Source organism: Centroberyx affinis, unplaced genomic scaffold, assembly GCF_046629955.1.
Source record: "Centroberyx affinis isolate AG114_WGS23_722 - 3 ecotype Tasmania unplaced genomic scaffold, CSIRO-AGI_Caff_v1 ptg004071l_1, whole genome shotgun sequence".
Lineage (NCBI taxonomy): Eukaryota > Metazoa > Chordata > Actinopteri > Beryciformes > Berycidae > Centroberyx > Centroberyx affinis.
The window spans coordinates 132,880-204,587 of NW_027281860.1; the positions used below are offsets into that span (position 1 = coordinate 132,880).

Consider the following 71,708-nt stretch of genomic DNA (forward strand, 5'->3'; position numbering starts at 1 on the left):
TTTCATTACTTTACTTGCTCATTTACATTTCATTTACATTCTGCCCATCCGTTTTCATTCAAGTAAGTGAAGACAGGGTAAAAACCAATATTTATGAAGCTAGGAGAGATTGCTCTCTGCTTCAAGGGTAAGATTCGATCGGCTCCAACAGAAGATTGAGGCTGTAAATTCAAGATAAGAGTCCTCCCCCTGGTGTCTCTGCACCTCAGATTTTACAGATTCAGCTCACAGAAACATGTTTTCTACAAATACTTGGTATAATAGATATAACCACCAAATGACAGGTAATATATGCAGGTATAAAATTAAATAAATCAGAAGTTCTGATAGTTCTGAAGTTTTGATAACAACTCAAGGTGATTTCAAACTTTTACAGACAATTCAATGACCAATGCTCCTAATACAAAAAACAATATTACCCATATATAGTATGTTACATACTGTACTGTACATACTGTTTGAAGACAACACTGTAGTAGGCGAGAATACAGATCATTACAAAAGCTGCATAAATCAATTCGTGTTTCAATGTGAGATACGAAATGTATTTCAAAATGGTTTGTTTACAGTGTAAAGGCTTATGGCGATAACTGAATAATTATTCCAGGAAGATCAGACTTCACAGTGGAAAAACATGTCCTTCAGTCTTAGCAGTGCTTATTTGTTTGTCGGCCACTTCCAGAAAACCGTCACACCCTCAGGTTTCAGATAAGACTCTTTCACCTTCAGCAGCTGATAGCTGCGGGTTTGTTCTACCAAAGATGAAAGCAGGTCTAAACGCTGCAGCCTCATATATTGTTTGATTTCTAGATTTGATGAAAGATAAGATGGATGTTATGAAGGGTTTCATTCCAAAATGAGATATCTGAAAAAAAAAGTCACCTACTCTGACAAAATGATGCTGTCTTGAAAATAAAACACAGTATGGGACATTATTGAAGCCGGTCGCTATATCTCAAGACCCTTGGGTGCAAAATAGTATCATTTTCTAAGAATAAGTAATCTGTAATGTTTTTAAAAATAGTATATCAGGTAACATACATGTTTTTAGCAAAATGATAGGTAGGTAGGTTTGGAATGAAACCCTTCATATGATGCATTATTGATGAGTTTGACTGGCAGATGGAAAATAAGCTTGTTAAGACTTTCTTAGCCCATCATGACTCAGACCTGCATTACTTTGATATTTGCAGACATTGCAGATGTGAGGAAACCACTTACAGCCTCAAAATATACGTGCAAAGGTCATGTTTGTCTGTCAGATTCTGTCAGTCCTTGTTTCAAAAGCAAGAAAAGGGGCAAAGTCCAATAAATCAATGCGTAAAACAAAGTGGGACAAGAGGGGGGAGCATGATCACACTGAGATTACAGACTGGGCTCTCAATGCGTCTTGTCTGGATGAGCACAAGAGACTAGTCCTCAATACAGCCTGGCCTATCGACCAATCAAAAAGCATCAGACTGGCATCAAAAGGTTCAAAGATAGAGTATAAGTAATTTTTAGCACGGGTGGCCTAGTTTTTTTTTTTTTGATGTTGTTGATACAAAGTATTCTGCCATTAGCGAGAATGGCCAAGAATTAGACCAGCCGCTGCCAATCACAACCTCTGTTAGTGCAAAGACTGCAATCAGAGCAGATGCTTGTGTACGTAAGTGCGGCATGTTGCTGCCCTCCATTACGCTGCGGTAGAGAGGCATTGATCAGACTGATTGTAAGTATGCAGACTTGAAGTGGCCGTTAGGCATCATGGCTTCATCCTCTCCAATTTCTCCCTGTGTGATCAGCTTTAAACATTACATACACTAAACAGATTGTTGTCTGCAGAAACGGTCCCTCTCCTCGTGTCATTTGAAGAAGAGAAGACGGATGAAGAGACATTTTGATTGCAGGATGTCTCGCTCCCATGTGACACCGTCAGCAGTTCAGAACCCCAATTTGCAAATTGAATAGATTTCCTCTCAGGGAGAGCGAGGCTTGAAAGACCTAACAGGTCTCAGGCTGCTCAGTACGGAGGGGAAGATTAATGAGGTAGAGGTAGATATGACGAATATTGTGGAGATACGAAACAGCCTTCAGGGGGTTCAGGATCAGAGGTGCAGACTCACAGCTTGATAAATCAGATTTCTGGGAAACATTGCAGTTTGGAGAAACACGGATTATAAAGCTATATATAAAGCTATATATAAAGCTAATGTTACAGCTAGGGGTCGACCGATATGGGCTTTTCAAAGTTGATGCCGATATTTTTGAAGCTGTTGATAGCCCATATTTTTTGCCGTTGTGCAGTATTTTTTTATTTTACCATTTTCATTCCGAAAATTAAAAGGATTCAGTTTTTCTCCCAGATTTTTTTTATTCTTGGCAGGATGGAAAGTCCTCTGAACTCTACAAACCATGTAATCTCTTAAAATAACTGTACATTTACATTAATTCCCCCCTTAATTCATGCAAAATCCCCTTTATCCCAAATTAATTAAGGGAGTTGTTAATGTAATGGAGGAGACCCCACCCAAACCACTTTAAACACCCCTTCATTTTTGACTCCTTACTATCTAATTTAATATAAAATTCAGGGAGACAGGAACTTTCCATTATTAACTCATTAATAACCTGTAAACCTGCACAAAAGGCATTAAAAACCCCTAAATTGCTAGTGTCTCCACGAATCAACCCATGAATAAATCCCTTAAAATCCCTTACCTTTTTAGGGCTGTTATTTTTAATGGATAATTAATGTTTATCTAATGAGAAATTAAGGACATTTCAGGAATAAAATTAAGGGGTTTGGTTTCGTACAGCATTTAGACCATCATGGGACACTAAAACTACCCATACTAATGACATTCTTTTAGACCTAGCAGCTCTTTAAATGACTACACCGACTTTTTGGTAGTTTGGCCCAATGGTCTCCTTACCCAATATCTGATGAGAGGATTGACACCGAAATCATCTCTGCTTCTCCAGTAGTTAGCTCTGTCCGCTGCACATGCTAAGTCTTTAGCATACTGTATGTTAAGCAATCACTGGCGATTAGCATTATCCTGTAACTGAGAAAATAGCAGCTCTAAGACTGGATGGTTAGTTAATTTTACTATGGCACATGTATAAACCTGCCAGGCTGTTTTAGGAGATTGGTAAAACAGACTTAACAGAATGCAAAAATAATGCATTTTCAATGGCTGAAGATCTCTCTCACTGCGAGACTTTTACACAGGTTTACACAGGAAGTTAGGAACATTTTTGTGCTGTTGATTCATAATGGACTTCACTAGTGATGATGTTTTGTTTTTAGAGGTTATGAATCTACAGGATATAGAATAGAAACCAAGATAAAAATGTTTATCTTGATATTTTGGATAATGCTATAGTTGCCTACAATTACTTAACATACTGTATGCTAAGTGTTAGCATGTGCACCAGACAGAGCTAACTAGGAGACACAGATGATTTTAATGATCAATCCTCTTGTGACATATTGGGTAAAGTAACCAACTGTAAAGAAAATTCAAAGGTCATGTAGCCGAAAACCTTTGGTGGGATAAATAAAGCACAAAACTAAAAGAAAAGAGAAGCATTTTCTTTATAAGTATTGCAAAAGCCTAATGTCTGCACCTCATTGGGTGTGCGTTGTTTTTACCGAAGTTGACCAATTGGCCAAACTCCCAAAAAATAGTCCTTTAAGGCAGGGTGACCCACCCCACCTGTTCAATGAAAGGGGAAAATCTGGGATGCATTACTGCCATTAAATGAAGAATGAATTTACAAAAAACAATTAACAATAGAACAATTAGATTAATAAATGAAATGTGCATTGAAAATAAAATGTTGTTGCAGGTCTTTTACAGTCTGTTTTTATGTAGTTGTGGGCAGGAAGGAAGCTCCATAATATATGTAATGCATGACACTGACTAGCTGATATCTGATTTTTATTAATTTAATAAAAGGCCAATATCGGCCCGATATATCAACAAACCAATATATCAGTCTAACCAGTTACAGCCACATACTTACAGTCCTAGTACCAAGCTCAGGCTGAACTGTTGTTGATATGGTATATTATTCTACCCCTTGTTCATCAGCAAGGACTAGAAGAGTATGTAAAATATTTTTTCCTCATTGTCTTTAATGGAGAAGCACTTTCCTGGAAGAAGAAGAAGAAGAAAAATCTGCGCTTGTTGTTCTGTCATGTGTGCCGTTTATTTGGTTCCGTTTGATTTATAGCACTGATCTCTTGGTTTCCTTTCTCCCGGGTTTCTGTGGCACTTGGTATTGGTAAATTTAATGTCTGAAATGTCCATAATCACAAGAAATTGAAGATATTGAAAAATGAGTAATGGGGCTGTGTGCTGAAACCAAGACATGAAGAAATTACTCAGATCTCAGATGTCTCATAAAAAGACATAAATCTCGCCTCATCATTTTTTCTGTTTTGTTGTTAATGCTTTTTCAGACGTAGGTGTTTCTTTTTTTTTTCCGATGCGGATTTCTTTCAAATTGAACTCCCAGAGAGAGCGAATGCTATTCATAGACTCTACAGCTGCTTCCATTGAGGTGACAATAACCTTTCAGTCGAGTTGTTTGATGAACCCTATCAATAAGCTCAGGCAGGCACATCTGGGCTTATTCTCACTGTTGATTTTCTGATAGCAACATTTCAGACGCGATGAACAAAATCTCATTTCAGGGGAGGAAATAGACAAATATATTTTTTATCATGATATAGGAGATTGAATACTGAATGGGGCAACTATTAAATTGAATTTTCTGATGATTGAAAAGTTTATATATACTTCTAATGGGCTATATTCTGCTTGTTATGCCTTATAATACACTTCAAATAAAGTGTTACTATATTTTTTATGGATATTTCTCAACATCCATTTCTACTTATCGCCATGGGAACATTTTCTGCACTGTAAAAGTAAAATCATGGAGGGAAGGATGTTTCAAACCTTCAGATACCTTCAGCTAGAATCTCCCAACCAATTAAACTATTAATTCCAACAGATATTTTTTTTATTATTTTTTTAGTTTTTATTTAACCAGGACATAGAACATAGATACATAAAAGAGAAAAACAAAAACATAAAACATAGATGTAAAAGTATATGGGGACAACAAAAAAAACATGTAATGACAGTAGTCTACATGGGACAACATACAATCTAGATATGCAATAATCCAATACCAATTCCATCCAGATCTTACCAGTCCAGAACAGTCCAGAAAGAGACTGACGTGGCTCCCATCGAGACGGATCCGCCGTCTATCAGCTGCATACTTCTGTCGATTAAAGCCTCAAAATGAAAGCCTCGCTTGTTTTTGCAACTAGCGATGCCTAAAAAGCTATAACGCTCACATCAACTTGTTAAAAAATAACCAGAATAAAGGCTCATTCTTTTCTTTCTTCTTTTTTTTTTTCATTTCCAAATGAAAGCTACTGTGTGTGAATTGGAGGTGGAGAGTGCCAGCTGTTACTTTGTTCCAGTAGTCAGTCCCAGGGACGTCAGCACCAGTGGATGTTTACCAAGCGTGAGACTCCACAGCCACATATGGAGTCTCACCTCCAAAGCCTTTGAGCTTCCTAAAGCCTGCTCTCATACGCACACTCAGCCCATATCGAGGCACACTTTGTGCTCCCGGTTCACCATGCGTTACCCAGAGTGCTCGGTTGCTAATGAAATGTCAATTATTAGCCTCAGCAGCCCCCATGTGTGGGAACACACTCTGTTTAATTTGTCTGAGGTATCAATAGGGCCAAATAAAGCTGCATGGCCAAATCAATCTGCCCCCAAACATCCATCTTCATCCTGGTTTAATTGTTTCCTGTCTGACTCATGATCCCATATTCCCTTCGAACCCATCTGGTTATCTTTTTTTTTTTTAACATTTTATGCTTATCCTTCTATTTCCTTGTCCTTTGTCTGTGCCACTCTTGCCCTCAGCATTATGTTTTGTTTTGTTTTGTTTTACCTTACTCTCTTTTTTGCTCTAAATGTGCTCACGCTCACACCAGGGGCAAAAATTAACAGGGGCTCGGGGCAAAAATGGCCTTTTAGATTCATGAAGTGCCTGTGAAATTAGAAATGAGCGAGCAAACTTCACCCTGTTCATAGTTTTCATTGAGTTGCCATAGTTTCAGTCTCCTATGGGCCACTGTAGGTGATTTGTTGGAGCCTATGAATGTGTTCTAGGCAAGAAAAATTTAGCAGGTTTTGATCAGAAAACAACCGTACACACAGTCTGAAGCAATATATCTGATTATCACTCTGCTTATGTGATGGTATGATTTACTACAAAACAAATTTTAATGTTTCAAATTGTTTTCAAATTATTTCATAGCACAATAAAATTGGCCCCCAAAAGGACAAAATGCCCCTAAAAATAAGATCACGGGAGCAAAAGATGCCCTCTGGAAAAAAAAAAAAAAGAGCTGATATGCACAAGTGTGCTTTTTTTCGATAAAGAAAAACATTTTTTTTATCAAGATTCTTTCGGAGTCAAACAGCACTAAAGCACGCTTACATCTTTCAAGCCTTTGACCATTTTTCTCTAGTACACCACAAGTGAATCTCGACATTTTCTCATGTCCTTGAAAAATAATGATGTTTCTTACTTTTCCTCTGCGCCTCGCTTTTCATTTCTCCTTGCCTCTCATGCAATGGAGTTACATGGAAACATATCAATTAACAATTCAGTTCGATAACTAATTAATTTTTTCCCCCACAGGACAGATGGGCGGGAGCTGAGACGACAGAAAGACAAAGAGATACACAGAAAGAGCGCATCCATGGGCGACTTCTCGGTTCCCGACTTGGAGATGACGGATGAGATGTGGGAGAGCAGCAGCTTTGCCAGCCCCTCCTCTGGCCTTCCGCTGTGTCTGCTCATGTTCAACAACACCTTCTTCAATGAGACGCTGTTGAACTCCACCAACGCCACCAACGGCACGAGCCCAGAGGACCCCTCAGGTCTCAGCGTAGCGGGGGTGCTCATCCCACTCATCTACATAATTGTCTGTATCATCGGCCTGGGCGGCAACACTTTAGTCATTCACATTGTGCTGCACTACTCTAAGACAGAGTCTGTGACCAACATCTACATCCTGAACCTGGCCATAGCTGATGAACTGTTCATGCTCGGCCTGCCCTTCCTGGCCATCCAGAACACGCTCCAGTCTTGGCCCTTTGGCTCCTTCATGTGCCGTCTGGTCATGACTGTTGACTCTATCAACCAGTTCACCAGCATCTTCTGCCTGACGGTGATGAGCATTGACCGCTACCTGGCTGTGGTCCATCCCATTCGCTCCTCCAAGTGGCGGCGCCCTCAGTTGGCCAAAGTAGTGAACGGCACAGTGTGGGCGCTGTCGTTCCTAGTCGTCCTGCCCGTGGTCATCTTCGCCAACATCCAGAAGACGGGCGGCACCTGCAACATTGCCTGGCCACAGCCGGCGAACATCTGGCGGGCGGCCTTCATCATCTACACCTCCACAGTGGGATTCTTCTGTCCGCTCCTCATCATCTGCCTCTGCTACCTGCTCATTGTCTTCAAGATTCGTAGCTCGGGAAAAAAGGTCCACGCCACCTCGACCAAGCGCAGGAAGTCGGAGCGGAAAGTGACGCGCATGGTGGTGATTGTGGTGGCTGTGTTTGTCTTCTGCTGGCTGCCCTTCTACGCCCTCAACATCATCAACCTGCTGGTATCCCTGCCCTCAGAGTACCAGGGCATTTACTACTTTGGTGTAGTGCTTGGCTATGCTAACAGCTGTGCCAACCCCATCGTCTATGGCTTCTTGTCAGACAACTTCAAGAGGGGTTTCCGTAAAGCCCTCTGCCGCTCCTCCAGGAAGGTGGAGAACCATGAGCCCATGGAGCGCCAGCAGCAGGCGGAGCGGAGGAGGGTACTAATGCCCAGGGAGAGCCTGCGAAGGACAATCCGGGATGAAGAGGAGGAGGACGACGAAGATGTCTCAGAAATGACCGAGATCTACAGAATTTCCCAGAATGGCAATTGCAGCTTGCAGCCGCAGAGCTCCCAGACCCCCTTCTTAGAGAAAGGAGCAGCTCCAGGGGCAACAGAGTTGTCCTCCCCAGAAAAGAAAGCCAATGTCGGGGACGCCAATGGGAAAGACCCAGGCAATGGGCCCACACTGGCTGTACCATCGCTTGTCAATGGAGCCAAAAATGGGAGTATCAAAACCCTGCCAGAGGAACCTATGGAGCAGAGCACCTCATTGGCGATAAGTTACTTATAATGTAAAATACTGATTGTAAGTTGATGTTACTTGAAGTGAACTCAGTATTATAACACAGGATGGACTGCCTCCAATCAACTCCTTAGAGCTATTCATGTGTAATGAATCAAAGAACCCATAAAAAAAAAAGTCACCCAGACCGGAAATTTTGATCAATGGACTAAAAGCAACATCAAGTCATTAATGAACATAATACTGCAGTTATTGTACAAATTTAAAACGGAGTTTGAAGGAGTTGCTGAAGTTGAAACAACAGTATGCGTGACTATGTTTATAATGTGTAAAGATGCATTGCTGTTTGTATAAGTTTGTGCCTTTCTGTACTTTTATCATATGTATCTGGTTGATCTTTGTACTTCATAATGTGACAATCAGTTGTTCAAATTTGACTGTACTGAAGCGTGAATCAGCATTCAAGACAACCATCTACACATTAGCTGGGAGACTAGATGAAATGGCTATGACCTTAATTTTGAGAGGATTGCCAAGCTATGTATATCTGATATCTATCTTTATGTATTGAAGGCAAGAAATGGATCACATCTCCAAGTGGTGCACTGAATGTAAGAAAAAGTGATATAGTTTGTAACCATCAGCTTAAATAAGCTTGTACCATAAACTACACTCTAGGCCATAGGCTGCCCAAATTAACAAAATTCTCCACAAAATTCTATTTGTTGATCAAGAGAAGGGAAAACAAATTCTATTTGATGTTGATCAAGAGAAGGGGAAATGTACATATATATATTTGGTTTATTTCAGTCTATTTTTGTATATTTGTATGCAATTAATTATATTTGAGGAGTTGTTTTGAGATAACTTAATGATGACATAAGATGTAGAAAGTGAATTTCTACATGTTATTTTTCCAAATGAATCAAAATAATTTCCAGTCAGATTTTTGGGCCCAAGACCCACCACCCATGCTACATTTTGATCTTTGGCCCTCTGTGTCAAAAAGTGTTATCAACCCATGTACTAAACCATAAAAACAGAGGTGCACCTGGTCTGAAATACATCAGCAGGTGAAAATGACCCTATTGTAAATGACCGTCCCCACCATTCATCACATAGTCACCTTCCCACTATTCATTCACGAGTTCCCTTGCACCACACACTCTGATACAAGCCATACTATATTTAGATGGCGGTAAATACAGTGAAACAATGCTATCTTCTCCTCGATAATACTGTGCTGTTCCTCTTCTAGGCTGGTCTCTCGCCCGCAACACCCACGCACACCCTTTCACAAAGATCCATTGCGAGGTATAAAAACATCATTAAAGGCACATTAAAAAGGGATTTGCCTCGCTGATACTTTATTTGCCGTGCCCCCGGGGCTTGCAGTTTGACGAGAACAGAGATGCGTTTAGGGTAAGTAGTCCTGGGAAGTGGTGTGTTTGCCTCTCTCTATGACTAAGCTGTTTACTAGTGTTTGTGCATGTGTGTTAGGCTATAAATATTGGTGTTTCATGTGTGATTCCTCCATCCCCTCAGTGATCCACCTGTGCTTACTGTACATGGAGAGGCGATAGTCATTTGATGGGTCTGCTGGTGATATCTGTGTGAATCGGTGTGACTCTCTGCCCACCGGCTCACACCCACGTACAATATGGACACACAAAGAGGCAAACAGGACTCCGTTAACTCTGATAGCCTATTATTCACATTTTTTTTGGCAGGAGCAACTATGGAAACCCTGTGCAAACACTGTCAGTAGCTCAAGAGCATGAACACAACGAGGCCTACACACTATCCTAACAACCGCTAGTGGTTCTCTCTCTCGTCTAGAGGTACTTCTGGTTTTGTATTAAATGGCTCAGTCAAAGCACATTACAGAAATGTATATCCTATCTACTGCCATTCTAAATTAGCTAATTTTGTTGCATATTCAACACATTCCAAAGGACCATGTGTGTAGAATAATGTGTTTTTTTCCCATGTGATAGTGGCCGTTTGATCTGTGGTATATGCCCTTAGTGCAATCACAATGCATGATTTGGCTTTCTGGAAGTTGCCATGCAAATATCAGTACATTTTAGCCACTGCTAATGCTAAATGAATGGGAATCTTGAGTCTTGTTGTTTGCAAAAACATCCTTAGCTTCAAACAAAGTGTTGGTGTTGATTTAAGTTGGGACATATCACAGTTGCCCCCGGGACATAGACTACTACTCTCAGTTCAAAGAACCATCTGTCAGAATGACTAAAGCAGCTATTATCCTGTAAAGACTGTCGTGTTTTGCATCTCTTCTCACCACGTTGTTTGGGATCAAGGCAAATCATCAAGGGAAGACGTACTACATAATTCTGCTGGATGCAGATGACAATATGAGCTGTAGAATTTGTATATTGCCTGGTGAATTTTTTCTTCATTGTGCTGCCGCAGTTTAAGTGTTTTGTGCCCTAAGGACCAATCTGTCATTGAATACATTTAGTTACAATATGAGGAAAATTAAAGAATATGTTTCAGTGAAACTGCTGACTTTCTTGTCTCTGTTTATTATCTTCAGTATAGGTGAAAACAATCCATAACGACTAATTTCGTAATATTTGAATCTCTTCATAATATCTGATTATTTACAGACAGGGTCTAGTAATCATTGATCATGTGTTTTCTTTCGCAAATCAGTATTCAATTTGGGCAAACTATCAGCCTTTAAGGTCCATCATCAACCGGCCAGTTCTTTATTCACACCACCATGTTTAATCCTAATCTTCTGATGGGCTACAGCAAAACATCTGCTTGCAGGTCTTACTATGTATCCTCTCTCTGTGACCTATGACCCTCATGGATCGATCATACTCATAACTGCTAGATAAATGTTGCCTCTGTATCATCCAAGTATAAACAACAGGGTTTTACAGCTATAAAATAAATAAATAACTAAACATGGGAATCAAGACATTTGCTTATTCTCAGATTGATGGAAAGAGCGGTTAAACAGCTGTTAAAGCAGTAGCTAAGCCTGAGTTTTGGAACTATGAAAAGTTTACAGAAGTTTGTATTATTTGTAAACAATGGTAAGTATGCATTTTAATTATGGTGACACGAGACACTCAAAAGGTCCATGAAGTCCTATCTTTCAAGAATTGATGCACACAGTGGATCCAACATTTTTGCTTTTGCTGGTTTAAATTATAGACAGAAATGACTATAGGCACAACAGTACACGAGCATGTGATTGAAGACTTTGTCAGTGTGTGCAACACCCTACATAATTTATTCCGGAAACCATAGCTGTCCAGTACACTGAGGAGAAATTAAAACACCTTCTAGTTCAAAGGTGGACAGGTCGCTTTACCACAGTGTCTGTCGTTTTAACCGAAATGGAAAGCACATATGGCACAGATCCGCAGCAGTTACAGAGTTTCAGTTTATCACTGACACGGTCCAACTCCTGGCACTGCTCCATCCTCCAAACAAACTACTTTATTCTGTAGAGACGGACCAGTACGCTGGTTCAAGTGCAAGTTCAAGTTCAAGTATATTTATATAGCGCTTTAAAAAACAAAACAAATATACACCAAAGTGCTTTACAGAAAGTGGTTATAAAAGACAAGAATAAAAATGCGAGGAATAAAACAAGACAAGAAAAATGCAAGAAGAGACACAAAACACATTAGAGCAGAAAAATAAAATAAGTAGACATATGGACACACCCACACCCACCCACACACACACACACACACACACACAGTCATGAGTATACGTACATCTACAGACACCTGATCATCCAAAACAAAAAGCTAGTGAGTACATAATCTTATGTTTTCAGGGAGACTACTCCACAGTTTAGGTGCTGCTATGGAAAAGGCCCTATCCCCAGATTTCTAGCAGACCTTTGTCGGTGGACCTAAGGGGCCTAACAGTGGTGTGAAGTTCTGAAATACAGCGGTGCACAACTTACACACAGTGCTAGCAACTGCTCTGAGAAGCTGCGATGTGCTGGTGAATTTGAGCCTCGGTGGTATAAATGCGTTCCCGGTGACTCAGACACAGTTCCAAGCAAACGACAGATCGTAAAAAATACTTTTCTTCAGTACTTTGGATACTGTCCTAAGGGAACTGTCGATTTAGTGCGATTTAGTGAAGGCAACGGTCAACCACATGTGCCATCAGTCCCACTCATCCAAACCTTCTGGATGTGAAGGTCAAACCAATTACTGGACTTACCAAAGACTGATTTGATGGAATCTGAATTTATTGTGACTCTCCCGGTTTTTGCAGACTGGGATAGGCCGCTCCAGCGACGGCAAAAAATTGACAACCCTCAAAATCCTGCAACAATTTGCCAGTTCCCTCGCAACATTGTCAACTGTGCTTACGGTTGACATCTTCTGAAGAGTAAGAACATTTTTTGTTTAGCATCGTTAACGTTACAGGTTTTGCATTTGTGATCTTGATGGTTTACATCAGTGTTTTCCAACTCAGTCCTCATGTTCCCCCGTGTCCTGCAAGTTTTTGTTCCAGCTCTACTCTTACGCAGCTGATCCAATTAAGGCAAATTATTTGTAAGACCATGGTCAAGATGATTGGTAGCCTCTATCTCATGCCAGTGGTATTGTTTGTGTTCATGTTTCTCAAAATCAAGACCACATTTTTCATAAACCCCATTGCTTAACTCTGAAAGCTTTCACTCCATTTGTGCTGGGAGAACAGCACACTCTTCTTTTTTCATGTGCTGTAAAGCAATATTTCTTTGTGCTGCAAAGCAATACAGCAGATTTCCTGCTAAATCTGGCCCAGTAGCACACAAATACAGTGCACAGCAATAAAATGCAGTGTAGAGGCCGGAAGAGGCTGCCAATCTCTCAATGGTCTTGTAAGTAATCATACAAATGTTTAAAAAAAAAAAAGAAAAGAATAAAATGCTACATGTAGCACCTTTGAGTCACAGTGAAAGCAAATTTATGTTAGGACTGAACCAATAGTCTATCTATTCTACCCATAAAACCAATCACAGCCTCATCACCATTAAGATAATTAATGAATATGACTTATGCCCACACTGCATTCACCATCTGTTCTCAGCTCTAAAAGGCCCAGAGGGACGACTCACTCTGGGCTCGTTGGATATGACTCACTGCTGTAAACATGCTATAAGGAAGCCTGTCAGACGGCTCATATTCTAGTGTTATTCCTGTGTGACGTAGGTCTGTTGGATCCTGCAGAGATTACAGGTTTCATTTAACAATTACAGTAGGATCTGTGATTCATTATGGCTCATGAGAAATACTATAAAGCTGGCCACATCGTTCCTGAGTTTGGCCGATAATGAGCCCCTTTATCTGTTAGACTGTATCTAGAGGTGTATCTAGGGGAAGGCAGTGAAAATGACATGCAGATGAAAGCAGATGTATCAACTGGAGGTTTAATGGTGCAGATGCGTAAAGATGGCAGTACCATTCATCACCTGGCTGGTCTGTCAACACCGTGTGCACCCGGTGCTTGTGAACCTCGTCTGAAATATTCACGGGACGCTGTGGGGACGGGTAAATGACATCAAAACCCGCGGAGACGACCGTCTTTCTGTATGTTAATCAGATGTGCTGACCTTCGGAGTGCATACGTAACATCATAATTGGACCCAGGGATTAGTCTGAAGGCCCACTCAAGGACTCCCTTGTGAAAGCAGGGAGGAAGAACAGGTTATTTGTCCCATTGATCTCAGCCTCCACCACTAAATGAGCTGCGCAATTATCCTCTGGAAAAGTGAAGGATCACAATCAGAAATGATGTGCGTCTGATTTACACATCTAAAGCTCTCATGTGTGTGTGTGTGTGTGTGTGTGTGTGTGTGTGTGTGTGTGTGTGTGTGTGTGTATGCTTATGTGCAAGAATTATGCTTTTTTCTATAGATAAGTAGGCAGTACTTATCTATAGAGCATAATTCTCCGAGGAGGATTAAAATGCATCTTGACCGGTATTTTTTCCCGGGTTAGAGGCAAGTGCTTTATACACTCACGGCCACTCTATATATATAAAGCATGCAGACATGGTGAGGTGGTTTGGTTTTTTGTTCAACCAAACATTAGAATGAGCAAGATGTGTGATCTAAGAGACTTTGACCCTGGTCTGACTGTTGGTTCCAGCATCTCAGAAGCAGCTGCCCTCCTGGGGGTTTCACGCTCAACAGTCTGTAGAGTTCACAGAGAACGGTGAAATAAACCAAAAACATCCAGTGAGTGAAAACAGCTCGTTAACGAGAGAGGTCAGAGGTCAGAGGAGAACGGGCAGGCTGGTTCAAGCGAACAGAAAGGCCATAAATGCTCAAATCACAGCTCTGTACAACAGCAGTGTGCAGAAAGGCATCACACAACACACAAGTTGTTGGCCCTTATGATAAATGGGCAACAGTTTGGGAGACCTTTGGGAGATCTAGTTTTATTTTTAAATACTGATTTTAGTGTAAAGCAAGGATAGAAATGCAAAACGATGACAGACCCAGGACTGCATTGTTATTCTTAAATTCTTAAAAGCAGGATCTGTTGTTGAATCTGTTCACAAACGTGTTAAATGTAAGTTCAGCCCTCATTGAAATGAATAGGAAGTAAAAATCTGAACGCTACAAACTCGTCCAGCTGCATCCGATCTTGGTGAGTAGTTTATATTCTGGTTTTCATGGCAGTCAAGTCAAAATAACCCCCATGTTAAGTGGAACATTGCTTTAAAGTCGATATTGGCCATCTAACCTTCGTCAGTAACTCTATATTTGCTTTGGGGCCCTTGTGATACCCAAAAGATCTAAAAGGAAAAGCACAGGGCAATCAAGTGATCAGTCTTATGACTTTTATGCTTTAATTTGGTGGAGAACTACATTTTTTTTTTCAACATAAGGCGCTCCATAAATGGGCTCTTTCAAAAATGACAGAAGTGGCCTGTGAGGACAAAGCCAGCCCAGAGCATCTGAGGGCCTGTGGAGGCCTGTGCTGGATTCCTGCCATTTCAGAGCATGGAAAAGACAAAATATCAGCAGTGACTGGTGAGCGCTTCATCTGACTCATTTCAGGATTCACTTCACACATGGCCGGAGGAGCTTCATTCTTATATGGCTGGAGCTACACTTTAATCTTTAAGAAGTTGTCATAGTTATGGAAGAAATTCATAATCCTTCCCTCATATGTCACCAAAAACTGCTTTTTCTTCTCCCCAATGAATATTTTGGGGGTAAATAACTTTTTTTTTACCCTTTTTTTTAGGTTTTGCTGCAGGACCCGAGAGTGTCTGCACAACACTGAGCTGCATTTAACCTCAAACCCTAAAACTATTAAACATTGAAAGACTGTGAATAAGAATCACAGATAAAAGGAAAGAAGAGCAAATAAACAGATGGATTATACCATTGTTACCAAGTTTTTTCTAATCTCTATAATTTATTTTCTTCTTGGGAACCACCAAACTTTGAGATGGCCTATATTATTTAGAATGTAGAATATTTACCTCAATATACAGTATCGTTCTCAAATAATTTTTTACAGCATAGTATAATGGCTGTAGAAAAATGAGAACATTGCGGTGAAAATTGGTTTATTCTATGTGTTGCTTTCTGTTCTGTGTGTTTATTCTATGTCTCCCCAGGTACGATTTGGAGGGAAATGTGCAGGATTGATATGCAAGGCTCCCAAATAATATCTGAATATAACATGGAGTGTATGTGGGGAGAGACAGACACATGAGGAAAGAAACAATCCTTCCCAGTTAAACCTCATGGACTGGAATTGGTGGCAATTTAGGGCATCCATTTCACTTCTTCTCTTCGTTTAAGTGAGCCCTCTGGAGACGAATTCCTGTCATAGCAACAAGTAAACCCTTGTGTTTCTCTAGTGATCAGGGGGACGAAACACCTAACATCCCTCTGCTCCCTTTGCACCTGCGAGGAACATTTGAGCATCATAAGCAGCATGGAGACAGCAGCAGATGCTTTAGTGAATTATATATTATACTGTATTATATCGTATTCATATTATTGTACATGTTTTATAACCTCATATTGTGCAAGACATCAAAACTCAATGTGAAAACAAGAAAAATATAAACATTAATGCAAAAAACTTTAGGTGAATAATTTGACAGCCATTTTTCATTTGGGTATTTTGGGCGTTCCACCTTCAGACAAAGGGAAGGGATCTGTGATTGAAAAGCGTTTAACTCTGAGCAGAATCCAGCTTAGGTGGAGGCAGAAAGACAGAATGCAACACCGCTTAATTCAGAACAGCTGTCAGTAATTTCCTTTCCACATCTTGGATCTTGTCCAGTTTCTCAATTAGTGGCAAGTTTCAGGTGCAAATTGCAAGTTTCACACAGAAACGACAGCAGATTTAAAAAAGATGATTCAAAGCTGATTTTCTGTATCTTTGTGTACTTACAAAATAAAGTCTATATTAACTGCTTGTACCATGTTTTATAACCTTTCATTTATGCAACGACAGTTTGAACTTGCACACTTGCTCTTTTTCAGCATCTGTACTCACTGATTACTTAATTCTCACAGTCTTATTAACAACAGCTTCTCTGTAAGCAAATAAAAAAAGCAATCTTTAGCACTGGCCAAATCAGTGGGAGAAATCCCACTAAATATAATCCATTATTTTGGAATTGCCACAGTAGATTTCAAAACTTCAAAGTATCAAAATAACTTCTATTGTTTTGTATATCCAATAGGTATGATGGAGCAATGAATTTAAACTATAAATTTGGCGATTTTGGACCTATATATAATTTGTCTCTTACATTCCTGCAGTACTTGGACACACAGACATGGCTCCTGAGTCAGCTGTCGGTTGAAAGATGGATTAGACCAGCTACGGCATTTAAAAAACTTTTGGGGAGTTTGGCCCATTGGCCATCTTACCCAATATGACCGTTGCTAGCCTCTTGCTGCTAACAAGCAGTCCAAACAGGGTATATCAAATATCAACAAAAAAGCTATTTGTAGGCTCCACAGGGGAGATGAGAGTTACGGAAGAGGATTAGGGCCACATGGGAAAAACTTGAGTTCTCAGAATAAAGTCAGACTTCTGACTTCACTCTCAGAAGACTTTCAAGTCAATGCTATTGAGCAACAACAAAAAGAAACTAGGACTGCAAGCAGTCATGGACGGGGTCAGCAGATGTCGCATAAGAGGAAAAAGAGAGTTACAGCAAACAAAGCACATTTTCTCAGCATCACGCAGGAGTCAGGACTCAAACTCACAACCTTTGACACCAAGGGCAAGTCATGAAGTTGTTGAGCTATCTGTTGATGTTTTGGAGAGAGGAGGCGGCACGCTACGACTGAGGCAACCAGCAGGGTGCATGATAAGATCTGTCCATACACAGGCAGCTTTGAAACTAGTGTCAAATATTCCATTTTCAAGATAAAATTTGGAGAATTTGCGTACTTTATCTAGACAATATAGAGATGTCTAGTATGTATGGAATGTTCCATGAGCGAAAAACTGATGTTTAAAGATGCTCTATTTTCCATTGACTACAATGGATTCCATATGGGCAGAATTCAAATAATTAAAAAAAAATTCTATTTTTTTTAGATGAAGATTGGACATCGAGTAAGCAGCAATTGACCATGGCTGTGTACAGTACCATTTACAGTCAAACGTTTTCATGAGCTGTGGGCTCAGTTTTTTATTAAATGAAAAACCCCACAACAGTTTTATTTGGGCAGGTCTAATGATGTCCTGTAGTAATTTCCATGTAATTTGTGCAAAGTATGTGGGACTAGTTAGATTTAATTAGTTTTACAGTTTTTAATAAAAACTTCATTAATGTGGACTTCATTAATTTAGTATAGCTACCACCTGTATTGTTGATTTTTTAAATTTTTAAACTTTAGACCGCTGCTGTAGCGCCACCATCTGGACTATTTGCCCCAGACTTTAGTGAGTGTAGTTTGACATGGGACTGGAGCTATGTGCCAAGTCTGGTGAGCTTTCATGCATGGGAAGGCAGTTTTAGTAACAAAGAGAGACTAATAATAATACATACAAAAACAATAGGGACTGGCAGCTGCCGACCCCTAATAAAACCATCATGGAAAAGATCATATCCAGAACAGGATGTGATGACACTCTGCAGCTTGTTAGGAGTGAACTCTAGACCAGGTGTGGCAAAGCCAACCTTAGAGTCCTTCATGGAGATAAGTAGACATACTCAGGAGAGGAGATCAGATAGAGAGTTGGCTCAGCATGAGAGCTGAGATACTGGAGAGCATGCACCATGGGCATCTGGTGGTCCAAGATCCATCACGCTGTTAGAGTACTTGCCTGTTCATGCTGCAACATGCACAAACCCAGCAAACACCACAAGCTGTTCATCACACCACTACTGGAGCTTCTGTGGCAAAAGCAGGCATCAGTTTTATATGAGTTCAAAGAGAGAATGCTCTTGGTTGTCAAACATACCTGAAGTGGTTAGTTACTGTGTACTGAACCTCACCAAGACCACAAGCAAAGCAGTCATCACTAGGCTACAAAGGTCCGCAGTTCATGTCACAACAGTTCCAGGAGTTTACAAACAAGTGTGACTTTAAACATACTATGTCAAACCTGTACTGTCCTCAAGTCGGAATGGCAAAATGCGAAATGAAGCTATCCTGAGGCAACCTGACCAACAGCTTGTACTCCTGTTTAATAGAGATTGTCTGAACCAACCCATGAAAGCCCAGCCAGGCTGCTTATGGGAGGGAGACACCGGACTAGTAGGGATGGAGAGTCGACTACAAAAGAATCAATTCTCAATTCCATCACGTCGATTCTGAGAATCGAATCTGCTAATAAACGGAGTTGGACTGGACTCCTGTTGCAGTCTCGACTCCAAACTCTGGAATCGAAGAAACTATATAATTAAAGTTGGAGTCGGAGTCGGAGGCAAGCATGTCCAATCTCTCTGCTGAATGATGTCAAAGCAAATCAAGACAACATACATCGGTGACGAGGTGCAGACAGATGAAGAGAAGGAGCAGAAAGAAACTAGAGTTATCCAGACCAAGAACTCCAGACCACTGTCCTTCATTGTACAGACCGTTGTCCTTCATTGTAACCACCGACATTTGCTACTTTTCAACCAAGACAGCAAAAGCGGGGACCCACCTGACAAGAGCGCAGGAGTCCCAGTGGTGCCAAAACACAGTGGAACGACCTTTGAACACTCTGGTCCCAAACTGATCCAGGAACAGGTCCTAGGTCATGACTTGATAGTGTTAGGGTTAGGTGTGGTGAGGACCCAAATGCAGACAGGCAGGCAGGGATTAACGAAAACAGGGACTTTAATAAAGAACTAAAGCAAAGTACAAACACAGGAAAACCAAAAACCAAAAAACCACAACAGGCTGGCAAACAAGGAAGACAAAAACCCAACCTGGCTGGCAACAAAGCAAGAAGTCCAAAAACTGGTGACAAGGCAGGGGACACGGGAACAGGAACAGAGCAGGTAACAAACAGGAAGCAAAACAGAACGGGTAGGCAAACAGACGAACTGACAAAGAGTGGATAGTGAACCGGGGTAGATATACTGTGGGGATGGGTGATTAGTGATGAGGTACAGGTGTGTGGGAGCAGGAGGAGGGAACAGGTGAAGAGAGATAGACCAGGAGGCGGAGACACAAGGCAGACAGGAAACACAGAAACAAGGAAAACACAAAGGCAAGACATGACAGAACCGTGACAGATAGCTGCCCTAAACAACTAATTCTTCATATTTTGTCAGCAGTGACAGACAACAACATACCACTAACCCACAAAATCAGTGTTAGGTTTAGATGCACAAACAATGCAACTGTCCTAACTTAGCTCTCAATGATTGTATCAGTCATCTGGAAAAGATGACCTTTTACTGATACTTTAAAAGAATGCCATGAGCTACAATGTCTTCTGTATTCCATGCGACTTTTTTAATGCATCAGAAACTCCTTCAAAAGAAGGGAGATTGCAGTGAAGATACCACTCATTGAGTAACATAAAAACTTAAAGACAAAAAGAAAAATTCTATATCCTTAGTCAATTTCACAGAGCTGTCAAAAAGTCCAAGTATTTTAAAGAGTTCGTAAACACACTGTTTTCAGCCAGTCTCAGCCTAGTGCACAATTTTGAAAGATGCAAAAAAGTGCAGAAGGAAGCGAGAGCAAATATTTGATAACGGATCATCCATCTCTACTTGGGGGTCGTAACAATTTTATTAAATTTAAATTAACAAAACATTTCAGGCTGCCAAATGTGAAATACCTGCCTTGAAATCACTGATGGCGGTGTGGCCAGAGGTGCAACACAGTTTAAACTTTCAGCCTATAGAGAGCAGTGCAAGAATTTTCTGCCCCTAGAAGCAGATGCAGGACTTGATTCAAAATTTTTTGAAATTAAATGGATTAATGCTATTCACTAGAAGCCATGTAATCATGTTTACAGCTCAAAATGTGAGCTATGTGATTTATTTAGTGCTGTTTCACTCTTTAAGCAAATTTCTACACTTACTGATATATCTGAATTTATGTATGTAAATCTGACTCATTGATTTAAAAGGTTAAGGGTATTTAGACATGAAAAATTCATAATATGCATAAACTCACATGAGATACAGTGCGATTTTCACTGTGGCAGAGGCAACAACCAACGCATTAGGTCAAATTCTCAGTCAGGCAAACATCTCTTAGATGTATGGATGCAGTAGGAATGCATGTCAGCATCCTCTATCTGGCAATGACATGCAACACTTTGACCAAGGCTATGAGTCATGTTGCTAAGAGACCAATAGTCTGGCTGAAGAAGGGATTAAATTGAAAGTTTTGTGAGTGTGCTCTTGTTAGATGGAGAGAAAGGCAGGTAAGTGGGTGGATGGATGAAGCTGTAGCAAGGGAGAGAAGGCGGAGGAAAGGAGGAAGAATGGCGTGGCAGAACAGATTATCTTCTCTGAAGGGCAAGCTGCTCCTTCGTCTTCCTCCTGAAAGATGTTGCTCTCGTCGGCTAGCCAGCAGCCTTTGTACAAATAGATACGGCAATGGCTGCACTGCAAGGTTGTGTCGCAGCATTTAGATAACCTGAGCTCCCAAAGGTTATTGGTTAGATAAGTGGCAAGGTTCTTACTTCTTTTCTTTCTTTCTTTTTTTGGCACATTAATAATTGTGACGATGTACCAGTAAAGACTGATCATTCTGGTTTGTCATCATTCCTGTTGCCTAGGCCCTCATCAAGGCCGCCCATTTACAATAATATATCACATATGCATGCAAATATAATATTGTTGTGGATAGCAGGAAAATGTTCTGAACCATTTGCGCCAGTGAAAGCAAAGTGATGACAGGCGTCAAGTGCAAGAAAGCATACAAGTCAAATCATTTCCTACAGCAATTGAGTATTTCTCCCTAAGTGCATTATTTCCAGACAATTAATGGAGACATCCTAGTGAAAGGAAAACATGGGTTATATACGCTAGACCCATGGGATCCTTTCCAGCAAAATCTATTTTAAGGATTAGTTCACCCAAAAATTACTTTTTCTTTCATTATCTACTCACCTTTATTTCAGTGGTGAAGTCTGGTGCTGGCTGTTTTTTTAGAATTCCAAAAAGGGCAAAAAAAAAATGACCATAAAAGTGTTCTGAGCTAAACAATATTGACCTCATTATCAACTCATTCCGGTGAACTGTTCCTTTAATTCCACCCTTGAAGTGGTAATCTGAGAAAAGATCCTGAGATCCCGATTTTTTTAAATTTTGTCTCCGTCTTTGTTGCTAAGCGCTCATTGCTGTGGTGTTTCTGCACTACTCTTCCCAGAGATCACCTGTCAATCAAACAGTGTGTCCAGCACTGTGACGTCTGTTTCGTTGGATTTTCTGTTAATAAAGTTTGAGTTTCTTTTCTTTGTCTGTTCAGCCATGGTGGCTGATCGGCTATGCTCATGCTAACTACCCAGTTCTTCCTCTATTTATTCCAAACAAACCGGAAACGTTTTCCCAGGAACGACCTACCAGACACCGGGTGTTTAGAACAGCAAAAAGCTTGAACTTGATATAGGCTGAATCACAATTGTGTGATATCAATCGGTGATAGCAACACAGACATTTATTTAAATGAAAATGTTGTCAATTATTACTTTAAAAATCATGAATGTCTCAGTCATGAATGTTTAGTCATGAAAGTTTTCCATCTTCATGTGGAAATTGTCATTTGCTTGTTTACAATTTACAATTTCCCATTTGTCAGACGCCTTTATCCAAAGCGACGTACACATGAGATTTTAATACAAAACAACACAAGCTTGTTGTAGACAGTAACGACTGGTGTTCCATTTGTTTCTGCTCATCCACATGCCGTGCTCATTTCTTTTCATGCTGAATCAAATTGGCTCCTGAAATCACTAAACTTTCATCCCCTTCCCCCGTGCTCATCAGCTCTGATTGGGTTTCTCGAGGCAAACACACAGCCCGCCTGCGCTCTTTTCACCAAACCAAAGATCCGAGGGAAGCTTATATATTTATCCTCCTCCTGTCATTCTGCATAATAGTCTTTCTTGTTTTCAGCAGAAGTCTGCAGTTGCTTCTGTCGCAGGTTTTCCGGTGACCTTTTGTTGCTGGCTCATCATCAGGCTTCCCCATTACTCTTCATCAGAGCAGTCCAGGTCCACTGACAGTGGTAAAGCACTTTGAGCTGCATTTTTTTGTATGAAAGGTGCTATACAAATAAAGTTTATTATTATTATGACGGTGCCATGTTGAAAGTCACTGAGCTCTTTAGTACGGCTCATTCTACTGCCAGTGTTTGTCTATGGAGATTGCATGCCTGTTCGCTTGATTTTATATACTGTAATCCAAATCCATTAATTAGAAGGGGTGTCCACATACTTTTGGCCATGTAGTGCATGACTGATGGTAAATGAAGACATAATCCCTGCAGAGTTAGAGTTAGCATGACCAGCACTTGCTTGCTTGTCATTTGTTGAGCTGAATTAATCGCTTGCTCACTGCAATGAAAAGAAATCCTTGGTATTCAGCCTTGAGAGCATAATAAGGGCTGAGTAACTGGAGGCCTATGATAGTCTAACAATAATACATTCATCACTCATAACAGAACATGATCAGAATTTATACCATGAATTCAAAACAAGGCCAATACAAAGTGTATAAAATGCACAAATTTGGAAAGGCACAGACTGTCAGGATCATCAGCACTTCAAAGCTCACCTTGATCTTTAGTACACACAAGTCCTTGTGATTCTGCAGCCAGTGGGCAGTGGAGTCTAATCACGTTTGTAAGAGGCTGTGTTGGGGATAAATACCATATTGTTGTCATGATGAAGGGGCTGTAGATTATCAAGACCACCTCAGCTGAGACCAGGCCTGGTGAGGTCCGAGTCAGGACCGAGACCAAAAGGGGATTAGGTCCTGGTCAAGACTGGAACAGACGCAAGTAAAGTCTGATTTAAGATGAATCCCAATATACTGGACAGATTGCAGTGATGATGCTACTCAGCAGTGTCTGTAAGCATCGCATTACGAAGAGAGAACAGGGAGGGGGAATCCTGTGGCTTTTGCACAATTTTGTTTTAGTCTCAGGGAAAATTAGATTAGCTAAAAATATTTGTGACAACAGCAAGACAGAAATTAGAGCCTAAGACAAGTCTTAGGTTTAGAAAATGGAAAGATTCAAGACTCAAGACCAAGACCAGTGTCAACCACCAGAGCGCCTCATTATTATGCTAAGAATTATAGCTGAAGAGAAGATTTTACAAAATACAAAAGCTAATACTTTGTGGATGAGCAAAGCTACACTGCATGAGCAGACTATCTGGATGATACAGAAAGCTTGAGAGATGAACTATATTATAAACGATTCGTCACAAAATGAATCTTAATGATGCATCCTTCTGTAATCTAATACATAGAAGTTCTGCAGCACTGTAATTACCTTGATTACAGATTAAGGTCCATCAGGATCTAATTAGACAGTATTCACTATTAGATTGAGACCAATGTCTGTGATGTTTCCATGATCTAATACGATTTTCTCACAATGAAATTAGCAGAACATGAAATAACACAACAGTAATTGCAACATTTGAATTTTGGCCAAAAATGAGAGCGCAAAGTGTTATGTGGCTTATAATTAATAATATTAATGGCTTAATATATAAATTACTATTTTGGTAATTCCGTAATCCATATTAAATTTTATTAAAGACAAATGTCAGATGAACATGTCTATGCATGCACATACTCACACAAGTGTATTAATAATGATAAATATTTATAGCCACAGAGCGTCTATTCTGGGCTTTGAGCTAGTTGAAGATTCAAAGCAGTCAGGGGACAAGACTATTCAAAGACTAGGTTTTGACACACAGCATGTCTCATCATGACAAGGCCATTGTAACAGTCAACTACATGCATTTATCTTTGCATTAATATTAATATGAATCGCTATTATGAATTGCTATTCAAAGAACCACCATTTGCCCCCCCTCACATGGACTCCTCAAAATTTGGTGATCCAAATATGTCCCAAATAGAGAATGACCTGCAGAATTATGATGACCATAGTGAATATGTGAACCCATAATGACAAGAGGCACTTTAGCTATCTAACGTCCTGCCATAATCACCATAAACATAACAAGCAGGTCAGGACTCCAGACAGGGGCTAGGTGTTAATTAATTCAGTGTATCTATTTGCTTCTCACACAAGTACAGACAATGTACAGATAATGCAAAAAAAAAAAAAAGTACTTTAAATAAATTAATAAGAGCTATGAAAAGATCAGTTATAAAAAAAATACGTTTCATTCTAAACACCTAAATATTTTGGATCCTGTTTTACGACTGTTTTACGTTTTAAATTATTAATTAAATGAATTCTGGTGGACTGACTGCACCTTTAAATTTGTGACAGTTGTTCTTGCTATACGGCAGGAACAACATTCCATTTTACGGCAGTTTACCACTTCCTTTCACACCGGCGGTCTGACAGGGAATTGTGCCTCTGATCAGTGGTTGGAATAAACCGCTTGAAAGGGTGTCACAATATTTACGGTGAGATTAAAGTATAACACGTGAAAACGTATGAAATGTAACTGTGTCCAATCGTGTGTGTTGCTAAACTGTAGCGAGATTTGTCTTCGAGTAGTTAACCTGCGACCCGGTTAGCTTAGCCTTGCTAACGCGGCCACCTGGCAAGCTCTCATAGTCGGCTAGCTAACGTTAGCAGCAGCTAACACCGATAGCTTAGCTCTCACTCTCAAATATCATATCCTTGGTTACGTTAACTCAGTTTTGTGCCCCACTCGATATCGTTTACATATTGCCCTTAGATATAGCCTGCGAGCATGTGACTGTATTGCTTAACGGCAAAAGCTAACGTGACTCAGCTGGCCAAAACCAGATATCAGCTGGCACCACTCCTTGATGGAGATTATGTTGGACGAGCTGACTCCTTTCAAAGATCTGGCAATTTAACGATGCCTCGCTTATCCTCAAACGAGACACACACCCTAGAACATGACGTAAGACCGTTACGACTCGCTACCGTTTATTCTTCAATTCGGCATCCAGCCAAGCCACCAAGTAGCCCTGATTTCAGTCAAATGCTGTTCCTTTGTCGATAAGCAGGCAGCACTAAAGCGCCAGCTTCTTCAATAGCATTATTGGCGTCATGTTGTCTTTGTATTAGAGAATAACATGTATTGTGGCTAGATGGTAACACTCTTTAATGGAGATGCTGTTGGACGTTCAGGGGTCAGTGATGATTAGCCCACTGCGCAATCTGATCAGTGCCTATTGTTTTAGTGCACTGCTGGAGAGATCAGTGCTGCTCATAGCCTGAGACCCTGTGAATGTGTGGGATAAGTCCCACCTCTACCATGTACACCATTGTATTATGCATCGGTTATTTGTATGTGTACATATTTGTAGGTAGCTAACTCTTTGTTGACAAAGTCTGGTATTTTCTGCCTGACTTCAGATCATGGCGAAGTTCAACGCCCCTGTGATCCAGGACAATCCATCTGGATGGGGTCCCTGTGCCGTCCCAGAGAAGTTTAAAGACATGCCCTACCAGCCCTTCAGCAAAGGAGACCGTCTGGGAAAGGTTTGTGTCTTCTCCTTGCACACTTCCAGATTTCCCCACCCACAATGCTAAGTGGTAGCAGGTTTGTTTACCACCTTTTTCATTACATTGTATTTTCTGCCTGCAGGTCGCTGACTGGACTGGGGCGACTTATCAAGACAAGAGATACACAAGTGAGTGGAACAGTTTTACAACATCAGAATCAGGAGAATTGAAACCAATATTTATTGCATGTTTTTACAGTTATAACCTTGTTAATACCAAAGTCAGACATTTAACTGAACAGTCAACCAGATGGGCATTGTGACCGAAAATAAGAAACAACAGAAAAATATATCCCTATATTTACATGCAATTAACTTAATTTTAACAACAAATTAGACCATATAGTCTGTTCCCTGCATGGTAACACTATAAATTAATAAATAAATAAATAAATCATCAGTATAGACTATAATAAGTGTGCTGGTTAAAAAGTGAATACACACCCAATGTTTCATGTTCTCACATTTTTTTTGATAAATTGTGTCATTTCAGACAAGTATTCCTCTCAGTTTGGAGGTGGTAGTCAGTATGCCTACTTTCATGAGGAGGACGAGACGAGCTTCCAGCTGGTGGACACTGCCAAGACGCAGAAGACGGCCTACCAGAGGAACCGCATGAGGTTTGCTCAGGTACCACAGACTGAAAACCGAATGAAATGTCGCCTTTTGCCTTTTTAAATGTGATGATTTGAAATGTTTCTTGAGATCCTACGTCCAATAACAGGATGATGTTTCTTTTAACAGAGGAATCTGCGCAGGGACAAGGACCGTAGGAACATGACCCAGTTCAACATGCAGACGCTGCCTAAGAGCGCCAAGCAGAAGGAGAGGTGAGACGCTGTCCAAACTCTGCCTTCAGGAATTGTTGTCCTGTTTTATCCCGTTTCTCTTCTCTGCTGTAGTACAGCATTTCTTCAGGTGGGTCTCCACATACTAGCATGAGCCTGGGTCAAACTGAATTACAGGACAATGTGTAGAAAATGATGCACAAGAATCTAGATTTTTTTCCACTTGATGTAATGGTGCAGCCATAAAAAATGGCGCCTTGGGTTTGGATATTTCACTCAATATAAGCAGCTATAGCTTAAATGAATCGTTGGAACGAGCAGATGCAGAATATGCATGTTACACTGTTGTACAGTATTGGGGGGGGGGAAAAAAATTCTAACTTTGAAGCTACTTGAGAGGAAATTTAAGGGTAAACTCTGTGTGCAAGGGGTTAAAGACTGTAGCCTTAACTCAAGTTGTGCTCTTTCCAGGGATCGCATGCGCCTGCAGAAGAAGTTCCAAAAGCAGTTTGGTGTCCGTCAGAAGTGGGACCAGAAATCTCAGGTATGACTCACTTAAAAACGTTCTCACATGAAATGTATATAGAAGGCGTAATGCATAAATGAGTGTAACTGATCCTTTTGGTGAGGCTTTTAATGATATAGATTAGTTGGTAATAACCTTCCCCATCCTTTTTACACTTGATCATGCGTATGTGTTTAAGTCTCTTCCTCTCTTGCCTCCCTTGCTATCATCCTCCCCATCACACCCCACCCCACACACCCCACCCCCATCCCCCCCGTCATATCCTGATTCCTCAAGGCTCAGCTGAAACCCAGAGATTCATCTGTTGAGGTGAGGAGTGATTGGGAGGTGAAGGAGGAGATGGACTTCCCCAGGCTGATGAAGATGAGATACATGGAGGTGGCTGACCCCACTGACATGTGAGTAAAACACACACACACACACACACACACACACACACACACTCACACACTCTCAGCACTTAGCCCGACCTGCTCTCCATATACAGTCGGTGAACTTGTTATGTCTCCTCCAGTGAGTGCTGTGGTGCCTTGGAGTACTATGACAAGGCTTTCGACCGTGTCACCACCCGCAATGAGAAGTCGCTCAAGAGCATCAAGAGGATCTTCCACACTGTCACTACCACCGATGATCCTGTCATCCGCAAGGTACAAGGATGCACACTTACATATGAAGTGCTGATCCAAGAATCAGAATCATTTTAAAACATTTCTAAATGTGCCCTTGCACCGTAAGTGTTTTATTGTATCGATGCTTTCTTTACAACGATGATGGTCACTCTCCTCCCCTCTCTCCAGCTGGCTAAGACCCAGGGTAATGTGTTTGCCACTGATGCCATCTTGGCCACCTTGATGTGCTGCACACGCTCAGTCAACTCCTGGGACATCATTGTGCAGAGAGTGGGCAACAAGCTCTTTTTTGACAAGAGAGACAACTCTGACTTTGGTGAGACTTTATGAGATGCATTGACATCTAATTATGCCAAGGCCGCACTCAAACATATCACTGTTGGCCTTGTAGCAGCTTTGCGTTGTCACTTGCTGTTTTAGCATTGAACTCTCTAATGTCTGTAACTGTTCTCCTCAGACTTGTTAACGGTGAGTGAGACCGCCAATGAGCCTCCCCAGGATGAGGGCAACTCCTTCAACTCCCCCCGTAACCTGGCGATGGAGGCCACATACATCAACCACAACTTTAGCCAGCAGTGTTTGCGCATGGTAAGTACACACTTACCACCATTTTTACAAGTGCTTCCAGAAATGCATAATTTTTACCTTCATTAAGATGTTTTTCACTTGCAAACTTCTTAAATCATATTTTTTTTAAAGCATTTGTTGTAGTATACAGTAGTTGTGGCAGTGGTATATGCATTAGGACACTGAGACATCAGGTCGCCCCTACAGCTGGTAAATTTGACCACAATTCGACAACAAAAATGTTTTCCACTGGATAGAATAGTCCAACCTGACTTTTTGTGGATGGGTCTAAAATGTTAATGTCCATAAGAGCAGGGCAGGAAACTAACTCTTTTGCATACCAGCCATAGTGACTGGTAATCCCAAAATTCACCAACGTCTTTCGTCTGACTCTTTTACCAGCCAACTAGATTTTTAGAATAGAATATGACCTTCAGAAGGTGGTTGGTTACCTGCCAAAGTGTTTGGAGTGGATCCCTGGAAAGAAGCAATCACAACTGGGAAAATTTAAAATACAAAGTTTTCTTCAATCACTTGTCAAAAACAACTTAATCATCTCTTCCCCAATTTGTGAATGTTCACAATTTTAGAAAACCCTGCCAACTTTTCTGCAATTTTTCCAAGAAAGCTGCAATAAAATCAAGCTTTTTTGGAATCTGTAATGTCATAACACCTCTGAAATTCTTGGGGCTGATCTCTGGTGCTGAAAGCGTCCCCATATATCATGACAGATAATAGAGTAATTTATTTATAGAATGCCCAAAATTCATAGTTATTTTATTAGGGTATGTCAAGTTTTTTTGTTTTTTCTTCAGGGAGGAGAGCGTTACAAGTTCCCCAACTCCAATCCATTTGTGGAGGAGGACATGGATAAGAGTGAGGTGGCATCTGTTGCCTACAGGTAGGTACTGACCCCTGCTGGTTGGTTTCAGTACAACACCTAGACCTTGAATGTAGACGACTCATTCGGTTCACAAGAAGAAGCAAGGATAAGCGATTTTCTCAATCATGCCAGTTCTCCACATCATGCCAGTCTAAATCCCCGATGGAATCCTCATTGGATCTATATCAGTCTCTTTTTAAAAAGTCTATTAGCAGGTGGCCTTTCTGAGGGGAAAAGTGCAATTACAGCACATGGATATTATCTGTTGTAAACCTGCAGACAGTTATCCAACGTCAGTAGTCGACCATCTGTTACAGGTACTAAATATGTGTAAGAATTGGATAGGTTTCTGTAGGTGCCCACAGTCCATATCTGTTCACCATACGCCATCTGGTGGATGTTGTTGTCTAAAGTGTCTTGCAGCACCATGAGTACATTAGCAGTATGGTTGGACAGAGTGAGGATCAAACCCCAAACATTGCCAATATTAGTGGCATTTACGGCATAAGTTACACGTGACTACAGTTTGATACATAATTGTTTCATTATCATGGCTGTAAAAAATGCATTAAATGTTAGTCAGGATTTCTTGCCTGCAATATAATACAAAAGTTTTCCTCAATGAGAACATTCTGCCCGGGAGGGTTTTAAGTGGGAGATTTATAATGAAGTGGGTTTGAGAGAACAAAAATCAATAAAAGACTCAAGACTTTTTCACACACTGTAGTTATCACAAGGCACCGAAATGGCGTGCCTTGCTAGAAAACTTATTTCACTGTCAATTGGCTCCTTATATTGCATTAAATGATCTCATTAGAGTATCTGAGAAAGGTCTCTGAACTAACAATATTTTAAATCAAACTTGAAATCTGGGCTTGTGAGCTCTGTGAGGCACAGTCACTTGAGAGTGGGATACTGGTTTCTTATTTATTTATTTTGATGAAAACCCATAAAGCTTACGCCTAAATGTAAGGTTATTATAACATAAATAATGCATTGCTTAACGTGCTTTAGCCTGCATGATACTAGTTTAATTGAATATAACTTTTGACTGTTAAATTAGCTGGAGACCATCCACCTCCTCCATCAGCAATGGCAGGTGTTCATAATGAGATGTAGTCATCTGTTCCTCCTCAAGTCTAACCCACAGTTCACAACACTCTTAATGTCAGGTGAGTCACTATGCAGATTTTCCCTCTCAGGCTGATGGGTTGTGTTTGTGCTGCAGGTACCGTCGCTGGAAGCTCGGGGAGGACATCGACCTGATTGTGCGCTGTGAGCATGATGGAGTGATGACCGGCGCCAACGGAGAGGTTTCCTTCGTTAACATCAAGACCCTCAATGAGTGGGACTCCAGGGTAAGAGGAAAGGACGAGGGGAAATGGAGATTTAGTGGAGGTTACAACACGGGGGGATGTGCATTTTCACAGGGTTCCTAAGGACATGGAAAACCTTCATGGAGTCATGGAACTTGAAGAGTGTGTTTTCCAGGCCTAGAAAAAATATAGAAAATTATACGTGTCCTAAAAGTTTTGGAAATGCAAAAGTTTCAAAGCCTTTTTTAAAATAGTCATACACTAAATGTCTAACTTGTCTGCTAGTGTGTGTTGTAATAACCTAAACAAATTTTCTGATGTACCATTTGAACGTGCCCTGACAAATACTGGTCATGGGAAAAGTCATGGAATTTAATTGTCTCAGTGTGTAGGAACTTACGCTAACTCTTTACTTCCAGGGTTGAATGAATTGTTGATTTTGTGTTGTAAATCTCTTGTTCCCGCTTTTCCTCGTCAGCATTGTAATGGAGTGGACTGGCGTCAGAAGCTGGACTCCCAGAGAGGAGCCGTCCTGGCCACTGAGCTGAAGAATAACAGCTACAAACTGGCCCGCTGGACCTGCTGTGCCATGCTGGCTGGATCAGAGTACCTCAAGCTGGGGTGAGGAACACAATTTGCTTTATTCACATGGCAGGAGGCCAAATTACCCAAGACGGTCCAAATAAAAATCAACAGCATATGGACTGAAGGGAAAGACCTGCTCAGACCAGTGGTTCACCTATCCATACGATTGGTTAATGTTAGCAGTCAGCTACTTTATATTCTTAACGTTACATTATCTCCAAATCAATTGTGTAAGCTGTCAAGAACAACTTTTAACAGCAGTTTTAGCTGGTTAAAGTTACCGAGTGTTAGCTAGCAGATGCAGCTAACATAAACAAGCAAATAAGACTCAAAAAGCATCCTCAAGGATCTGAAACATGTTAGCATATTGCTAAAGATAAAGGCTTTAATGCTGACAGTAATTTGATGCTGTGGATGTAAATCAATCCAGTTACTGTAGACTTTAATGTGGAACTTTGTGGGTAATTTAGTCCTAAACTCTGCTCATCTCTCCACGACACTGAAGGATCATTTTGCTGCATATTTTCCATTATTTTTTGTGTCCAAAGACTGGTTGACTTTGCCATTGTTTACACCTGCTTCACTGTCTTCCACATAGGGTTTCCCACCCTGAATACACTCATATTCTGTTAGAACAATCTTGAACTGTAGAGATGCTTCGACTGTTGCACTTTTCTGACATACGGCGTTGCGTCCCTGTCTTGTCTCCAGGTACGTGTCTCGTTACCACGTGAAGGACTCTGCTCGCCACGTCATCCTGGGCACCCAGCAGTTCAAACCCAACGAGTTCGCCAGCCAGATCAACCTGAGCATGGAGAACGCCTGGGGCATCCTCCGCTGTGTCATCGATATCTGCCGCAAGCTGGACGAGGGCAAGTACCTCATCCTCAAGGACCCCAACAAGGTGAGCCGGCACTAAGGAAAACACCCACTTTGTCACCGTTTCTGCGTTGTGCTGAAAGATTTCAGAAGGACTTTGTTGGTTGTAAATTGTAGCCCTGATGGGTCAACATTGTGTGTGTGTGTGTGTGTGTTTGCCAACAGCAAGTGATCCGAGTCTATAGCCTGCCTGATGGGACCTTCAGCTCCGACGAAGATGAAGAGGAAGAGGAGGATGAAGAGGATGAGGAGGAGGAAGGTGAGATTGGATTGCCAACTGCTGCCATTTCCCAAGCCAAGTATATTCAGTAGATAATATACTGTACATATTCACGGTATGTTTGCATGCACTATTCTATATCTACTATGCTGTATTATATATTCCAATGATTCTGATTTACAGGGACATTGAGACCTTTTAAATTTAATTTGCTTATTTCGGTTGTTTTAGGATGATTTGATTATAATATTATATGATATATTATTACATTTGGTTATTTTAGGGTGAAATGTTTATAGATTTACGGTACAGTAGAACTGAGAATGTCCCAATCAACTAGAGGTTCTACATAAAGCCTTTTTCCAGTGTCAGAAAAGTGTCTGAAGTGAAAGAACTTCAAATTGGAAAAGGTCCCTGCATCCCTTGAATGATTTTCCTTGTTTGGATGACTGTATTTTTAGGTTAACCCGGTTTTGTTTACTGATAGAAAACTGTTTCCCCTTCCTGTTTTCCATTCTTCTTCTAGATGAAGAGAACTGAGGTGTGGAGACGGCTCAAGTGACCAAAGTGGGCTGCACCACACGCATAGAAACTCACCGTAACTCCTTTTGACATTCAATAAAGATATCAGAGATTGGCCAACTTGCTTTTTATTAGTGTTCCCTGCTGTTGCATGCTGATTTCTCCTATACACAAGTCAGAAAATGTGTTGGGAAAACATAACTGCACAGGTTATCTTTGCGATACACATGAACAGCTTAAGACATATGTAGACATAAAGTGTCAGTGCCCGTAAATATCTGAGCTGCCAGTTTCTACGATTCAGAAAAATGCTATATACATCATCAGTGTTGCTGTGGCAGCTCTGCAGAGTCCCAGATGATCTTCAAATCCATATCGGCCATTCGCTCCTGAAAGATCTGATCAAAACTCTCACTCTGGGCCACAGTAAAGCAGTTCTTCCAGTCACCGATCTTACCTGCAATAAAAAAAAAAAATGTTACACCTCATATCTGTTAATATGTACCTGCAGTTAAGAGGTTACATTACCTTTGCGCATGAAGTCTCCATTCAACTGATCTGGTGGCAGGAACTTATAATTGGCCTTCGGGTCTTTCTTCATGTTCTTGAATGTACATTTCTCAACAACTTGATCTATGGCTGCCTCACTCAGGTCTTTCCCTAAGAAATTGCAGATCTTAATCACTGCTGTCTTCAGATCCTGAAAGAGAAACAAAAGGCTAGTAGAGAAGCAAACGCAATTTTTTTTACAGCACTGACCAAGAAATGACTCTTTTGATGATTACTACCTCTGGTAAATGACCATGACCCTTTCACTTCACTACAAAGCATCAAATGGATTTGAAACGCCTGCCTCGCCCGAACTCTTCATGGTAAATACTGCATATCCCCAGGGGAAACCATGAGTCCTGCCAAGCTAAATCTTACCAAAATCATGTCCTCATATTTCAGGAAAAGGATGTTGTACTGGTCTCTCTTAGCATGCCACACTCTGATGTGATCAAACCAGGATGCTGCACCAACTGTATAATGACATGGCATGCATGTATGCCTTGGTTTAAAATTTTCCTCAAACCAAATATTGAATATATTCAGAGACACAACAGGTTAAAATGTGTGAAAGAGGAAATTTGGAATTAATAGTAAAAGAAGGCTAAAGCTTCAGATTCATCTCCACTGTTACATGAACAAAATTAATCATGAAAAATATTGACGTAACTGAGTCTATTCTTGTATGCTCTCAACACAAATTTCCATTCTGCTCGACAACATCTGGTATATAATAGAAAATAAACAACTCTTTTACTGTGCTTGTCTAATATTTAACACAGCAGAAGAGATTAGAGGAGAGCTGCACGGTGCCCCCATACGGACTCTGACCCCATACAGGGGTTATCACAGGTAATTTATCAGCACAGTGTTCTGTAAGATGACCATCAAGTAGGGCTGAGGTACCTTACCCTTCCCCACCAGATAGTGCTCCAAAAAGTCCTCGAAACTCCTTGGGTTCTTCATCGGGGCCCAGGCGCTACAGAAGTGGAAATAGGAGACGACCACGTCCTTTGGGTTCCGCATCACATAGATGATCTGCCATAAAAATAAAAAAATAAAAAATCAGCACAGAGCTACGCCCGATGTGCAACTCCATGCAAATATCTGTCTGTTTAATTCTGCCTCCATTTTCGGCAAACGTACATACCCAGTAGAACTTGAATCAATACCTTTTCTGAATCGATAGGGTCTAATGGTAAATTCGGCATGCAAGTGATCCACCAAACAGCGGTTACTTAAATAAAATTTACACTTTTAGGATTGGTTCACTTCGCACTGCTCGCTGCCGTCGCCCACCACTGTATTTCGTTGAGATCGTAAAAGTCAAACCAGTTACAAAAGTGAAAATGTTTCTCAATTAAGTGTTGTGTGGTTTACTACATGTACGCCGAAATGACAGGTGGCTCCTAACGATTCAGAAAAGGTCTTAAGTCATGATCTATAATCTATGTATGTTAGCCGATAACCAAAGCAACAGTAAGCCTGGTTTCTGGAAAGAGTCGGGCGGTGCTTCTCGCCGTATAGTCCGGTCATAGATCGCAATCTGTTACCTTCGCCCTCTTGTCCTTCAGTCCTGCAGGCATGAGAGCCGGGGTTAGGTGAGAGGCGAAAAACCGCGGGGAAGGTCGCAGAGAGTAGTCTTCACGACCCTCCGTGTACTCCAGCCATGGCATCTGCTCCAAGTTGTTGGGATAAACAACAAGATCTTTCTCTAACTCACAGATGGAGATGATGATGTTTTGAGTCCATATGGTGCCTGTGTCAGGATGTATGAAAAGATTTGAAAACATTGTAAGGGGTCACTGAGTTAAAAAATAAATAAATAATAAAAGTGATGGGACTCAAGACAAAAAATGTGATGATGGATAGCCTAATTGAAGATTTGTTTCACTCACCTGACTTTGGATAAGTGACAAGGAATGTGTCACTGTCACGGATCTCAAAGCTCTGGAGTGAATCAATGTATTCTGCAGTGGTGAGGCCAATGGCAAAGTTGTAGTTCTTATACCTGCACAGGTCTTCGGTGATCTGCTCCATTTGTATTCTGAATTAGACACAGAGAATCTCGAAGCTGTCATGCAAAGAGGAACGGAAAATCTAACTGCACACAGGCACAGTAGCTGGACTTTGAAACTTTTATTTCGTGATGTAGAAAACAGTCCAGTCCCTGTTTTTCTTCATGTACATCTGAAATACTGGGTTGGGCTACACACTGCTGCCACCAATAGGCTTGGAATACACCACATTGGTGGTTATTTAACGCAGCATTAAGTAATCCAAGACATTTATCGACCTCTATCGGCGAAGAGTAAGAATTTCAACAACAGAATACCTCCTTGTACACAGCCCCATCTCCACAGATATGGTTATTTTGGGCTAAATCAATTTATGTGCAAGAGCATGCTGTGAATGAGGCCCATTGTGAGTATCAAATTCATCTCTTAGTCCCTCTGTGGCAATATTGTTTTGTAAGAATTTTTCATGCGACCCATCTTACAGTTCTTTACAGTTCATCGTATAAGGTTTAAGTACCCATACTGTGCAATTCTTACTGTGGAACAGTGGGATTTATTAGCCAATCTGGTCCTGGTGGTGCTCTCCCTCTCTCTGGCCTTTTATTGTGACCAGCCCAAGGCACACCTGTGCAATAATCATGCTGTTTAATCAGCATCTTGATATGCCACACCTGTCAGGTGGATGGATTATCTTGGCAAAGGAGAAGTGCTCACTAACACGGATTTAAACAAATTCATGAAAAAAATTTGAGAGAAATAAGCCTTTTGTGTGCATAGAAAAAGTCTTAGATCTTTTATTTCAACTCATGAAAAATGGGAGCAAAAACAAAGGTGTTTCGTTTATATTTTTGTTCAGTATACATTCACCTTTTGTCTTTATGGACTCAGTGGACTTGATCTGTCGATCACTACAGCCTCTGAGTCTTGCGAGACAATTATGTAATGTCTGAAAATTCAGTTTGTCACAGTGTCTGTCAGAAGGAATCAAACTGTTACACTTTTATGTGGAGTGAAAGTCATGAAAATCCCAGTCAGGTTTATTTATATAACCCTTCATCACAAAAGCATGTGTTGAAGGACTTTACAAAGATAAGCCTAGTCTAACTAATCAACAGTCAATCACAAAAGCAAATTATGCAATACAGTGTACAAACAAAACAAAATAAGGAAACAAAACAAGGCACAAGACACAATATAGCATATTGGAAGACATTACATGCCTACATAGCCTGGCCTAGCCTATCAGGCACCAACAACATTGGACCCTCTGTGAGGACAAGGAAAACTCCTAAGAAAATGATAGAAACCTTGTGTGGGCCCTCGTATGATATCCAGATGCCTTAGTGTACAATAGGTGCATTTAAACAATAAAATGGACAACATAGTGGACAATAATAGATATCAAGGCAAATGGGAAATTCATTCTCTCACAAATCTCTACCCATGTAATATAATCTACTGTCATTCCTAAATGCTTGCGTTATTGACAGTGAACCACTGATCTATGTTATTATCAAATCAAAGTGGGTTTTTTTTGTTTTTTTTTACAAAAAATCTGAGATTGCACGATAGGGGTTTATAAAAAACTGGTCCACATTTGCATCCTTTGGGAGTCTTGCCTATCCAGTAGCCATGATATTAGGTTTCTCAATTGAGCAGACTAGTAATAGCAGTGTAGATTTGGTAGGCCAAGACCCACCATAGGTTCAGATGTGATAAGTGTAGTTAATTTAATTCTGGGCTTTTTGTTATTTCAAATAAATTTTGTTATACCTGTATTCACTGATTTTACAGAAACCTTGGGAGAACACTGTACACTGTATTGATGTGCCCAAGCAGGTAATCTGCATAAAGAGATATTTTATGTTCTTGATTATTAATTATTGGTCCTCTTATATGCACATTGCCTCTTACACACATTGCCATTGGTTCTACTGCCATCACAAATAGCAGTGGGGACAGCGGGCACCCCTATCTTGTTCCTCTGCACAAAGAGAATGGCTGAGAGCAGGAACCACCAGTAGACACCATATCTTTGAGAGGGTTATCAATGGTTATGATCAAATTTACAAAACATGACATTAAACATTCAAATTACGTAAAACAGAGAACGGAAACATCAAATCAATATTGCCAAACGTCTTCTCAGCATCTAATGAAAGAAGCAGAGCAGGCATCTGGCAAAAAATCACAAATATATTACCTGTGATACAGGCAGGGAGGAACAGTGCATGACAGAGAATTGGTCATTCCCGACCACTTGTTTGTTGCAGATAGGGCTAGGCAACAACAGGGAAGCAAAGTTAATGTCTTTTCCTTGTAGAATTTGGAATTAATACTAGGAGAGATGGCAGAGAAGGGAAATATAAACGGTTTACCAGCAGGGGTAGCATGTTGAGCTGAGAGTGAATGCGGGAGCCCTGTTGCTTGAATCGGGGTCTGGGGTTGGGGCAGAGGTGGATCCTTCCACCTGATGTAGATGAGAATCCAAAGCGTCAACAGAATTAATGAGGGCAGTCATAGCGGCCAGAAGAATGGCTTGGTGTGTTGGAGTTGCTGGAGTTTGGGGTGAGAGATCCACATCAGCCGGAGAAGGTGATGAGGCGCCTGAAGAATTACAGCTGTGTCAGCCAAAGTGCTGAGGAGTAGTATGTTTGAGCTTGGACTTGCTTTTCCCTCCAGATCCATTTGTTTTCTTGCTTGGTCCAAGGTGGAGACTAGAAGATCAACAAGCTGAGAGTGAAGTAACCCAGGCTCCGGCAATAACCATTATCGGCAGGGTGGATATAATTGAATTGCCTTGCCACCCAGATATTTCAACTAGAGTGATCTTGGTTGAGGGGCTCGGTGTCTGACAGTGTACGATTACTGCAACAAAACTCCACCTGAATGGATCGAGCACAAGATGAAAGACAGAAGTAATGGTGCAGGGGACTTAAATAGGGAATGGTTTAAATAGATTGGATGAGCATAATTGGCATGTGGAGAAGGTTCAGTCTCTAGTCAACTTCGTATAAACTCCATTTATCATTGAATGCCAAAAATATAATGTATATAGTGAAACAAGCTTCATAATAGCAAAAGGTATATAAACTCTGATGAGGAAAAACATAATGACCATTTATTCAGTAAAAAATGGACTGAGTGAATTTGTTAATGTCATTATGAGAATCACAGTTAATTAAAAATTCCTCAAAGACACACTTTGATGATGATCGATGATAATCAGTGATTTCTAGCTATAAAAGTGAATGAATTTTCACGTGCAATTTGACATCAGATGAATCTAAAAATTTAGAGTTAGCAGAATGGCACAATGTGATTGCTGCGACAAATATTGTCTAATCACTGACACTGTGCTACTGTATAATGCAAAACTTTTGTTTTTTCACTTTCTCCTCCACTGGATCAGATGGAAATTTTATTTCTCTGTGTTTTTTCATCGTCCTCTCTGGATAAAATGACATCTCCAGAATAGTTTGGTTCTTCTCTGATGTCAGCACGCCGTCACACAGGGAGTCATGGATCCTCTGCCATGAGTCCAGCTCTGAGCGCCAAAGTGCAGCTCTGGCTCTGATGCCCTGTGAGACTTCACTCTTGCTGCCTTTGGCCAGACTGATGCTGTCTTTGCAGATGAAGAAGATGTCCAAGCCAATGAAAAGGGCATTGAGCGCGATGAAACCAGCTCTGGCAGACTTGGTGAGGGCAAGAGGCCCTTTGGCTACCGCCTGTCCTATGTCTGGGATGTCTGAGGCCACCTTGGGCACATTACGTAATGCTTTACCTTCCTGGACCGCCACCTTGCCAGCACTTGTAATCAGCTCTTCAGTTTTCAACGCCTTCACAGCAGAGGCACAATCAACAATGGAATCAATGCCTTTTCCAATGGTACCAGCTCTAGTAAGCACCTTGCCTACTCCCAGGGCCACATTCACATTACTCACTTCCATTCTGGTGACTGTTTGACTGGACACCTTCTCTAGACAATCCTGGAGACTCTGCACATCCTCCATAAAGCTCTGGAAGACTTCACTGGCTTTCTGTTGGTGTTTACGATTGACTCCAATCTCTGTGCCTGCAGTGACTGCGCTGTTGACTCCGCTGGTAATCCCCATCCCAGCCCCACTCATGATCAGTGCTACAGACACCCCAGCTGTTACAGGGAGTAACGCCAGCCCAACGATGGAAAGCACACCTCCAATCACCCCCACCGAGCTGCCTGCCACACTGGAGATCTTCGCCCCCTTCTTCATCCTGTCAAGTTGGACAGCACTTTCCTCCAGGTCAGTTAGAAACTCAAGCATCCTGGGTTGTCGCTGGCTGAACTCACTGATGAAGCCAGAACTTGACACTTCCTGGAACAGGAACTCTAGCCTAAAGTGGTGGTCCATCCTGACAAAGAGAGAAGAGATTGGAGGAAAGTTTTCATTCATTTCATTCAATACCATACCATATGCTTTGACATGTACAGAACGTCATTATTGAAATGTTAGGCAAGCTATCTATTTTATGCTGATTAATAACTGCCAAAGACTTCCAGTGAGATGATATGAAATTGTACACCCCAAAAAGTCACACTGGTCTGGCCTCCCCCCTAAAACCTAGCGACCCTGACTGCCGCGACATCCTCCACAACTGTCTCGCAGACATAAAGTCCTGGATGTCTCAAAATGCCTTATAGCTCAGTGACAATAAAGCAGAAATCTTAGTTTTCGGTCCACCTACCACCACTACAAATGTGAAACCATTTCTATTTTGATTCCAACCTGACCTTTGACGAGCAGGTGAAGGGGGTAATGCAGTCCTGTTTCTTTCAACTGAGAAACATATCCAAAATCAAACCATTCTAATCTTCTACTGATCTAGAGAAGGTCATTCATGCCTTCATCTTCTCCCATCTTGACTACTGCAACTCCCTCTACTCCTCCAGCAGAATGCTCTGGCAGAATGCAGCTGCAGAGTTTTAACAGCCAGGTGCCAAATGTAGAGATCACATCACTCCAATCCTTACATCCCTCCACTGGCTACCTGTCATTTTTAGAATTGATTTCAAGATTCTTCTGATCACTTTTAAAGCTTGTCTAGGCCTAGCACCTACATACATTTCAGATATGTTAACCCCATACAAGCCAAGGCGCAGCCTGAGATCTTCAGGCAGATCTGCTGGCTGTTCCTCAGTCTAGACTGAAAACTAAAAGTGATCCGGCATTTGCCATTAGAGCCCCTACACTGTGGAACAGCCTGCCAGAGGAAATTAGGGTAGCAAAGTCTGTGTCTTCTTTCAAATCACTTCTCAAAAGTCAAATCACTTCTACAGACTGGCCTTTATGTAATTGTTTTATCCTGTTTTTAATTTTGCTTTGTGCTTTCCATTACTGTCTGTCTTTTGTCTTTCTTTTTTGAGTTGTTTTCTATAAAGCACTTTATAAACTCTGTTTTTAGAAAGGTGCTATACAAATAAAGTTTAATATTATTTGTATTATACATATATATTTATATAGTGTATATCTATATTTTCTACAAAGTTGTTCTATTCAAGGAAAGCAACACTGTAAACATACTGTAGGAGCATCAAGTGTAGTGCTCAGTGTAGTACAAGGCATGTTGGAAAATGGAGTATCTAAACAATTACAGGTAGCTGGCTACTCCTGCTTCTTCCCCATGTTGTTTCTGGCTAAACTGGTGCACAATCCAGGCTGTTATGGAATATATTACCATGTTAGTTTAGTTTAGTTTATTTGTATAGCCCCTTATCACATGTCTCAAAGGGCTTTACATAGCATCATATACAGTATATACCTACTACATCATATATATATATATATATATATATATACACACATCACAGCAATTTTCAACCCAAAGCTTAGCATGGCATTTTCAAAACATTGTTGGGTTTTTCGTACATGTTATCTCTGCTTACAAAACATTGTCAGACATACTAGGAGGCTATGGCAGTGATAAATCAGCTTATGGCAGAGATGAACACAAAATGGCTCCAAAATATTTCAATCGGCCTGAGGTCTTAGCTCCTCCTGGGCAAGAAGCTTGACGCCTACAATATAATTTTCTTTAGCTGCATTGAATCAAGATGGACAAATTAACATGAGATCTCATGTAAGGATTTATAATTCTCTGAATTATAAATAATTGTGCAATGCACAATTATCAAAAGGCAGTTGAAGAAGCAAGAGCAACCTTCTTCTCTAACCTAATTGCGGCAAACCATTTTAACCCCAGAATTTTATTCAAGGTAATAGACTCTGTCATCACCCCCTCCCCGTCATTTTACCAATGCCTCACCAGAGATGTGCGAGGAGTTTTTCAATTTTTTTATGAATAAAGTTGCGCATATAAGACAACAAATTACCCCCCCTGACCGAGTTATACATGCCAATAGGGACATCTATATATTTTAGCAATTTTGAACCTGTATCCCTGTCATTTTTCCTTCTGGTTTTAATGATGCTGTGGTCCAACCTCTTTTAAAGAAACCTAACCTTGATCCTTCTGTTCTTAACAATTTTAGGCCCATTTATAAATTTTTTATCAAAGGTTTTAGAAAAAGTTGTATCAACCCAGCTTTTAGCTTTTATGTGTCATAATAACATCTTTGAGAAATTTCAGTCTGGTTTTAGAGCTTTACATAGTACAGAAACTGCCCTCCTTAAAGTATCCAATGACCTCCTTTTAGCAGCTGACGGGGGAAAGCGCAATTTTAATTATTTTAGACCTAAGTGCAGCCTTTGACACTGTAAATCACGCCATTTTAATTGACCGTCTTAACACCTGGGGACACTGCACTTGGTTGGTTTTTTATTCCTAGCCTGCCTATGCCTGCCTAGCTGCTGTAGTAGATTGCCTCAATGGTATCAACTGTTGGATGGCACAGAATTTTCTTCAGCTCAATAGCTCAAAATCGGAAATCATACTGTTCAGTCCCCCAAATTCTATCAGTCATATTGAGAGTGGCCTTGGTCCTCTGTCTGCTAACGTGAAGCCCGCTGCCAGAAACTTTGGAGTACTATTTGACTCTGATCTAAACTTCGAACCACAGATTAAAAAAGTTGTCCAGTCCTGCTTCCTTCAACTGAGAACCATCTCCAGAATCAAACCAATACTATCACACAGCGACCTGGAAAAAGTAATTCATGCCCTATTCTTCTCACGACTAGACTACTGCAACTCCCTCCTTTCTGGCATCAACCAAAAGTCTCTCTCTCGCCTCCAACTAGTTCAGAACGCAGCAGCTAGGCTTCTTACTGGTTTTAACAGACGACATCACATCACCCCAATCCTGGCTTCTCTCCATTGGCTCCGTGTTTGGTTTAGAATTGATTTTAAGATTTTACTGATCACTTTTAAAGCACGTTTGGGTCTGGCTCCAAGCTACATAACAGATATGTTGACCCTATATGAGCCAGTGCGCAGCCTTAGATCCTCAGGTGGGCCCTTCTGGCTGTTCCAAAGTCTAGACTTAAAACTGACGGTGACCGTGCTTTTGCCATCAGGGCCCCTCGGCTCTGGAACGACCTGCCTGAGGAGATAAGGCTAGCAGAATCAGTGACTTCTTTTAAATCACTACTTAAAACCCTTTTTATTGTCTTTCTATTGTCTCTTTACATCTTTTATCTTTTTATCTTAATTTTATCTTACTTTTATTTAATTTTAACCTTACTGTTTATTTTGGTTTCACCTTACGATTATACCACTATTTAATTAAATTTTGCTCTTTTCCACCTCTGTCCTCCTTATAAATTAAAAATGTATATAAATAAATAAATGAATGAATAAATAAATAAATAAATTAATAATTCCTCTTGTTTATTATTGTTTTATTGCTTTTTAAATTCATATTTTGAGTATTCTGCTTTTATTTTGTCTGTCAAAGCACTTTGTAAACTCTGTTTTTAAAAGGTGCTATATGAATAAAGTTATTATTATTCATTAGTGGGGGAAAATTCTGACCCCGACTTACAGCATTTCAGAACCTCTCATCACCTCAATTGTCAACACTTCAACAAGCGATAATCTTGCTTTGTTTGGTTTACTCAATGGCAAATAAAGGAAACTTTGGCTCTTGGGTGTCCATAATTTTGTACAGGTCAATTTTATATTTCTTTAATGGAAACTATTTAAACATTAAAATTAAGATTTATTGTAATTATGTTTGAAGATATGGTGAAGTATAAACAAAATGTTCCAAAGGAGTCAATCATGCTGACCAGATTGCATCACAATAGCTGGTGACAATAACTGATAACACTTGAATGAATGATGAATAACTGTGTTGAAACAGATCTGGGCCCAACCAGATCATACATGAGTAACGCTTACCTGATTTCAACAAGCTGATTGATATGACAAAGCATACTTTGTATGTCGTCTTTAGACAAATCCACAGCAAGGTGAACCACCGTTTCATTAGTCATCTTCTGCCAAAAGTCACTGATAGAGCTGTGAATGGGAAGATTAGTTAGTTTCTAGATATTGTGTCCTGTCTTTAGTACAATTTGTATATTATTTCAGGGAAAACAGAATGCATAAATTCTCAACTTACCTTTTCTCTATGCTCTCACAGATTTTCTGGGTGATGCGTATGTATTTGTCCAACTGAAATGCCAGCACTTGCACATTGTGAAGGCTGGGAAGGAAGAAGACACTTGCATCTCTCTTAAACTCGAGGAGCAGCGGGCAGACCAGCCTTGCAGCCGTGATGACAGCCTGAACACTGTCATGGCTGATCCTTCGGGGCAGCTGTAGGACCTGGTTCTTCTCCATGAACACATGCAGCGAGGTGACCGCCAGCCTCTCCACAGCATCCAGGAAGTAGTCAAGCTTCTCCAAGCCAAGCAGAGTATTCTTCAACACAACAGCCAGCTCCTTCTCCAGCTCTTCACGCCTGCTGTCTGCAGTCAGGCTCAGCTTGCTCTTCGTGTATTCTAGCAGGGCCTTTGCTCTTTTCTCAGACTTCCTAACATAGTCGAAGCTCAGGTCGATTCTGTCATCCCTGTCTTTGATGTCCAACATCATGATCACCTCTGTCTCCCTCTCTAGAATCCATTTAGGGAGCCTGTCACTGAATTCTCTCACTGTGTCAATGTGGCTGAGGGTATCTGAGGCGTACTGGCACAAAGCCTCCTGCAGTTCCTCTCTGCAACACAAAACAACAATGATAAATTTACTTTTGAAAACAAAGCTTTAAAATGTGACTCTGGCCATTTTTGACCTGGGTCCTGTTTCTCATCTTTTTCCATCTTACCGATTGATTCTGACCGAAAATTTAATCAGTTGCTTCACTATAGATCTACTTAAGTCTTGCTTGCCCAGCTCAACAATACAGTCCTATAAGGCCAATGGACTCTCCAAAATGGACTTTCAATCCCAAAAGCACCCAAAGAATGTATTTTTCAACATATTGGTTGTTACTATCATGTCACACATTTTTCAGTACTTTCAGTTCTTAACAGACAAATATTGTTTGCTAGTGTGAGAAGAAAATCTTGCAAAAGTTTTTTTTTTCTGGACTTAAGTGCTTGGAGTTGGGCCACATATTTTTTTCGGCCTCATAGGGGAGCTAGGTGTGTGTGCGTGCACAAGAGAGAGAGAGAGAGAGTAATAAAATATTTAATATTTAATATATTTGATATTTTTTATCTTTGGATGTTATTGTGTACTGCATATAAAATGTGTGTAACCCTTGTTACCAACAAACATTAATTCCTTCACATAGTTGACTGATCCTCACTCTGTGATGGAGGCTCTGGGTACGGGAGCTGAACACGCAGCAACCCAGTTCCTCTGTCCACGCACGCACGCACGCACGCACGCACGCACGCACACACACACACACACACACACACACACACACACACACACATACACACACCTATTCATCTTGATGCTTTGGCAATGTTGTCTGTGAACTTTCATGCCAATAAAGCACACTGAATTGAGTAATAAAAGCAGTTATATATCAGCACCCCCGCGCACGCAGCAACTCACCTACCACCAAATTGTTTCGAATTCTGTGGGAAACACTGTTATTATTACCATTATTCTAATCTAATTTTTGGTTTGATTAGATGTATTATTATCATTATTAAGAGAGAGACTATTGCACCCAAATTTAACTTTGTAGCCTTAGGTAGAAAAACAATCAGTTGAATAAGATACTGACACATTTAAGATGACAACAATCTGTAGACCTAACAAATAGGCTACACATAATAAATACTGTAACTCTGTATTTGCCAATTTGCTCATATTTTCTTAATCCTGTCTGAGCAGTTGTTTAAAAATTAAACACATAGTTTACCTGGCCACAGACACCTGTCCGCCTCCTCTTGGTTTCCTGTAGTCAGCTTCTTGTGGCTTCATCTTATTATGCGTGGATAAAATAAAATAAGTCGAGTTTAGAAATCTTAAGCTTTATAGGCTACAAAACACGTCCTCGTCCGTGAACAGTAGCCTACTCTGAAGTAACTTGGTAAGTGAGACAATCTCGTAAGGAAAAACTTCGGCGGGGGAAAGCTAAGGTATGCTGAGTTTCGTTTTCCTTTCTCCAACATTAAACCACCCATTCCTGACTGTTTACAACCCGTTCAAAGCTCAGGAGAGTTGAGCGCACACGGACGTCCCCAAACAGTGACAAATATGTAGGGAAAGTAATTAGAGTAGCCTAGGGAATTTTCCTTTTCAATTCAATTTTTTTTTTTCAATTCAAGGTGCTTTATTGGCATGACAGTTCACAAACAAACAATATTGCCAAAGCATGTAACAATAGATGAATCATCAATTAAATTATTAAATAACAAAAATAATAATAATAATGATAATAATAACAATAAGTAACAGAAAAATAATTCCATCCCCTCCCATGTATTATCCATCCATGATTAGAGTTGCGGAAATGTGACGTTTAGGGAGTCGAGGCTGTGCCAACAACTGATGATAAAAGTGATTTTATTGTTTGACATTCTCTGTAAATAATTTGTATTATTGCATGGTTCAGATTTCACAGTTTGTTTTATGTTTTATTAGAATTATATTATTTACCACGCATTTTTGTTTTTAATGAATCCATTAATTGATCAGTTAGCCTATGTCCGGTGCGTATTTCCTCCTCTTCACTCTGTCGCTGCAGCACAAAACAACTTTGTCGTTTGATTTCTAAAATGCAACAACAGCCACTCAAAAAGTTGCTTTTATTACAGCATTTATTTTGTTATTATTTCCCACCAAAAGCACTTGAATGCGCAGAGAAGTTGTATCAACTACGACTTTGTAAGTAGAAGTTTACGAGGAGCGCTTGAAGGCAGCATGAACCAGGAAATCAGGGAATAGCGTGACGTGTGGTGCAGAGTCAACAGAGTTCATTACCACCTTTTTACTTTTAATGATGTGCCTCACTGCACGTACAGCTGGTATATGTGTAACTCTGATAACTTTGACCTTATTGTAAATAGCGCATGCTTGTAGATGGAATGGAAATAGGACTATTTTTTTATCTATTAAAGTTAATTGTAAATGAATCCAGTATACATTTTAAATAATACATTTAAAATTTATGAAATTTTAGTGAGGCCCTAAAATGACTAAGTCCATGTCCCAGTCTTTGCTCTTTGCTTTGTACCATTTTAACGTATACATAGTATTATAACCTATACATAGTATTATACCCTTTGGTGTGTATATTGTTGCAACAATGTTAACTATCTTGTTTGGTATATTTCTTTGTGTTCATTTAAAACAAGTATTTTTACAATTTGGCTGTAAAGTTTGGGGTTGAACATTTCATATGTCTCAGTTATATAATGTGACGGTTCAAAATGGTTCAGTAGCCCTGAAATAACATGCAAGTAGTGACAAAAATTTGCACTGTAGGTATGAACAACAGAGACTGAACATATTTCATATTTAGTGATGGGCGAATTACCCAAAAAAGTAATTAATTATTTTCATTCCCTTACATTCCCTTGATAAAATCAAAGTAGTGGGAATACTTTCATCCAGAGAAAGTCAACTTTTCTTCCATTTCTCATTCTAAGCAGCTCATGGTGTCCCCATGCCAACAGAGAGGACAGTTTACAGGATTGTGACGATAATCACATAATTTAGAGGGGGGGATAACAAAAGTAACAACTTATTTTTTGATTAGTAGCTGTATGGTTACTACTAAAACTGAAATAATAATTCATTACACTACTTGTGACAAGTAATGATATTTGACACATTACCACGTTATCACCCAACACTGTCTCCGCTTTGAAAGAGCTCTAACAATCACCACTTTTTTTTTAAGTTTTCAAAGCAACATGAGCCAACTAACAGAGAAAATAGGCCAAATAGTGAGCGCCTGAGTTTCAGGTGAATTGGTTAGAAAAACTGCAAATTACTGTGGTGAGGGAAGCAGTCTGGAAAATCATGACAACATGCCAAACAGAGACAAACTGTGAATTGTGACAAACTGTCACAATTCACCAGCAGGGAAAGACAGACACTTTGGTGTTAAACACCAAACACCTTGAATCAACACTTCTGTGACACAGTTTCAACAAAACCTGTAAATTGAGTTTAACAAGCTGGTATTTAAGGCCGCCATTCAGAACCGCTTCCAAGACCAACAAACAAGACAGAAAACCTGCAGTGTAAAGAGAAGAAAACCTCTGAGCACGGAGAAAGTAACAACATCTCATCAGGCGTCTTTTTATCTTTTTCCTACATCTGGACAGGTTGAAGTTTGGAGAGAGCCAAAGGTATCAATCCATAATGTAATGTCTGTTGCCAAACATGGTGGTGGATCTGTAATGGTATGGCGCCATCTACTGGGGAGTCATTTTACAGGACCAAGAGCACCCTAGGGTGCAAACACTGCTCCCTCACAATGTTCCCATATTCCAACAGGATAACGCCCCCAAACACACTGCTAAACAAATTCAAGAATGGTTTCATGAACAGCAGGATGAAGCCAAACTCCTTCCACGGCCCCGTTCAGCAGATCTAAACATCACTGAACCTTTATGGGAAATAGATTTCCTCCTCCTCCATCCCTCAAAGAACTGGAGGCTTTCCTTCTTGAAGAAAGCTCCAATATCCACCGCACACAGTTCAGTACTTGGAAGATGATATAACAAGCAGTACTGAAGCCCTTCTGGAGGCAAAGGATGGTCCTACTCATTATTAGCTACTTGATATTCATCTATTGTTATTTTACAGTGTTTCTGCTATTTTGCCCCTAACTCAGCCCATCCTAACCGTTCTAGGAAGATGATTTAGCCAACAACTCTGTTTTGCTCAGATTACACCTTCCACTTCAAAAGTCTCTTGATCCCCTTCAGTTATCTCACTCTTTCTGAATGGAGCTGACTGGACACCAACCGCCGATCTGTGGCAGTGGCCATAATTTAACCTGCGTCCAAAACTGATCTTGCAGTTTTTATCACTAAAATGGAAACCAAAGAACAAGCAAAAAATCCACGCAAACACATTTGGATGTAATATCTAAAAATTATTTCACATCAGGGGAGCTTTCAGGACCAGTGTTCCCTCTGTGTGCAAAATAGTTTGGTGTCTTACATCCAATAATTTATCACACTGACCAAATAATAATATCTTGTCAGTCATCAGTCATTTATCCACTTTGTCCCCTGAAATTTAGTGGACATAAGAAAGTTTGGAAGTTTGGGTGGCAAATGATATTCGATGCAGGGCCTTTGCCTTTGCTTTGAGTACCACCAACCCCCATCCCCACCCCATATGTGAAGATGAGATGTGAGATGAAATATTGGCCTCTCTCTCACGCTGGGATTTCCCTGAATTTCGCCTGGTACAAATTACACATTGCTGAAGCTAACTGGATTGGACTGAAAAATACAACAACAATCAACAACAACAAATCCTATGAAAATAACAAAATCAACAATGCGTTTGCTCTACTCCCATTACTTTCCGACTTCCCACGTAGGCCTACCCTTTTAGCCTTCAAACCAGAAGTCATTGGCTCCAACGGTAAGCTGAAAACCTTTAAATAGCTCACAAAGACATAGTTTCAATTTTAAAAAATCGCTAACTGTTACCACAAAAAGTCAGGCTATTGTAGTTATTACAATAGGGTTATTGTAATAACTACAATAGTAGTTATAAAATAGGTCTCACATAATTTTATGACAATACATAATACCGCATTTCAATAAAATATGTACTAAAAATTACAAAAGTGTGCTCATGTAGGCTACAACTTTGTGTTGCTCGCCTGTTTCAACTCGTCACTTCTGAGTACAATCCTCAGTCAAAGTATGTATCATTGAATGACAAATATAAGGCATATATAGTGAAACAAGCTTCATAATGGCAAAAGGAGTCTACAATAAGATGAGGAAAAAAATACAATGGACATCTGATCATTAGAGTGAATTGAGTAAAATGGTTAAAATGGTTATGGTATGGTATGGTATGAGAATCACAGTTAAGTTAATTAAGAATTCCTCAGAGACATTTTGATGATACAACAGATGATCATACGTGATTTCTAGCTATAAGTGTGAATGATTTGCCACACGTGTTGACATCAGATTGATCTAAATATGATTTTAGAGTTAGCAAAAAGGCACAATGTGATTGTTGCCACAAATAATAACAGAGATAACAATAATCTAATCACTGACTGTGCTACTGTATAATGCAAAACTATTTTTCTTTCAGTTTCTCCTCCACTGGATCAGATGGAAATTTCATTTCTCTGTGTTTTTTATCTCCCTCTCTGGATAAAATGGCATCTCCAGGATAGTTTGGTTCTTCTCTGATGTCAGCACGCCTTCACACAGGGAGTCATGGATCCTCTGCCATGAGTCCACCTCTGAGCGCCAAAGTGCAGCTCTGGCTCTGATGAACTGTGAGACTTCACTCTTGCTGCCTTTGGCCAGACTGATGCTGTCTTTGCAGATGAAGAAGACGTCCAAGCCAATGAAAAGGGCATTGAGCGTGATTAAACCAGCTCTGGCTGACTGGGAGAGGGCAAGAGGCCCTTTGGCTGCCGCCTGTCCTATGTCTGGGAGGTCTGAGGCCACCTTGGGCACATTACGTAATGCTTTACCTTCCTGGACCGCCACCTTGCCAGCACTTGTAATCAGCTCTTCACTTTTCAATATCTTCACAGCAGAGACGCCATCAACAATGGAATCAATGCCTTTTCCAATAGCACCAGCATTAGTGAGCACCTTGCCTATGCCCAGGGCCACATCCACATTACTCATTTCCATTCTGGTGACTGTTTGACTGGACACCTCCTCTAGACAATCCTGGAGACTCTGTACATCCTCCATAAAGCTTTGGAAGACTTCACTGGCTTTCTGTTGGTGTTTACGATTGACTCCAATCTCTGTGCCTGCAGTGACTACGCTGTTGACTCCGCTGGTAATTCCCATCCCAACCCCAGTCATGGTCAGCGCTAAAGACACCCCAGCTGTTACAGGTGCTAACGCCAGCCCAACGATGGAAAGCACACCTCCAATCACCCCCACCGAGCTGCCTGCCACACTGGAGATCTTCGCCCCCTTCTTCATCCTGTCGAGTTGGACAGCACTTTCCTCCAGGTCGGTTAGAAACTCAAGCATCCCGGGTTGTCGCTGGCTGAACTCACTGATGAAGCCAGAACTTGACACTTCCTGGAACAAGAACACTAGCCTAAAGTGGTGGTCCATCCTGACAAAGAGAAAAGAGATTGGAGGAAAGTTTTCATTCATTTCATTCAATACCAGTGCTTTGATGTGTATAGAACCTTATATCATTATTGAAATGTTAGGCAGGCTATCTATTTTATGCAGTAGCGTGTCCAGGTCATTTTGACTGGGGTGGCCGAGGTAGGGCACAGACTGAAGCAAGGGTGGCACTGAGCGGCATTTAGGAGGGATGTAGGCAGGTCCCACTGCTGTGTGGGTGTTGAAAGGAAGTGTTTTAACTGCTTTTTGAATTCAACTGTTGGAGATTGTGTTTGCCGTATGTGTTTATAGCCGACCTGTTGGACAGCAGCGCTCCCGGCTATCTGGAGGTATGAAAGCTCTACAGTGAAGTGATGAAATTTTGAGCACAAGGCTACAGAAGAGATTTAGGGCCACATGAAAAGAAAATTTGGAGTTCTGAGGTTATTCTCAGAATTCTGAGAATAAAGTCAGATTCCTGACTTTCTTCCTCAGAATTCTGACATTAGTGTCAGACTTTAGAGTCAGAATTCTGATTCTATTCTCAGAATTATAAGATTCTCAGAACTCAAATACATTTTTCACATGTAGCCCTAATCCTCTTCCGTACAAGGCCCAGGTTGAAAAGAACCAGAATTCATATCAGTATAGTGATGCCTATCAGTATAGTTGTTTGTAATTGTGTCTTCTCTTTGCTCCCCTTGGTGTGTTTCTTAGAATACAGGAGCATACTTTTTGAAAAAAAAAATCCATTGGTTTGATGGTCCCGGCCTCTAACATCATCAACCAATCATAACTCAGGATTCTGGGGTGGCACCTGGGGTGGCCAATCATATTTCAGGGTTGGCCCTGGCCACCCCCTAGACACGCCCTTGATTTTATGCTAATTAATAACTGCCAAAGACTTCCAGTGTATATGAAATTGTACACCCCAAAAAGCCACACTTGATGGAAATATGAGAATATCCACCTAGCTTCACCTTTTTCTACAAAAATATTGTAGGAGTGCCAAGGGCCTCTGAGTGAAAATAATAAAGTTTGGGTGTCAGGAGTTACTAAGCCAAAATCTGGTCATGAATCATCGCACAGTAATTTTGAAAACTACGTCTGTTAGAGGGTGACTCTGTTGGCTCCACGCTTTACCCCCTCTGTGTTGGGAGCTTTTTGTGAAGGGAGTTCTTAAAATCAAAAACTTTAAAAATTAGTTGTTGAATGAAAAGCCTGAAAATTAGCCAGTTAGTGCACTCTATTTCTTTCCAAAAGCTGAGGTAACTATGTCTGCAGAGAGGAATGCCACTGTCATGTAATGGAGTGTAATGGACAACGACATTTTCAACCACATGTTATCAGAGTCCACACTTCATTCTTGTATGAACCACAATACCCTGCTGAGCAGTGACCGACTGGAATATAAAAATGGCCCTGGAAATTTGGCCCAAACTGACCCACAGATACTCAACCTACCTTTTGAATTTTAGTTTTTCTTAGAATATAGTACAAAAACACTCTTACATATCTGGGGGAAAATTCTGACCCCAACTTATAGCATTTCAGAACCCCTCATCACCTCAATTGTCAATTGTTGGAGAAAACAATAATGTTGCTTTGTTTGGTTTACTCCATTGCAACTAAAGGAAACTTTGGCTCTTGGGCGTCCATCATTTTGTACAGGTCAGTTTGATACTTCTTTAATGGAAATGACTTAAACATTAAAATGAAGCTCAATCAATTATATATTTTTTGTAATTATGTTTGAAGATATGGTGAAGTATAAACAAAGGAGTCAATCATGCTGACCAGATTTGCATCACAATAGCTGGTGACAATAACTGATAACACTGTGAATAACTGTGATCTCGGCCCAACCAGATCATACATGAGTAATGCTTACCTGATTTCAACAAGCTGATTGATATGACAAAGCATACTTTGTATGTCGTCTTTAGACAAATCCACAGCAAGGTGAACCACCGTTTCATTAGTCATCTTCTGCCAAAAGTCACTGATAGAGCTGTGAATGGGAAGATTAGTTAATTTCTACATATTGTGTAGTTTCTTTTGTACAATTTGTATATTATTTCAGGGAAAACAGAATGCATAAATTCTCAACTTACCTTTTCTCTATGCTCTCACAGATTTTCTGGGTGATGCGTATGTATTTGTCCAACTGAAGTGCCAGCACTTGCACATTGTGAAGGCTGGGAAGGAAGAAGACACTTGCATCTCTCTTAAACTCGAGGAGCAGCGGGCAGACCAGCCTTGCAGCCGTGATGACAGCCTGAACACTGTCATGGCTGATCCTTCGGGGCAGCTGTAGGACCTGGTTCTTCTCCATGAACACATGCAGCGAGGTGACCGCCAGCCTCTCCACAGCATCCAGGAAGTAGTCAAGCTTCTCCAAGCCGAGCAGAGTATTCTTCAACACAACAGCCAGCTCCTTCTCCAGCTCTTCACGCCTGCTGTCTGCAGTCAGGCTCAGCTTGCTCTTCGTGTATTCTAGCAGGGCCTCAGCTGTGTTCTCAGACTTCCTAACATGGTCGAAGCTCAGGTCGATTCTGTCATCCCTGTCTTTGATGTCCAACATCATGATCACCTCTGTCTCCCTCTCTAGAATCCATTTAGGGTGCCTGTCACTGAATTCTCTCACTGTGTCAATGTGGCTGAGGGTATCTGAGGCGTACCGGCACAAAGCCTCCTGCAGTTCCTCTCTGCAACACAAAATAACAATGAAAACGTGACTCATTTCTGACCTGGACCCTATTTCTCATCTTTTTCCATCTTACCGATTGATTCTGACCAAAATCTCATCAGTTGCTTCACTATAGAGCTGCTTAAGTCTTGCTTGTCCGGCTCAACAATACAGTCCTATAGGGTCAATGGACTCTCCAAAATGGACTCTCAATCCCAAAAAAACCAAAAGCATGTCTTTTTCAACATATTGATTGCTTGTTGCTGTCTCTGTCAGACATTTGTCAGTGCTTTCAGTTCTTAACAGACAAATATTGTTTGCTAGTGTGTGAAAGGTTTTGTTTTCTTAACTAAAGAGCTTTGAGTTGGGCCACATATTTTTTCGGCCGCATAGGGGATCTATTTTGTGTGTGTGTGTGTGTGTGTGTGTGTGTGTGTGTGTGTGTGTGAGAGAGAGAGAGAGAGAGAGCGAGAGAGAGAAAGAGAGAGAGTAATAAAAGCAGTTATATACTGAACAAAAATATAAACGCAACACCTTTGTTTTTGCTCCCATTTTTCATGAGTTGAAATAAAAGATCAGATCTAAAACTTTTTCTATGCACACAAAAGGCTTATTTCTCTCAAATTTTGTTCACAAATTTGTTTAAATCTGTGTTAGTGAGCACTTCTCCTTTGCCAAGATAATCCATCCACCTGCACAGGTGTGCCTTGGGCTGGTCACAATAAAAGGCCACTCTAAAATGTGCAGTTTTTATCACACAACACAATGCCACAGATGCCGCAAGTTTTGAGGGAGCGTGCAGTTGGCATGCTGACTGCAGGAATGTCCACCAGAGCTCATGTTGCAGGATGATAATGCACGGCCCCATGTTGCAAGGATCTGTACACAATTCCTGGAAGCTGAAAACATCCCAGTTCTTCATGGCCTGCACACTCACCAGACATGTCACCCATTGAGCATATTTGGGATGCTCTGGATCGGCGTGTACGACAGCGTGTTCAAATTCCTGCCGATATCCAGCAACTTGGCACAGCCATTGGAGAGGAGCGGACCAACACTCCACAGGCCACAATCAACAACCTGATCAACTCTATGCAAATGTGTCGCACTGCATGAGGCAAATGGTGCTCACACCAGATACTGACTTGTTTTCAAAAAATGCATATCTGTAGCCCTAGTCATGTGAGATCCATAGTTCAGTGCCTAATAAATGTCTTTTTAAAAAATATTTTTTTTAATAAAAGAAAGATAAAACTGCACATTTTAGAGTGGCCTTTTATTGTGACCAGCCCAAGGCACACCTGTGCAATAATCATGCTGTTTAATCAGCATCTTGATATGCCACACCTGTCAGGTGGATGGATTATCTTGGCAAAGGAGAAGTGCTCACTAACACGGATTTATAAAAATTTGTGAACAAAATTTGAGAGAAATAAGCCTTTTGTGTGCATAGAAAAAGTCTTAGATCTTTCATTTCAACTCATGAAAAATGGGAGCAAAACCATTAGATTTATTATTATCATTATTATGAGAGAGACTATTGCACCCAAGGTTAACTGTGTGGCTTTAGGTAAAAAATTGTGGATTTCAGTTTTCAAAATGCTACACTGAGTTCAGTTAAATACGCTACTGGTGACACATTTAAGATGACAGTAATCTATAGACCTAACAAATAAAGCATGACATAATAAAAACTATGCTATAGGACTATAACTCTTTATTTGCCAATTTGCTCATATTTTCTTAATCCTGGCTCAGCAGTTGTCTAAAAATTTAAAACATGGCTTACCTGGCCACAGACACTTGTCCGTCTCCTATTGGTTTCCTGTCGTCGTCTTCTTGTGGCTTCATCTTATTAGCTGCGTGGATAAAATAAGTCGAGTTTAGAAATCTTAAGCTTTACAGGCCAAAAAACACTGACTCGTCCGTGAGCAGTGAACTGAACATACTCTGAAGTAACTTGGTAAGTGAGACAATTAATCCTGTAAGGAAAAACTTCGACGGGTGAAAGCTCAGCTGTGTTGAGTTTCGTTTTCGTTTGTCAATATTGAACAACACCCACTCCCGTGACAAGCCGTTCAAGGCTCGCAGTCATAAGCTGAGAACACAAACGACCACATACAGTGAGTAGGGAAAGAGTCGAGGCTGTGCCAACATCTGATGATAAAAATGATTTTATTGTTTGGCATTCTCTGTAAATAATTTCTATCATTGCGTGGTTCAGATTTCAGTCTTTGTTTACATTTTTTTTTATTTACCACAATTTTTTGTTATGAATCCATTAAATGATCAGTTCTACATGCCTGGTGCATTTCCTCCTCTTCACTCGCTGCAGCACAAAACAACTGTCGTTTGATTTCTAAAATGCAACAACAGCCACTCTAAAAGTGTTGTAACTTTTGTTACAGCATCCATTTTGTTATTATTTCCCACTGAAAAAGCACTTGAATGCGCAGACAAGTTGTATCGGCTACTTACGAGTTTGTAAGTAGAAAGGCGGAGTTTACGAGGAGCACTTGAAGGCAGCATGAATCAGGAAAGCAGGGAATAGCGTCACATACTGTTTACAGAGTCAACACACACTAATGCAAATGTCGATCATGCCAGTGAAATTGGTGAGTTAATTACTTTTAATGATGTGCCTCACTGCACGTACACGGTATATGTTTAACTTAACTCTGATAACTTTGACCTTGTTGCAAATAGCACATGCTTGTAAATGGAATGAAAATAGGACGTTTTTTAATGTTATTTTCCAGGATACATTTTTAAATCACTAAAATTTATGAAAATTGTATTTTTCATAAAATTACCCAGTTACCCAGAATGCCTCTGACATAACAAGCAAGTAGTGACAAAAATTACACTGTATGAACAACAGAGGCTGAACATATTTCATATTCAGTGATGGGGGAATGACCAAAAAAGTAATTAATTATTTTCATTCCCTTACATTCCCTTGGTAAAATCAAAGTTGTGGGAATACTTTCATCCAGAGAAACTCAACCTTTCTACCATTTCTCATCTAGCTCAGTCCCCATGCCAACCGAGAGGACAATTTGCAGTATTGTGACGATAATCTGATATTTAGAGGGGAGTGATAGGGGCCATAACAAAAGTAACAACTTATTTTTGGATTAGTAACTGTGAGGTTACTGAAACTGAAATAGTAATTCATTACACTACTGAATGTGAATTGTGACAAACTGTCACAATTCACCAGCAGGGAAAGACAGACATTTTGGTGCTAAACACCACACACCTTGAATCAACACTTCTGTGACACAGTTTCAACAAAACCTGTAAATTGAGCTTAACAAGCTGGTAGAAGAAAGAAAACCTCTGAGCAGCGGAGAAAGTAACATCGTCAGTCGTCTTTTTCCTACATCTGGACAGGTTGAAGTTTGGAGAGAGCCAAAGGTATCAATCCATAATGTAATGTCTGTTGCCAAACATGGTGGTGGATCTGTAATGGTATGGCGCCATCTACTGGGAGTCATTTTACAGGACCAGGAGCACCCTAGGGCCCTCATGATGTTCTCATAGTCCAACAGGATAACGCCCCCATACACATCGCTAAACAAATTCAAGAATGGTTTCATGAACAGCAGGTTGAAGCCAAACTCCTTCCACGGCCCCGATCAGCAGATCTAAACATCACTGAACCTTTATGGGAAACAGATTTCCACCTTCATACCTCAAAGAACTGGTGGCTTTCCTTCTTGAAGAAAGCTCCAATATCCACCGCACACAGTTCAGCACTTGGAAGACGATATTACACGCAGGATTGAAGCTGCTCTGCAGGCCGAGGGTGGCCTATACTCCTTATTAGCTACTTGATATTCATGTATTGTTATTTTACATACATGCTAATTTGCCCCTAACTTTTTTAGCCCATCCTAACCATTCTAGGAAGATGATTTAGCCAACAACTCTGTTTTGCTCAGATTACACCACCACACTATCCAGAAGTCTCTTGATCCCCTTCAGTTATCTCAGTCTTTCTGAATGGAGCTGACTGGACACCAACAGCCTGTTTGTTCAAATTATGTGCCAACCAGTCACTCATAAATGTCAAGCTTTGAAAGGAGTATGATTATTTTAATGATGATTGATGAACTCCCTCCTCACTAGGCCTAAATTAAAGGGAAGCTGCCGTGTAAGGCAAGGCCAGGCTTCAAAAGCCAAATTAATTAATTTATTATTATTATTATTATTATTATCATTATTTATTTACTGATTTAACCTATATTCTATAAATATGACGTGACATTTTAAGAGCTATCTTTGCCATGTTTTGACATATGGCAAGCATAAATGGACCAGTCATAAAACCAGAAAGCCTTTGTTTAACCTTTACAAGTCATGGCTCAGTACCCACTGTCAGCCATACTGCTAGCACTGATGCCCTTGTCAGACTGTAGTTTTAGTTATCCAAACATTTCTCAGAGGCAGAGCTGGAGGCAGAAATGATCACATTGGTTGAGTTAAAACTCAGTGGGCGGAGCCAAGAGCTACAGTTTTTTTCATAGCGCAAGTTAGCTGGCAAACTTGAGTGGCAAAGAAGGGATTGTCAAAATATAAATAAAATGTAAATGGGATAACCTATTATTTTCATTCATTCTTGACCATGACAGTCATGATCTTGGAAGGTCAGCAGGCTATAGCTAACCAGCTTGACAACCATAGGCTAGTATGGCCTACATAACTTAGGTTAGCTAGCTAGTTAGTCTGGCTAAATTGTGTTTTTTCAGTTAGTAGCAGAGTATTAGTCTTCATAATATTAGCTCCCTCCTCTCTTACCTCTTGCATTTTTCACTTGGCTTCAGTCTAATGTTAATTAGACCGAAAAACAGATTATTTGGCCCCGCCCATTGAGGTTTAACTCAACCAATGAGATTACTTCTCTCTCCAGAACAGCTCTGCCTCCAAGAAATGCTTGTAGAACTAAAACTCCAATCTGAAATACCTGGGGTGCTGCAGGTAAAAATGACAAGCCTCAAGGATGCTATAGGCCTATCTTACACTGTTAGTCAGCAGGATGATATTCATGAAATGCAGTTCAATATTCAAACTGGCTTTGAGTCTCTTTTGATGTAAAAATATGATAGTGTCCGAAAACTGACATTTTTGTTCATCAAGGCACAGTAATATCATTGGAACATTTACAGACAATGCACAGACAGTTAACAGTTTACATCATCCTATAGCTTAAACAATTCAGAAATTAGAGGCCTGATTTTTTTTTTTTTTTTTTTTTTTTGCATTTTTGGGTTCATTAGATAGTACAAAGTAGACAGAGACCGGAAAAACGAAGAGAAAGGGGGATGGCATGTGACAAAGGTCCCGGGCCGGATTATAGGACACCCCCCATATATTTTTAATAAAAGGTCAAATATCAACCTGATATTTCAATCCAACACCACTACACACATCCGCCTGGTCGCTGTCCAGCATAACCATAGCCTTCAGGAGCAGTTTGGGTGCTGGAGTGCCTTGCTCAGGGGCATCTTGGCAATAGTTGTTGAAGGAGGGAGGAGAGCGTGTCGCTCCTTCACTTGCTCCCCACACGCATTTTCCCAGCCAGGGTTCAAAACGGTGCCCTTCCAGTGGTTCTCAACGTGGGGTCCGGGCGACCACCAGGGGTCCTTGAGGGGGTCCAGAGGGTCCCCAGCAAATTGATGGATTGTTAAACTTCACCATTATTTAGTTTACAAGAAGTTAACACAATTAGAGAATGTAGAAGAAAAGACTATTTTGATCATAGTTTCCCTGTTTATGTCTCCTGTACCTACAGTACAGATAGTCATGTAATTCTGGGCAAAATCGCATCTTAACAATAAAAATATTCTCAGATTTGGGACAAAATCTCATCAAACGGGGGTCCTTGATATGAAAAAGGTTGAGAATCAGTGCTCTAGGCTGTTCTGCTATGTCGGTGATAGCTGCTCAGTGATCAGCTGGGCTTGTGTGAGGAGTCAGCACAGTGTGTGAGCTGTGTGAGCTGTTATTATTATTATTGGTGCGGTGCTGTGGAGAGACAGCACTGAGCAGACTGAGCATGCTGTTGTATTGCCCCAGGGCACAAACACAGGTGTGTGTGTGTGTATGTGTGTGTGTGTGTGTGTGTGCGAGTCAAACTGACAGCTACTCACTTCTGACTTACCATCTGTCTGTTTCCATTTTATTTCTGCTCATGTTCCTGCTTCTAACAGGCAGGCGAGCTCAAGAAGAGAGTGATCAATGCTAACAAATCCATCGCATCTTTCTTTCCTTCTCTCTCTGTGTTTCTTTATTTCTTTCTGTTTCTCACTCCTTTCTTTTGTTCTTCCTTTCTTTCTCCTTCTTTCTTTCTTTCTTTCTTTCTTTCTTTCTTTCTTTCTTTCTTTCTTGCTTTCTTTCTGCTCAAGAAGAGAGTGATCAATGCTAACACGTCTTTCTTTCTTTCTTTCATTGTCTCTCTCCTTTCTTTCTCTCTCCTTCCTTTCTGTTTCTCTCTCTTTTCTTTCTTTCATTTCTTTCTTTTTCTTTCTTTCCTTCTTTCTCTCTTCTTTATTTCCTTCTTCCTTCCTTCCTTGTTTGTTCTTTCTTTCTTACTTTCTTTCTTACTTTCTTTCTTTCTGTCTTTTCTATTTCTTTCTTGCTTTCTTTCTTTCTGCTCAAGAAGTGATCAATGCTAACACACGTCTTTCTTTCATTCTCTCTTTCCTTTCTTTCTCTCCTTCCTTTCTGTTTCTCTCTCTTTTCTTTCTTTCTTTTCTTTCCTTTTCTTTCTTTCCTTCTTTCTCTCTTCTTTCTTTCCTTCTTCCTTCATTCCTTTGTTTGTTCTTTCTTTCTTTCTTTCTTTCTTTCTCTCTCTCCTCATAGGGACAAGGCAGATGTAGTGAATGGAAAGGTGGCTTGAAAAAATAAATGAATGCCTTTTTCTTTATTTCTCTACTTTTACTTAATGTATCAGTCAAAGTTCTCTGGTTCATTCACTGAGTCTGTGTCTTTATGTGAAAGATTTATAGAGCCACTACATTTAAATCATGTCAGCTTATTTTATTACTCGTTTCCATGTAATTCACCATTCTCTCTCACATTCATCGAGAGAACAGCAACAGCTCTGGGAATCAATATGTTTTCAATTTACAGCAGCCACTCACTTCCTTCACATTTTAATTCAAACTTCTTCTTCTGTCCTAAAACGTCTGTGCTGGTAAGCCAGTGGCCTTTATCAGATCTTAAATTATTGCCTTTCTGACAGTTCAGCTTCACACTGAGCTCCAACCGCTCATTATGTCTCACTGGGGTCTGATCTGAGACCAGTTGGTAAGTGAGCGCTCTGCCACAGTGCCAGGCTCCTGTGGTTTGCGTGAAGAGCGAACTGAGATCAGTGGGGAAGAAATACAGATGTGCTGGATGCCCTGTTTCCATGGAAACAGTGCAGAGCCCGCCTTACCCCCTATAGCTTGTACACACCGCTGTGCATATGCCCATGTGTGTGTGTGTGTGTGTCATGTCTTAATATGTCCACTGACATTATCGAATTAGGGGTCCTTCCAGCCTATCAAGCTAGCCTCTCACAGCCAGGTTTAGTAGAAGCATTTGATTTATCATTTCATCCTCTTCTAACAACTTTTAGACCATCATGGGACGCTAAATCTCTCCATTGAAGTTCGTACTAATGAAATTCTTAGGTGGGTCAGCAGGGTGAGGCAGGTTTCACTGCAGGTTTTACAGACTGAAACCCCTGAAGCTGTTGAGCAAAATCCTCCCACACCACATTGGATGTTTTTTCTGATCCGCCAAGATGAAATAATACTAATATTAACCAGATCACTTGAACTGTGGTCAGGGAGGAACCTCCATTATATCTGCAATAGACCACATAACAGGCCCATATATGATTTTTAAGACCAATATACTCTACCAGTCAAAAGTTTGGACACAGCACATTGTTTTTTATTTTTACTATTTCCCAACATTTTAGAATGATAGTCATTAAAAGACATCAAACTATGAAATAACACAGATGGAATTATGCACTGACCAAAAAAGTGTTAAACAAATCAAAACTATCTTCTATTTTAGATTCTTTAAAGTAGCCGCCCTTTGCCTTGATGGAAAGGCAAAGGCTTTGGAAAGAAATTCATACATAGGCAAAATGGCTTTAAGAGAATGAAAAATATAGTACATTCAATCAGGTGTGTCCAAACTTTTGACTGGTATTGTATGGGCTAATGGATGGAATTCCAAACTTCCTTTTAGACATCCTCTCTCTCTCTCTCTCTCTCTCTCTCTCTCTCTCTTCTCTCTCTCTCTGAATGCCACAAATGCATCACAGCTCCCCTCCCTCCCGGTCACTATCCTTTTCCCACAGTGTGTTGGTGTGTGTGTTGTACTGCGTTGGTGTGTGTTGTGCTGCGTTGGTGTGTGTTGTGCTGCGTTGGTGTGTGTTGTACTGCGTTGGTGTGTGTTCTGCTGCGTTTGGTGTGTGTTGTACTGCGTTGGTGAGTGTTCTGCTGCGTTTGGTGTGTGTTGTACTGCGTTGGTGTGTGTTGTACTGCGTTGGTGTGTGTTGTACTGCGTTGGTGTGTGTTCTGCCGATGTTCCACTGCTGTCTTGCGTGTGCGAGGACACTGCCATGTCAGCAGCGTTTCCACCCTGATCCCCGAGTGCCTGTTCTGAGCTGAGCGGAGCTGACTGAGCGTTTTGACATGGCTGTCTCTGCACACACACACACACACACACACACACACATTCCTTCACCCAGCCCCCCCCCCCCAGCACCTTAAACATGCATGCTGCTGCTCCCTGATCCACAGCCACACATCACATGGATGGCAGCCTGTGAGTTCAGCCCTGGTTCAATTGATGGGACATTGACACCACAACTCAACCCCCCCCCCCACCCCCTTTAGTGAGAAATGGTCACCTGGCCTGAGGTATGAGGCACAGTATTTTTCTTTTAACCTTTATTTATCCCGGGAAACTCCACTGAGTCGATCTTCAAAATTTGACCATTTTCATGTCAGAAAATTCCAAAATATTCCAAGGGTTCCAAGGGTTTCTGGACAGATTTTGATTCTTGGTGGAAAAGCCTCTGAAACAGCATCGAGTGTTACATCTGCCCTTGCTGACACTCCTTCCACTTCCCATTCTGTGTCCTAACCTGCTGCCACGCCCCCAGTGTGTCTGTATGTCTGTATGATTGTTTAGTGGAGTCAGGTGTGCTGGAGTCAGAGCGGAGCGCCACCAGCTGCATTCCAACCTGTAATCAAGACTTCTACAAAGACTCAGCTCTGCCACATCCACCTTCCTCCTGCTCAGTCAGTCTATGTCTAGCCACTCTCTTGCACATTTGCTTGTTGCCCGTTTTCTCTGCCTGATCCTGTTCCTCCTGTTCCTGCAGTTCCGTCTGCTCTGCTCCAGCCTCGTCTCCAGCCCTGCACCTCGTCAGCCCAGCTCCTTAGCCTTGGACCTGCTCACCTCTGATTCTACTAGTCCGCAATAAACTACCTACTAAACTACCATTTGCCTGATCCCTGTCTCCGGCTTGTCTGTGTCCGCGCTTGGGTTCACCAGTTTTAGTTGCCACGTAACATCAAGTCCATCATGGGACACTAAAACTCTCCACTGAAACCCATACTAATCAAATTAGGTTGGGTTAGCAGCTCCTTAAGGCAGGGAGAAGTTTCATTGGAGGTTTCACAGACTGACACCTCTGAAGCTGTTGAGTGAAATCCTCCCTCTGATTTTCACTTGGCTTCAAACAGTTACAGTTTTTTGTGATTGCTTAGGCACTATCTTTGAAACTATAGGCTATTTTTGCAAAACTCTATACACTAACCACAAAACCTTACACCAAACCAGCAAAACATTATACATCTCTTGCAAAAGCAAACAAGTCTTGCAAAACTCTTCAAACTCTTTTAAAAATTGTGTTTTTGCGTCAATACAGTACAAACAAACATAATTTGAATAAGCACACGAAGCACCAACTACGCACTGATAGTATAAATGAAAAACACTTGTGGCTTTTGCTTTTTCTGTGTGCAGGGCATAGCAGTTTGCAATAAAGTTTTGTCATACATGTAGTAAACACACATACACACAGGTATCCAAATGTGTAAAGTATGGATGTGTATTCCAAACATAGCACACTATCAATACAAATAAGGGGAAAAAGTTTGTTTTTTTTCTCAAAATATTCTACAGTAACACTCCTCAAACAACAAAAGCACAGTAGAAGAAAACAAAAACATTTGTGCTAGAAAAAAAAGAACAGAAAAAAAAATAGGCTAAATATCGCCTTCTTTGGCCATAAGTTTACAGTGTTGCTAGAAGTGTGTTATTACTGTAAATTGCAAAACTGAGTGTAAAGCTGTGAGTTGTGTTTACAGTTTTACAAAAAGTGTGTTATAAAATTACAAACTGAGTGTAAAGCAGATAATGTGTATTCAGTTTGGCACACTTGGTAAATGCATTGGCTACAAGTGTTAATGGTTTCAGAGATAGTGCTTCAAGAATCATTGTTAGTGTTTAAGTATTCAGAAAAAACTGTAAACGCATTTCCTGAAACTATAGCTCAATTTCTCAAAACTCTACACACAAATCACAGCAACACTTAACCTTTTGCCAAAACTGCACAAATCTCTTGCAAAATACATTCATGCATTCAAAGCCATGTTCTCTCTTCTCAAAACTGACTTTTTCCATCAAAATGATTCACACAGGCCTCATATGAATAGGTCTTATTGAGCATTGATTTCACACTGGTGCGATAAATTTAAAAACACAACCATCAAAATACTTTCTATATGTTTTGGCCTCATGAGGTCATGTTACATATTCAAGTGTATACTGTAAAATTGTATAAAAATTGTTTATTTTGTCTCCTTTTTTGAAGTTTTAGTTTTCTTGTCTTTTCGGGAGGTCCCAAAATAGGCTGCAATCTTACAGTAAATATAAAGACTGTTGCCAAGATACAATACAGTAAATATATCATATAAATAGTGCATTTGCTAGGTAAACTGTACAGTACAGCAAAGTGTGTGAACTGTTATCACTTTGAGTGTTGTTGCTACAGTTTTTCTCGATCGCTTACACACTATAACTGGGCCTGTTAACTAAACATCCCAAACCATGACGCCATCTACCAAAAGACAGACCCATTTCCCAAAACTATAAACACTATTCCCCTGTTTTCACACATGATTCAGATTTGTTTAACTTTTTGTGAAAAACTCTACACACAAATCCCTTCATATATCACTGGCTGCACCATGTGCTCATTTAGAAAGCACTGGCATTCAATATCATTAACTCAAGTCATCACAGCTCAAACCCAATTAACACACAATTCCCCAGGTGCAAACACTAAGAGTCAAAATTGTTCACACACCAATCAGAACCTCAGGATAAATAGATTGATAGATAGATAGATAGATAGATAGATAGATAGATAGATAGATAGATAGATAGATAGATAGATAGATAGATAAAAGGGCCATGGGTCAGTTCACTTTTTGGAACAATGGATCCACAAAGACCTGAAGGTAGAGGAAGAGGACACAGGAGAGGAGGTGGAAGAGGAAGAGGAAGGGCAAGGAGACAAATAGTTTCTGATGAGATTCTCAAATTGGGATGCTGAGGCAGAATAAAAGTGATTTCTTTCTTTATCTACAAACTGTTTTATTGGTTTATATTGGTAAATACATGGAAATTATTTTACTGTATTCTACCTTCTTTATCAGTTGCATATTTTTACAGTACATTTACTTTTTCACTCAATTTCAGTTTATTTTACTACAGTACACTGAGGAATTAAAACTGTTGAAAATGTATACATGTGTTGTGTCTTTATATTGTGTTCATCATGTAAAGAGGTTGTTCTGGGGGAAAACCATAAGTGCCATTATTCATTGCAGTAACAGGTTTTTACAGTAGTGTTTTGAATTGATCTCACCAGTGTGTAATGGCTACTTTGTAGTGTATGTGTATTTGATGGCTTTTGTGTGATGTCTGGAGGCAAAGTTTGGTTTAGATGTAAGATTACATGGTTTTGAGTGGAGAGTTTGGTTTTGACACAAGTTTGAAGTTTGTGAAGATGAGTGTGCAGTTATGCATTTGTGTTTAGAGTTTTGGGAAATGGAGCATCATTTCAAGAAATGTGTCTTAGCAATCAAGATAAACTGTAAAAAAAAAAAAAAAAAAGTACACTACTGAGATGCATAGTATACAGTAATATTATTTTGTGTCTTACATTTATGAAATGTGTAGCCTATATATGCTTTCTTTTCACAGATTTGAAAGACGACCAGCAAGTGGTGGCAGAGCTTGTCTATTCACAAATGAGCAAGAGACAGCTATAGTAGACATGGTGTTAGCTAATAATGTGATCAAACGGCGGGAAATTCAAAGAAGAGTTATCCAAGACAACACACCCATGTTCACATACACCGGGTCAGCATTTCCACCATTGATCATGTCCTACGCTGAAATCATGTACGAATGAAGCAAGTCTATCATGTGCCATTTGAGAGGAACTCTGACCGAGTAAAAGAGCTACGCTATCAATATTTGCAAGTGAGTACAGTTGGTTACTGTGATTGACCACATTTTTCAGTACTCTGTATAGACCTATTGCTGTTCACTATGCACTTCAGTGTTCCTGTATGTAGGCCTATTGTCTGATATGGTCATGTTTTCCTTTTCAGAGAGTTCTTGAACTTGATTCGAATGCAAAACTGTAAACACAACATAAAGCAAATCTTTATTTGTTACTTTAAAATAAATCTTTGTTCAGCAGACAACAAAAATAAAAATCATAGTTTGTAGGCCTGCTGTTTAAAAAAAAAAAAAAAAACACAAATCAGTCCACGTCCCGCCTCTGATCCCGATCAGGCCAGAGGACTTCATCTACATCACAAGCAATACTTTCCCTGGCCAAGCAGCAGGGGAAAAAGCGCCTTGAATGACGGATCAGTGTCACCACATGCCTCTTCCATTGCCTGGAGTTGGGTCATACGCTCATGGGGTTTGCGGTCATACACTTTCCAACTCCATGCTGAAAAAAATTCTTCTATCGGACTGAGAAAGGGGGAATATGGTGACAGATAAAGGACTGAAAATTGTGGGTGGATATTGAACCAGTTGTGGACCAGAGCAGCGTGGCAGAAACTTACATTGTCCCAAATGAGAACATAACTAGGCTGGTCTGGACCCTCTCCTTCTGGGGGGGGATGAGGATATTTTGGAGTGCTCCTAGAAAAACAAGCAAACGGGCTGTATTGTAGGGACCAAGGTTTGCATGATGGTGGATGACACCACGGTGACTTATAGTCACATTTCCACCACGCAGGCCAGGGACATCAACGGTGGCGCGGTGGCGGATGATGTTCCTTCCCCGCCGCCTGGTCTTGGTGAGATTGAATCCCGCCTCGTCAATGAAGATATACTCGTGCAGGGTAGCATTCGAATCAAGTTCAAGAACTCTCTGAAAAGGAAAACATGACCATATCAGACAATAGGCCTACATACAGGAACACTGAAGTGCATAGTGAACAGCAATAGGTCTATACAGAGTACTGAAAAATGTGGTCAATCACAGTAACCAACTGTACTTACTTGCAAATATTGATAGCGTAGCTCTTTTACTCGGTCAGAGTTCCTCTCAAATGGCACATGATAGACTTGCTTCATTCGTACATGATTTCGGCGTAGGACATGATCAGTGGTGGAAATGCTGACCCGGTGTATGTGAACATGGGTGTGTTGTCTTGGATAACTCTTCTTTGAATTTCCCGCCGTTTGATCACATTATTAGCTAACACCATGTCTACTATAGCTGTCTCTTGCTCATTTGTGAATAGACAAGCTCTGCCACCACTTGCTGGTCGTCTTTCAAATCTGTGAAAAGAAAGCATATATAGGCTACACATTTCATAAATGTAAGACACAAAATAATATTACTGTATACTATGCATCTCAGTAGTGTACTATAATCACTGAGCACTGTATTGATATGATACCATAACGTTGCATTACAGTAATTACTGTACAGTTACGGTAATTAGTGACAGTATAGAAGACTATTGAAGTGGTTACTTACCTATTCTCATCTCTAAATGCCCGGATAACAGAGGCCACAGTGAAGCGGCTCAAATACGTACACGTACACGTACACGTACACCTCCTCCACCTCCTCCTCCTCCTCCTCCTCCTCCTCCTCCTCCTCCTCTACCTTTCTGTGCTTCGTGTTGCTCCATTGTTTTCCAACACAGTAGAGGTCACCTGAGGTCTCTTTTATGCTCTGACAGATAATTGAAAAGTTTAGCTAACTGAGTTTGAGCAGGTGTGGCGTGAGTGAGACCAATTGGTAATTAGAGTTTGGCATTTGAAGGCCGGTGTTTTCCATGTGAACAAACAAGGCTTGATTATGAAAATTGTGCTAAATGATGAGATTTTGTGTGTAGAGTTATGCAAAAATGTGATTTAGAATTGCTATTTGAGTGAAAACAAAGGAACTGTGCTTAGATTTTGGCAGAAATAGTCTTTGTTGTTGACACATGAGCTTCAAGTTTTCACCATTGTGTGCATAGTTCCAGTTTTAGTGTGTAAACAATTGAGAAAAACTGTAACATCATTTAAAACATGGTTTCAATCTAATTACTAGACTGTATTATCATTTAAACCCACTATTTTAGAATCAACATTTTAAAATTAATGTAATGTCAAAGTAATGTAATGTCAATACACATTCATCACAGTTCATCACAGTGATTAACCCAATCCTATCAGTACATACTTCCTATGATCACTATTCTTCACCTTTAATATCCTATATCTAAGCAGCTTAAGCCGTTTAATAGATAAATCAACTTATTTCTTTCCACCTCTCTTCCAAGCTCTCTTTTCTTGCCCGTTGTCTTCGGATCCACTGTTGCACCTGAACGCCTCCGGATTCCAAGGCGATGGAGAAACATAGCTCCCTTTTCCTTGTCGACGGCAGCCAGTACATCCGTGAAACTTGACACATGTGGGATGCCTTCTTTTCCCTCCAACGGTGGTCTCCATTCATCCACTATGAGCATAGTTTCTCCCAACAGCCCTTCCCATTGATTCATCACTCTCACAGCGCTATTACCCTCGTCGCCACTGTGTGGAGTAGTGGGAGAGGTAGGTGAATAATAGGAGAGAGGAGGGGGAGTAGGTGAATACATTCCTCGATCCTCTGCTGGCGGAGAGATTGGTGAAATTAGGTGATCCCACCTTCCCTCGGTTGCGGTGTTGGCAGACCCTGTAGGCGTAACCTTCCATTTCTTTGGCGGCTTTGAGCGTTTCTTTGGTGGAGCGGGTGTTTCTGGTCTACTCGGGGCGGGCGAAACGTTCGGACTCTTGACACTTCCCAGTAAAAATCCCCCAGAGACTCCTGTGAGTTATTCTCCCAGTCTTCTCAGAGAGCAGAGGGAAGAATACATTAAACCCCGGAGACCAGAGGGCCCACGGGTGCATCCTCACCCAGAGACTCTAACTAATCAGGTTCAATTACTGAGGATAAAAACGAGCGTTCAAAGGCCTACCACCTTTATGGGAGCCTCCATCTTTTCCTCCCTCTCCCCTCTTTTACTCCAGAGCACAATTTACTCAAAGCGTTCCTTAAGCCAATGCTCCAGGGTGCTTTAACAAGGCTCCGATTAGGGCTGGATTTGCAGCTAGCTGAGTTAATGTCAGATTGACATAAAGAGTCCATGCGGGACTGGTGCGGGTGTGGGCCTGGGACCTGATTTGTGCACCCTTGCCTGTCAGGGATAATTGTTTAATGAAAGCAAAGGGTGTCCCAAATCCTGGCAGAGGGAAGAATCAGAGAGGTCTTTAGTCAGAGCTCAAGTTCCCTCTTCGGGGAGCAGGCTTGGTGTTTGAAACAGAGATTCTGGTTCACAGCGGGTTCATTTTCATGTAGAGTTAAGGCGAGTTTTGTCGTCTAATTGCTGAGGCAGAGCGTTTTATAGTGTGTGAATCCAGAAGAACATAGAAAGGAAAATGGGATAGTGAAGTTCATATACTTTTGTTCTTACTCATTATCCACAACAGCAATATTCCAATACAAGTTGTTGTTACTTAAAGGGACAAGATGAGTGTATGGGAAAGGGGAGAACTATATCACAGGAATTGGAAGGGGAAGCTGTAGAGAGGGAAAACCCCTCCATGTGGATGAATATCTCTGTCTTTCATGGCGAATCTTGACACCAAATGATGATTGTTATTTTCTGCCTTACAGCTATTTTACTTGATTAATTATTGGAACAAGCCTGCACACTCCAAATCGTCATGATTTCATAAGAAAAGGGCATGTATCACAAACATGAAAAACATTATAATACATTTCTGCATGAGTAACACATCCTTTCTGTGTCTCAAGCCTAATAGAGAGTGAAAACTGGAGACTGTCTTCCTTAGTTAGTAGCCATAATGGGATTTTAAAAACACTGAGCTCATTCATCTTTTCTGTTTGGAGGTGGCAGTGTGGCCCAGTGGTTAAGGAGCCTGTTCTGTAAGTAGAAGGTCTCAGGTTTGATCCCAGCAATAGCCATGTGACCTGTTTCAGTGTCCTTGAGCAAGACACTGAACCCTCTGCCTGCTCCCTCCAGTCAATGAAAGATATAGATGAGCGAAACCCAACTGAACCCATTCATTCCTCTGTATCTGCTGAATCGGGTTTGTTGAAAGATCACAAATCCCCGACCAAAACAAACACAAGTTGTGTTTGTTAATTGCTCAGAGCAGACACTGCGACAAGGCTGATTGGAGCTAGAAGGGCAGAAGAGTTGAGTGTCTTTGGATGGACTTGACTCCTTCCAAACACATTTGGGCTATTGGATAATCAGCTGCGACAAAGGCGCTTCACCAGCAGGGGGCGACAGACTCCAGAGAGGGAGAGCAGAGGTGGAGGGAGCTGTCCGTTCAGCACCACACATCCAGCCCGACTCACAGTCTCTCTATTGCAGTAAGCATGTGCCTGATCAGATAGGACTTTGTCATTTTTTATAATAGGCTGAATATATAATGGTGAGTTCAGAAATGCAGCTGCTCAACGTGGCCAAGATCAAATGCGGGCCTGTCAAGCCAGTCCGTCCGGCCTCATCCTCGTTGTTAATTGTCACTGATGGAGAAATAACATAGTATCAGCAGAAAATAACACCATATCTGCATATCTGAAAGCTGTGAGCTGTAGCCAAAAAATGCGGTAACTTCCATAAGATGCCAAGAGCAAGAGACCTGGAAAAAGCGAGATAAGGGAAGCCGCAAAATGTATATGCGTTTAGTAAGATTACTTTAGGGAAGAGAGAATGCTGCAACAATTGGATAATACAGTAATAGCTAAATGCATAAATCTCAGAATCTCAGCCTATGTGCACAAATGCAATTCTGTAATCCTCCATCCACCACAGAGAGAGAGAGAGAGAGAGAGTCCACCATCCCAACACCCCCTCCTTCCGCCCCCT

At 40.7% G+C, this 71,708-nt stretch overlaps 4 protein-coding genes and 1 pseudogene across 5 annotated transcripts; 2 read left to right on the forward strand and 3 right to left on the reverse strand.

Annotated features, from left to right (window-relative positions):
• The first annotated feature begins 6,790 nt into the window (after positions 1-6,790).
• Positions 6,791-8,254, forward strand: sstr3 (somatostatin receptor 3). Its single transcript, XM_071542368.1, has one exon. The coding sequence runs from the start codon at positions 6,791-6,793 to the stop codon at positions 8,252-8,254; it is 1,464 nt and encodes a 487-aa protein (XP_071398469.1).
• Positions 8,255-25,153: 16,899 nt separating this feature from the next.
• eif3d (eukaryotic translation initiation factor 3, subunit D) lies at positions 25,154-33,377 on the forward strand. 2 transcript variants are annotated; one of them, XM_071542360.1, is made up of 16 exons: positions 25,154-25,270; positions 26,199-26,324; positions 26,431-26,476; positions 26,841-26,977; positions 27,092-27,177; positions 27,607-27,679; positions 27,944-28,059; positions 28,176-28,308; positions 28,459-28,606; positions 28,748-28,878; positions 29,673-29,758; positions 30,969-31,098; positions 31,535-31,677; positions 32,353-32,545; positions 32,686-32,855; positions 33,267-33,377. In XM_071542360.1, exons 2-15 carry the CDS (start codon positions 26,202-26,204, stop codon positions 32,830-32,832), a joined length of 1,692 nt encoding a protein of 563 aa, XP_071398461.1. In that variant the 5' UTR covers positions 25,154-25,270; positions 26,199-26,201; the 3' UTR covers positions 32,833-32,855; positions 33,267-33,377. The 2 variants fall into 2 exon arrangements, with proteins under 2 accessions (XP_071398461.1, XP_071398462.1); XM_071542361.1 differs by having other exon boundaries at positions 32,686-32,779.
• A 135-nt stretch (positions 33,378-33,512) lies between these two features.
• On the reverse strand, positions 33,513-35,987 carry sult3st1 (sulfotransferase family 3, cytosolic sulfotransferase 1). The gene is made up of 6 exons (XM_071542362.1): positions 35,710-35,987; positions 35,365-35,570; positions 34,723-34,849; positions 34,190-34,284; positions 33,791-33,962; positions 33,513-33,719 (listed from the first exon to the last, which is right to left on the reverse strand). Exons 1-6 carry the CDS (start codon positions 35,849-35,851, stop codon positions 33,586-33,588), a joined length of 876 nt encoding a protein of 291 aa, XP_071398463.1. The 5' UTR covers positions 35,852-35,987; the 3' UTR covers positions 33,513-33,585.
• A 672-nt stretch (positions 35,988-36,659) lies between these two features.
• On the reverse strand, positions 36,660-46,330 carry LOC139663648 (uncharacterized). Its single transcript, XM_071542375.1, has 4 exons — positions 46,148-46,330; positions 44,390-44,983; positions 44,167-44,286; positions 36,660-40,221 (listed from the first exon to the last, which is right to left on the reverse strand). The coding sequence occupies exons 1-4, from the start codon at positions 46,207-46,209 to the stop codon at positions 39,189-39,191; spliced, it is 1,809 nt and encodes a 602-aa protein (XP_071398476.1). The 5' UTR covers positions 46,210-46,330; the 3' UTR covers positions 36,660-39,188.
• A 1,160-nt stretch (positions 46,331-47,490) lies between these two features.
• Positions 47,491-56,241, reverse strand: LOC139663650 (uncharacterized; annotated as a pseudogene).
• Between the last annotated feature and the right edge of the window lie 15,467 nt (positions 56,242-71,708).

Excerpts from the sequence above, each read along its gene's own strand:
- sult3st1 (XM_071542362.1), bottom strand. The coding sequence starts at position 35,851 with ATGGAGCAGATCACCGAAGACCTGTGCAGGTATAAGAACTACAACTTT. Across the intron at positions 35,571-35,709 it reads TGTCACTTATCCAAAGTCAG|GCACCATATGGACTCAAAAC; the intron begins GTGAGTGAAACA and ends ATCCTGACACAG. Across the intron at positions 33,963-34,189 it reads AATATGAGGACATGATTTTG|GATCTGAAGACAGCAGTGAT; the intron begins GTAAGATTTAGC and ends TTTCTCTTTCAG.
- sstr3 (XM_071542368.1), top strand. The coding sequence starts at position 6,791 with ATGGGCGACTTCTCGGTTCCCGACTTGGAGATGACGGATGAGATGTGG.
- eif3d (XM_071542360.1), top strand. The coding sequence starts at position 26,202 with ATGGCGAAGTTCAACGCCCCTGTGATCCAGGACAATCCATCTGGATGG. Across the intron at positions 26,325-26,430 it reads AAGGAGACCGTCTGGGAAAG|GTCGCTGACTGGACTGGGGC; the intron begins GTTTGTGTCTTC and ends TTCTGCCTGCAG. Across the intron at positions 28,060-28,175 it reads GTGGCTGACCCCACTGACAT|TGAGTGCTGTGGTGCCTTGG; the intron begins GTGAGTAAAACA and ends TGTCTCCTCCAG.
- LOC139663648 (XM_071542375.1), bottom strand. The coding sequence starts at position 46,209 with ATGAAGCCACAAGAAGCTGACTACAGGAAACCAAGAGGAGGCGGACAG. Across the intron at positions 44,984-46,147 it reads GGACAGGTGTCTGTGGCCAG|AGAGGAACTGCAGGAGGCTT; the intron begins GTAAACTATGTG and ends TTTGTGTTGCAG. Across the intron at positions 44,287-44,389 it reads TGTGAGAGCATAGAGAAAAG|CTCTATCAGTGACTTTTGGC; the intron begins GTAAGTTGAGAA and ends TCCCATTCACAG.